Source organism: Lutra lutra, chromosome 2, assembly GCF_902655055.1.
Source record: "Lutra lutra chromosome 2, mLutLut1.2, whole genome shotgun sequence".
Taxonomy (NCBI): Eukaryota; Metazoa; Chordata; class Mammalia; order Carnivora; family Mustelidae; genus Lutra; species Lutra lutra.
The window spans coordinates 173,067,961-173,128,908 of record NC_062279.1 but is presented as its reverse complement, the minus strand read 5'-3'; the positions used below and the strand labels follow the sequence as shown (position 1 = coordinate 173,128,908).

Sequence of the window (60,948 nt, the reverse complement as noted above, 5' to 3'; positions counted from 1 at the left end):
CCCAGGCGCCCTTAACGGCTTTTCTAAAGCACAATTTAAACAGCAAGCAAAACAATTTATTCACTTATGTATTTGTTTTAAAGATTGAATTTATTTCTTTGAGAGAGAGAGAGAGAGAGCAGGAGCAGTGGGGAGCGGCAGAGGGAGAAGCAGACTCCTGGCTGAGCAGGGCACCCAACCAGACCTCAGGTCTGGATCCCAGGACCCTGAGATCATGACCTGAGCTGAAGGCAGATGTCTAACCAATTGAGCCACCCAGGTGCCCCCAACAAAACAGTTGATAATTCAGTTATTAATCCTGAGGTCATATTTTTATCTTTATTTATTTATTTTTTTACTTTTAAAAAGATTTATTTATTTATTTGAGAGAGCGAGAGAGCACGCCCACGAGTGGGGGAGGGACAGAAAATGAGAACCTTCAAGCAGACTCCCCACTGCGTGTGGAACAGGCCGCCACAGGGCCCAAACTCAAGACCTGTGACATAAGACCTTGACCTGAGCCCAAACCGGAGTCAGTTGCTTAACTGACTGAGCTACCGGGCACTTCTTTTTTTTTAAAAGTAAACTCTGCCGAGCATAGTACTTCAACTCATGACCTCGAGATCAAGTTTAGCAGCTAGAAACAACAAATATCTTACATTTTTTTTATCGCATGAACTCTTTGAAATCTGGTGAGTATATTATAGTGGATTACATCTCCCTTTGGACTAGACTCATTTCAAGTGCTCAGTGGTAGCCTCTTGTTAACATATTTGCTGCGTGAGGACACAGCGGTCATAATGCAGACTGCCTGGCCCTGGGCGGTCTAGAGCTTATTCTAGATCTCACAAGCAGAAGATTACAGGATAAATGCACAAGCACGTGACCATTGCGTCAACTACACTCAATTCCTGGTTTCGTAGGAGGCCCATGAATGGTCTTAGCTAGATGATAGCCCTCTAGATGAAGGAGCTGGGAACCCCAGGACAGGGTCTTGGGTCAAGGTATGGTAGTTTTCTAGAAACCTTCTGGGATCTTGTCTACTGACAAGCTTAAGCTAAGAAAGTTTATCCAAGGCTAGCCAAGATAGAGTCAAAATAATTACTAATAGCTTATTAGTATAAGAAGTGTTACAAATGGCTACCCCAGCTCATATGTTCACAGAAACATAGCATCTGTACCTGTGTAGCCTATCTAGGTTTCCTGTCCCCACCATGACAACCTTGAGAACGCTCAAGCACTGGCAATGGGGATATAAATTGGTATATTGGCAGGGCCATCTTGGAAAACAAGTGTAGTTGAAAATGTACGTACTCTCTGCCTCAGCACTTCCAAATTAGGTATAGAACCTAGAGCAAAAGTCTGCAGACTTTCTGTGAAGACCTAAGTGGTAAATGTTTTGGGCTTTGTGGGCCAGAAGGTCGTTGTCACAACTACACAGCTCTGCTCTGTAGTTGGAAAGCAGCCATAGATAACATGGAATGGAACAGTGTATTTATGTTCCAATAAAACTTTATTTGTAGACACTGAAATTCGACTTTCTTATAATTTTCACATGTCACTAAATATTTTCCTCTTTCTTTCTTTTTTCAGCTATTTAAAATGTGAAAATGATCCCCATTTTAATGGGCCATACCAAAACAGGCAGCATACTTTCCTAGAGGAACTGTTGTACATGTGTTGTGAGAGGCTCTTGCAAGGACGTGGATAGAACTAGAGGGTATTATGCTAAGCGAAACAAGTCAATCAGAGAAAGCCAATTATCATATAATCTCACTCATATGTGGAATTCAAGAAACAAATCAGGGGATCATAGAGGGAGGGAGGAAAAAAATAAGACAAAATCAGAGAGGGAGATAAACTGTAAGAGACTCTTAATTCTAGGAAACACACTGAGGGTTGCTGGAGGGGAGGAGAGTGTGGGGATGGGGTAACTGGATGATGGACATTAAGGAGGGCACGTGATGTGATGAACACTGGGTATTAGATAAGACTGATGAATCACTGATCTCTACCTCTGAAACTAGTAATACATTATATATTAATTATATTTAAATAAAATACTAAAATAAGAGAAGCTCTTGCTAGAAGGCTCCAGAGGTGTTGCCTGTAATAGTAACAAAATAACAAGTCTACCAAAGAAGCATAGACAATGAACGCTAGTTTATGGCGTAGCCATAGGATGGAACTCTACTTTGTCCTGAAAAGGCATGAATACATTTACATGTATCTATTTTTTTTAAAGATTTTATGTATTTATTTGACACACAGAGAAAGAGATCACAAGTAGGCAGAGCAGCAGGCAGAGAGAGAGAGGGAAGCAGGCTCCCTGCTGAGCAGAGAGCCTGATGCAGGATTCGATCCCAGGACCCTGAGACCATGACCTGAGCCGAAGGCAGAGGCTTAACCCACTGAGTCACCCAGGCGCCCCTACATGTATCTTATAGATAGATCCCAAACACTTAATATTGATAAAAAAAAGTAAGTCACAAAAGGATTCATGCAGTATGATAGTTATATGAAGGGTAAAAAAAAAAAAAAAGGGAGGGGGCAAAATTAAGTAATACATAGGTGATCAAACTATAAAGACAGTCCAGGAAATTATTAACACATAATTTGAGACAGTGGCTCCCTTGGGACCAGAAGAGATGAGGCTGAGTCAAGAGAAGCAGAGAAAAGCAGGTGGGAGCTTCCAAGTTACTGGAATTTTTCTATTTCCTAAATTCTTGTGCTGAGCATACAGGAGTTCCTTTCCTTCTCACACTTTAAATTGTATATCTATAAACAATATACATATGGATGTATGCTTTAGTAGAAATATAATTTTTTAAAAAGCATCGCTCCTGTTGATTTGAAGTTAATGCAGTGCTTTATTCCACGGATTTGTTTACATATTAGGGATGGAGCAGACAGATCTTGGTTTTGTAGGAAAGGGTGCCCTCTTCTGGCGATATGTCCAACGTTGTGAACGATGTCTTACAAAAACTTGCAGACTTTTAAAAATACCAGAAACTCATGAAATGACATGACTAAGAGGTACTCTTTCAGTTGTTTTTGCCTATTCTTAGGCTGAAGTCATTTATTTTTAGAAGTCTCTAGGGAAGCATTTTTTTCTATTTTCATTTAATAATACGACTTGGTTTAGTTTTTAAAATCCTCCTTTCCTTTATATCTTAATTTCTACTTCTTTATCAGTCTATGAAGTCCCTTAGGCCCCTTTCTTGGAAGACTTAAGGTACAAGTCTGGAAGTGTTTAACCTGAGATACCTCCCGTGGTCTGTAATCACTCCAGTAGGTGGGAAAGACAGGGTTTCTTGTTGCCGGCAACAGCTTATTTATTTCGGCAAGTATTTCAGAATTCGATTCAAAGAGGAAGAATCTATTCAGATCTAAAATCTTGTGGGGACTGCCCTGGCTTGCCCAAATATCTAGCATAGGTCTCCCTTTACTTATAACACCACACTACAGTTTCTGAAAAAGATCTGAACAAAAATTACTGTTTGGTCACTAATTACCAAAAATATGCTTGACATTGCAACTTTAGTGAATTGGAACTAATAAATCCGTTTTTTTTTGACCCAGCCACTACAATTTAGTTATATTTGTTCCTTTGTTAACTCACCAAATAAAGTTATTTATGACTACTGTCATCTTAACCTTAAATCATAGTATTTTTTCTCCCAGATCATCTTAGACCACTAGTATATGAGAAATAATCTTTGTAAAGAATTCCTTTTTTGAACATTATATGTTAGTTTGAAAAAATTGTGACATATTTCTTAATTTCTTATCTTTCCTTTCTTTCATGGCTATCATAAACTGAATTTCTATGAAGGGTTTTATTGGCTGTAAACTTGTTTTCCAGCAAAACATATTAACTGAGTAAAAAAAGTGGTTGCACTGCTTTTGAAAATGGGTACTATTTTTATTATGTATGGAAGAAAGAAAAACAGACAAGAGGAATTAGATTTGAGAGATTATCTTTTTTTTTTTTTTTTTAAGATTTTATTTACTTGGGGCGCCTGGGTGGCTCAGTGGGTTAAGCCGCTGCCTTCGGCTCAGGTCATGATCTCAGAGTCCTGGGATCGAGCCCCGCATCGGGCTCTCTGCTCGGCAGGGAGCCTGCTTCCTCCTCTCTCTCTGCCTGCCTCTCTGCCTGCTTGTGATCTCTCTGTCAAATAAATAAATAAAATCTTTAAAAAAAAAAAAAAAGATTTTATTTACTTGACAGAGACCACAAGTAGGCAAAGAGGCAGGCAGAGAGAGAGAGGAGGAAGCAGGCTCCCTGCCGAGCAGAGAGCCTGATGTGGGACTTGATCCCAGGACCCTGACATCTTGACCTGAGCCAAAGGCATAGGCTTTAACCCACTGAGCCACCCAAGTGCCCCTTCAGAGATTATCTTGTCTGTTGCCCCCTCCCTAGGACAACTGCCTTTATCTGAGTAAATGGGAATTCTAATGTGTTCATTTGATTGGTCCCAGATCACACAGTTTTAGTAATTCAGTTAACCCTTTTAACCAGTTTCAAATGGACTTAAGTAGCAGATTGGTCTTTATCTTAATGGACTGTGTTACTTAGTGGGCAATTGGCATGCCCAGTCTTCTACCATTGGGTAGCTGGGAGGCAGTGTTGTATAGTGGGAAAGAGCTTCCAAGTCTGAGAGAGCATGGAGCAGGCTCTCACCACTGGGTGGCAGATGGTGGGGAAATTGCTATGGGTTAAAAAGGGAATAATAATATATACCCTAGAGGCTTGTCACGGGGCTTTAAAGAGACATGTACTGCTTGAAACACAGTAGATCTTCAATTAATAGAAGTTGCCCTCATTACTAGGTATATATTTTTATCAGCTGTGTACTTATTATTATTAGCTATATATTTATGTATTAGTTGTTTGCTTTTTATTAGTGGTATTTTTAAAGTTTACATGTTTTTCGTCTGAAATCCATCTCCGTAATTACTAGTTATGTGCCTTAATTCTCTGTATTTTCCCACAGTCTGTAGCAGAGTGATACATTATATTTAATTCTTTGGTGCCTCAGTTTCCTTATTTGTACTAGGAAGGAGAAATTGAACCAAATAGTTTAAAAATCCCTTTTAGCCCTAACTTTCCACGTGCTCACCAGTTGGTATTTTGAAGCCTCAAATCCCTGCTTTTCAGAGGGTTTTCAGGTCAGAATGGTCTACATCAGCTTCTCACAATAATTCACTCCTCTAAATGCGTAATGAAAAATTTTGGACGGAAGGGCACTGGCTGGCTCAGTTGGTAGAGCATGGGACTCTTGATCTGGGAGTGAGTTCCACACCCATGATGGGTGTGGAACCCATTAAAAAATAATTGGATTGAAAATCATTGTCAGGAGTTTTAAAAAAAATGATGATGGGGTACATCACTGTTTCATAAATGCTATCAGGCAAGCAGAAGAGTAGGGAGAAAAATTCACTTGGATCCATACTTCATATTATTTACCGAAGTCAACTTCAGGGGGACCCAGAAGTTCAATATTTAATACCAATCTATTAAAGACACAAAAAAAGTCCTTGGAAAAAAATGGAATGCCAGATTTAATCCAGCTGCGGAGGAGAGATAAATCTCTGATGCTTCACAAGTATTGGCTAAGGTCAGAGATGCAATATGGGAAGTCGGACTAACATTTGGGGGCACACTAACTGTACTGAAATGAATATTGAAAGAAACTAATAGGATAGAGGAAACGAACATCAGATAACAGCTTTACTGTTCAAATACAGCAGGAACATCAATGCAAAAAGCAAGAGGTGGGGTCTATCTAGGAGGCACTGAAGGTGACCCCGAGCAAGAGTGCAACATCCATGGAAAGTGTTCACGAGCCGATGGAAAGAAGGCGTACAAAGTAAGGTCGCAAAAATTAATGAAAATAATGATGTTCAACCGAGCCTGAGCTACATGGTCACCATGAGGAAACAAAATGTGCTTTCTCATTACAGAAGAGTTACATCTTAACATTTAGTTTACATCTTAGAGATTACGTTTCCAATATGTAGCAGGCTCTTTAAAAACTACCTATACCCATATACTCTGGTTTCTCTTCAGATCGCATAAATCTTTCGTTTTTTACTAAAAACTACTCGTACCCTCCAACCCCTTAATTCTATTTTGGAAATATACCCTAAGGAAATAAACATAGAGGGAAAAACAGTGATAAAAGCACAAATATTGGGGCGCCTGGGTGGCTCAGTGGGGTAAGCCTCTGCCTTTGGCTCGGGTCATGGTCTCAGGGTCTTGGGACCGAGCCCCACATCCAGTGAGCAACCAGGGAGCCCGCTTCCCCCTCTCTCTCTGCCTGCCTCTCTGCCTACTTGTGATCTCTGCTGTCTGTCAAATAAATAAATAAAATCTTTTAAAAAGGGCACAAATATAGCTTCTCCATTTACAGTACAAAGTAAATAGAAAGGGAAAGAGAGTTTATTTTACCAAAAAGAAAAAAATATGGAACTTGTGTACACATGTGTATGTATATGTATGTATGTACATATATGTATGCATGTGTGTACTTAGTATACATAATATTATACATCCATTGATGTGTTCTCTAGGCAGCAAAAGTTAATGTGGTCTGTGTGAAGTGTAAGTACTTGGAATTGTTTGTATGAAAATAATCTTAAGGTGAAAAGGAGAAGCACCAGATCATAATTATATACTGAATACCCCTGAACCCATTCATGTGATGATTATTCAGCTGAGTTTAGGTCTCATGGTCTCTGTTTCCTCCGTGAATCAGATGACTGAGGAGGGCAGGAGATGAGGGAGGCGGAAACTAGAGAAGGCTGTCTAAGAACTGAAGTGGCTGCTTTGGGGCATGGGATAAAGAACAAGTATTCTTGGAAGGACTGATGGCTTAAGTTACGGATCATGACTTTGTTGCAGTCTGAAGAGTGATTTTTTTTTCCTGGCAGTGATCCCAAGTCGGAACGTGGGAGCAAAAAATGGGGACAGAGTCAATAAATAGAAGTTAAAAGTTTGCAGAGAGATGAAAAGAATGACAATAGAACGGGTGAGTTGAAGTATCGGTTAATACATTGGTCATTTCATCGAAAGTAGCGGAAGTGAAACATTGACTTAAGTAAATAATGAACAGCTCATAGATGAAAGGGAAGGTTAGAGACTCAGGCTTAAAAAACAGGTGTGAACCAAGGGAGATCAGACAGCTTATACAGGAAGGAATGACCAGGGCTTCCTGCTGGAATGGCTACCACTGTTGGCAAGGTGGCCCACTGCACCTCGGGGCCTTCTTCCCTCTATATCTGGATCCACCTTGCCCAGATTCTGCAGCCGTGAATACATACTCAACTAGCCATTTGTCCTCTGTAGTCAAGAGTTGACCTCAGGGAGGAGCATCCAACTGGCTAACCCTTGGTCATGTGTCCAATCTCTGCTTTTAGGAGGAAGGGAGAAGTGTCTGGCCCCTTCAGCTTCCACTCTGGAAAAAAGTCTGTACCTCCCAGCAGATTCTCACCATGGGAATCCCCTTTCCCATGAAGAAGGGGGTTTAGACCTTGAATAGGAAAACAACACAACCCTGTTCTTCACTGTAGTGAAAGAATGGTTGAGTATTGGACCCTTGGTTCTGGGATGAGAGGAAAAGATGGTAGTTGAGAAAATTTGGAGAAAAGGGAGATAATGGGACTGGAGATTTTGAAGATGTTTGAATATCAGGAATGAGAATGCTGGGAAGATAGGAGGCTGTCAATAGGACATCAGGGGTTAAAAGTAAAAAGACGAGCACGCAAGATTTCTAGGCATGGATACTACGCAGTTATACATCAAAGCCAACTGAAAGAAAATGTGGAATGGGGAATTCCAGGACTGGGACAGAGGTGATGCTCAGTGTGACAGACCTGTCCCAGCTCATAGCAGAGAGGGTAGCTCTTAACACATAAGTCAATGAATGTCGAATAGGTTTTTTCCTTCTGTGGAGTTTTCTATATTTCTGGTTTATTTTAAAAAAAGAAAATTGTGCTTACTATCTGCCCTGATAATGACTTAATCTGATTTTCTACCTGATTTACAAGGACCTAAATCCCAGCCTTACTAGATTTTTGCTTCATTAACTAGGTGTTCTCATTGCTTCATGTGTATAGATACAAGCTAAACATTTTCAGTACATCTGTAGACTCTCTGGTTTAAAGGGTCTGTTTGGCTGGGTTAGATATTATTGTGGACCCCTTGCCTGTCTGCTCTTAGAGTCATTCTCTGCCTTCTCCCTATCTGTTCTCTACTACCCGGACCTACATTTCTGAGGGTCCCTCATCTACTGGCTTCTTGATAAGGTCAGCTAAAGGCCTAAAGGCAGATTTCGGGCCAGGAAGTGGAGAGAGGCCAGAGTACTTCTCTCTGTGGGTCTGTGCACGCCTCCCTTCAGTCTTCCTTCTCCCCGGCCCCTTCTTTTCCTCTCTTTCTTCCTCCCTCTCTCCCTCCTGCCACCATGTTTCTCTCTCTGGTGAAGTCTTTTGACTTCACCTCATGTCCATTAGCCCCCTCTCTCCTTCTGGGTGCCTCCCACTGGAGGGCCCCAGTTTGGGGACTCTGATGACACCATTTCGTCCTACTGACCCTCTTGCCCCGGGGGTGGTAGAGACTTCCCACGTCTCTAATATCTGGGTGGTCTCACTGTCCCTATTTGGCTTCTCAAGTCCTTTTTATACATTTTTTAAAATTTAAATTAAATTAAATTTAATTTAAATTAAATTTTAAATTTTTATAAATTTACCATTTGAAATTCTCCTTGCTTGAAAGCCCTAAAGTGCTTTCTGTTCTGACAGGATCCTGACTGATCTAATATTCATAGAGAAAACAAAATATTGTGAAATTTACTTCATCTTCAGGTGAAGTCTAAAGCTATCAGACTCAGACAGAGCTTCCTGTCCCCTGAGAACACTTATGTTCAAATGGGGAGTTATATCCCGAAGCTAGAGAACCTAACCATCCATCAAATCCTTTCTCTTTCCTCCCAGACACTCAGCCAGCTTCCATTTCCCAACCATACGATGGATTGCTAGCAAATGGAATATGGATGGAATTTATATCTACTTTTCCGGGCCTGGCCAGAAAAATCTTCCTGCTCTTTCTCTCCCCCTTTCTGCTGACTGGACTTTAACATTTGGGGCAACTCTAGGAGTAGATTTTGAAGCCATCAGAGCCTCCCCCTGTGTGGCCCCTTGACTGTGGGGCAGACCCTTTTCACACAGAGCTCTGCCGATTGGATTTGAGATGAGTGAGAGGTAAACTCTTCTGGACAGCCCCTGAGATCCGGGAGTTTGTTATAGCCTTTAATGCTACATGAACTAATGTTTAACCTAAGAGAATTTTCTATTTGGGAGGATAGTGGTTAGGAATGGAGGTAGATGGGGACTCCTGGGTGGCTCAGTTGGTTAAGCATCTGCCTTCTGCCTTCCGCTTGGGTTGCGATCCCGGGTTCCTGAGATCAAGCCCCAGGGCAGGCTCCCTGCTCCGTGGGGAGGCTGCTCCTCGCTGTCCCTCTGCTGCTCTCCCTGCTTGTGCTTTCTCTCACTTTCTCTCTTGCTCTCTGTCAAATGAATGAATAAAATCTTTGAAAAAAAAAATGGAGATAGATGGTCTTGGAATCCTGCTTGGCCACTTACAGGCTGTCTGACTTGGAGTGAGTCACTAGTGCTCAGTTTCGTCTGCTGTGAAATGGGCCTAATAACAACCCTGTCCCAATGTGGTAAGGAATCACTATGGGTAATGTCTATACATGCCATTCCATGTGTAATTACTATATTATACTGCATTATACGAATTAGTAGGGTAATTAGTGAGAAGAACTGTTAGCCTTTTTTGTTATTAGCCAACTAGAAAATGGAATCGATTTTAAAAGTAATTTCCCTTGCCCTACGTGTATAACTCATAGGTCAACTTACATAACCATCAGACACACCGATGTGATTAAATACCCTCTTTAGCTAAATGGAATTTCATTATGTAATCAATCACATGACCGATGAACTTTTTCCTGGTGTTGTCATTACATTTTTCCACCGCAGTGGCTGGAAAATAATGTGGCTGATACCATCTTCCTAGGAAACGTCAATGGGTAATTGAAAGGTTTTATAGGAAGAGGATTTTATAAACCACAGCCTCACCCGATCTCCTGGTCTGGACTGATGACTCCTTCCTTTGAACCCTCACCACACACTGCACGCTCTGTGACATTTTCTTGTTCAGCTTGCCTGCTCTATGGGCCTAGAGGAAATAGATGAAAGAGAGTTTAGGCAGGATGTTTCCAGGTCAAGGAGAACCCCAGGGGGTAACGAGACACTCCTACTCTGCCTCAGGGGGAAGCCACTGTGGGCCCTGGGCCTGCCAGAGCCAATGGGATGGGATGGTTACTGGAATCTGGCGCCAGCTGGGGCTTGGGGAGAAGGTGGTCCCTCTCTAACTGTGGCTGGAAGGTAGTGCAGCCCCTGTCAAGCCACGGCGTGGCCCATGGAGCCAGGGCCAATAGAAAAGCAAAACAAAACTTTACTCTTGTCTCCCCTGCCCTTTTCCTACTGTACCTCCTGTTGACTAAGCCTATCTGAGCCAGGGAGCAAAGGAGCCTAGTCGTAAAGAGGTCCATAAAAGTCACCCCGCAGGGGTACTGGGCAGGGTAGAGTGTGGATCTCCAGGTGCAAAGGAGAAGATTCAGTCCCTGACCCCGTAAGGCTGTGAGCTTCTTATGAGAAATCTTATTGCCTTTACACCCTTAGTGCTCAGCAAAGGACACTTTAACAGATGTTAGTTGAACACAGAAATATGGAGAACAAAGATGCTTGCATTTATTTATTTATTTAATTTTTTTTGAGCGAGAGAGAGAGAGAGAGACCAAGCAAGGGGCAGGGGAGGGGGAGAGGGAGAGAGAGAATCCCAAGCAGGCTCCACACCCAGCATGGAACCCCACATGGGGCTTGATCTCACAACCCTGAGGTTGTGACCCCAGCTGAAATCAAGAGTCAGATACTCAGTGGACTGAGCCACCCAGGCGCCCCAAAGACGCTTGCATTTAAATGTGAGGAAAAACATATCAGGCTTTGATATTCTTAATTTGCCCTTGGGACAATGAAACTCCCTCCTGGAACTGAAGGGTCGAGCTAAAAGGGCCGGTCAGTTCTTCACAAGCACATGGCACCCCTGTCCTTAAGAGCCATCCTTCCTCATGCGCTGGCACTTGCTCTCCTCCCTTGAGGTCACTCCTTGCCTGTGGCCACCGCGTCCTCTGGCGTAGGTCAGCCTTGCAAGGCTGTGGTGCTGATTCTGAAGCCCTTCACCAGGTCAAGGGCATTCGCCAATGCCCAAGTGGCTGGAACTCCTCATCTTACATTTCCTTGACCTTTTATCCTCGCTAGCTCTTTCGCTGTAGTAAAATCGGCATTTTTAAAAATATTGTATTGTATTTATTTATTTGAGAGAGAGGGAGAGTAGGAGCAGGGGGCATTAGGAGGGGGCAGAGGGAGAGGGAGAAGCAGGCTCCCCGCTGAGTGGGAGCCTGATGGGGGGTTCCCATGGACCGTAGCAGGGATATACTCTAGACTCTGTCGTACTGCTTTCCTTAGTGGGGTACTGTTTCATATGATGTCTTGGTTTGTTTTTTTCATTTTGGGTTCAGAAAAATATTTTAAACACAAATAGTGCATAATAATAGGATATGCATTTCCTGGCAAAAGAAAAACTTTTTAAGGAAGTTTTAAACCCTCAGACCTTATGAATAGTAGACATAGTTTTATTACGGAACTTAGAGGAAGGAGGTATTTTAAATGGAGCTGTTTTGGAGCAAACCCTTTGTATGAGGACCAAGGATTCATCTAAGAGGAAATTAGACAATAGGTATATGGAAAATATGTTCCTGTCACTTTTCCGATTGGTGAAGTTGTTCTGTTTGCTTTGAATGAAGACTGTTTAAAGAAACATTAGAAAACAGAAATTTGGTCAGAAGTGAATCACCTATTATCTCCAGGTTTGTGCAGGCTTAAAATTCAGATAAATAGATTTTTTTAAAGCATTAATTTTTAACAAGCATCACTAATCATTAAGCTCATTTGCATTTTCTACTTCGAGCATTTCATTGAAGGTCACGGACCAAGTTTCTTTTCTGTCATGACTTAGTCACGTGAACTTTGGCCAAGTTTACCTATGACTTTTTTTTAAGATTTTATTAATTTGGGTGCCTGGGTGGCTCAGTGGGTTAAAGCCTCTGCCTTCAGCTCAGGTCATGATCCCAGGGTTCTGGGATCAAGCCCTGCATCGGGCTCTCTGCTCAGCAGGGAGCCTGCTTGCCCCTCTCTCTTTCTGCCTGCCTCTCTGCCTACTTGTGATCTCTGTCTGTCAAATAAAATCTTAAAAAAAAAAGATTTTATTAATTTATTTGAGAGAGAGAAAAGCCTGCACGAGTGAGGGGAGGGGCAGGGGAGAGGGAGAAGCAGACTTAGGGCTCCATGCCAGGACCCCAAGATCATGACCTGAGCCGAAGTTGGATGCTCAACTCACTGGGCTACCCAGGTGCTCCTACCTATGGCTTTTATTGTAGGAAAAATGTTCTCAGGGAGACAAGATGCTTTTCTTTTGCCTCATTATGGCCAAATTAGGAGCCTGAGGATATAAAATAGGATATCCATGTTGTGGTAAGCATATACATCTGTGATCTATATTTTATTCATGAATTCACCATTTATTGGATTGTTTTTTAATCAGGCTCCAAAATAGTCTGGTATTTCAGGGATTTAATAAAAGGTGAGACATGGTCCATCCCTCCAAAAAGCTTTTGTAGTTGGAGAGAAATCAAATGTTAAATAACTCTATAGACCAAAATATGGCAGCCATCATAAGGAACATTTAAGTGTGATCCGAGTGGAAAAGAGAATATACATTTAGAATTCTGAAGGAAGAGAGCTGATTGAAGATAATTCAGAGGAGCTTCTAGAAAGGAGAAGGAGATGAGATTGGTAGAATTTGAAATAACAAGGTTTAGGGGAGGAAATGATGGGAGGGAAGGTTCCTGGAGAATTGTTACAGACCACCCCCCCGCCCACCACCAACTTGATTTCTCCGGCAAGCATGGAATTGGTAACTAATTAGCCCCATCGAAACAACTTCACCTGTGGTGGCACAATGGTGGGCCTTCTGTTGCAGACTGAGCAATTATATGCACCAATTGGCTTGTCTGTAGACTTCCCTAGGTGAAATGCTCAGGGTGTGATGAAGGGGAAAAAGCCAGATAAATGATTCCACTTTAGCAAGGATGTTAAGGGATAGTTTTGCTTCAACACTAAAAAGCAGAAACATAATACAAAAGAAGGTAGGGCAAGAAAATCAATATTGGCAAGTGATTCTAAATATCTGGTTATTGCCACTGGATTATAAAAATGTATTTATTACATTAGGATACAATAGGTATAACCAGAGGCACTGACAACATATAATAAAAGAAATAAATTAAAAATACATCAATACATTTAGGAATTAAACTCTTTATCTCTTTTAAGTTTTACTAGTCCTTGCATTTGACTGGGGTTTCTCAACACCAGTGCTATTGAGATTTGGGGCAGGATAATTTCCTGATGTTCAGGGCTGTCCTGTGCTATTCTAGCTGTCTAGCAACATCTCTGTTCTTTACCTATTGGATGTCAATAGCATTCCTCCCCACCCCCGCAGCGTGACAAACAAAAATGTCTGCAGACCTTGGCAAATGACATCTGGAGGGCAAAAATCACTCCTCCTGAGAACAACTAATTTAGATAAAAAATTTTTTGAAGTCCTAAATAGGTTTAACAAAGGATTAAACATGTGGTTGGTAGAGTATGGGGTTGGCATAGTGAGAAAAGAAAGAAATAAAGACAGTTAAAAACATTTATTCAAGGAATTATGCTCTCATTTATTCCTAGAAATCTTGACTCTTTCTGGTAGAAAACACACAATATTATTTCTGAAAAAAGCCACCGGCTGTCTTGAGCTCTCCAAACCAAGGTTTGGATGTTCTTGGCAGCGGACCTTTGCTGGCTGAGTGCAGGAACCTTCTGGGCCTAGTCTGGGACAGACACTCACGCTTTTTATTTATTTTTTAAGATTTTATTTATCCATTTGACAGAGTGAGATCACAAGTAGGCAGAGAGGCAGGCAGAGAGAGAGGGGGAAGCAGCCTCTCCGCTGAGCAGAGAGCCCGATGTGGGGCTCAACGTGGGGCTTGATCCCAGGAGTCCGGGATCACGACCTGAGCCAAAAGCAGAGGCTTTAACCCACTGAGCCACCCAGGCACCCCCCAGACACTCACTCTTTTATCTGATGAGTATTTCATGACTTACCAACCTCAGGGCAGGGGCTAAGGTGAAGCTGGTTGGGGCAGATGGCCTCTCTCCAGCGTTTACACCTTTCTCTCAAGTGGATGAGCAAGGAGCGCCTGGCTGACTCAGTCAGCAGAGCGTATGACGCTTGATCTTGGGGTCATGAGCTCCAGCACCATATTGGGCATAGAGATTACTTAAGAAAATAATAAATAGATAAAATAAAGCGACTGTGCAAGATATGGGGAACACACCAGGTGACTACGCCCCACGGAAATGACCTTCCCTGTGTAGAGAGAGCAAACCAAATTGTTCAGCTTTTGATGGGCGGTGCTCTCCGGACAGACGGGCTCAACACGGGGTTCGATTCTCGCTACTAGGCAGAATTACCTCATCGATACTGGCAATGTTCTCTTCTCGATCTCTAGGGATGTAAGCATTGGTAGCCTTTTAGGAAATGCATTATATTTTATGTATGAAAGTGGAGGATATTTTAATCTGAATATTTGGCATCAGAGTTCCTTTTAGGGAGAGCTGATGTTGTTGGAAAAACAAACATTTGATGGATACGTAGAATGAAGGAAGAAGTGTTTGCTGCATTTTGTGAAAAGGGTGATCATGTTTACCAATGCTTTCTGTGAAGCAAAGGGATGATTCTGCTTTGCCTTTTGGAGGAGAGAGTGAAATAAAAGGGACAGGGGAAGGGAGAAATAGAAAGGAGGAGGGATAAGCAAGCTGGGAAAAGGTTGTACAATTTTCACCCTCCCTAGTTCCCCAAAGTAAAAATCTCCTCTCTTGTTAGGGATCTATGAGCCTGCAGGTAGTACGAGACCAGACTCCTGGTGGCTTAAATAAATGGGAGTTCATTTAAAATCAGAGATATGTAATTCTTGGCGTGGATTCAGTTGCTCGGTGATAACAGCAGGGATCCACACGCTTTCTGTATTTCCATGTTATCATCCTTATCCTGTTGGCTTTTGCTCCTGCTTACCAGGTGTGGTCTCTGTGAGCTGCTGTGGGCTCACACATTGAGTTGGTATTTAAGGCAGAAAGAAGGAAAAAGAGGGAAAAAGCTACCAATGATGGCCATGTTCTTCTTCTTCTTCTTTTTTTTTTTTAAAGATTTTATTTATTTATCTGAAGGCAGAGATCAGAAGTAGGCAGAGAGCCAGGGGAAAAGCAGGCTCCCCACCGGGTAGAGAGCCCGATGTGGGGCTCGATCCCGGAGACCCATGAGATCATGACCCACGCTGAAGGCAGAGGCTCCAACCCACTGAGCCACCCAGGCACCCCTTGCAATGTTCTTCTTTTAAAAAAGTGAAATCTTTCGTGGAAACTCTTACTACTTACACGTGGTCTCCCTGAGCTCAAGGGGAGAAAGGAAATAATTAGCCTTTATATCCTCTTTAACAGAGGCAGGCAAAGGGGAAGGCATGGTGCTGGGCCAGCCAAGCTCCACCATTTGCCTCCTCTGCTGAACTTGTGAAGGTCGGCTGTGTGAAAGAAGGCAATGAGTTTCATCCTGGGAATTGATTCGGTGTGAACAAAAGCGGTCATGAGAGAATCAGAGGTCACAAAGCAAGGAAGATCAGGAGAATGCAGCCTTCCAGAAGAAGCAATCACGGTGAGAGCTCACAGGCTGTGGATTTGAGGGGTGAGGCAATCGCAACAATTAGATCTCATGACTGATGTCTGAGTTGTATTAGCCCCTAGTGAATCACCAATTCCTACTAATTATTCTTCTCTCTGGTCTTCAAATTTGCCGCTTTCACACAGTCTCTTCTTTAAGGTCAAATCTAATGTCTTGCATGCCATTCTGGAACTTTCCATCACTTGCCTCGTTTCTCTGCCTTCACTTTTTCTCTTTCTAGTTCATGTTTTTGTAGCTTGTTGTTTATCTAGCTATTGCCCAATACCTATAAAAACTAAAATATTGCTTTCAGGGAGAAATAGCATAATAAGTAAATGGCGAGAAGTTGGGCTGTCTTACATGGTGGTGAGAAATTGGTAACGGAAACATTCATCCTAAAGCTGGGGTGGAGATGTCCCCTCGTTTACTGCTGAGAGCTCCATCTTCAAACACAGGTCCTTCCCCCTCAGCTCTCTAGGCCCCTGTCAGAGAGGCACAGAGCTCCTTTAGGTTCCCAGGTACCAAGAAAGCCCACACCAATACTTTCTGGTGCCAATTATCTACAAAGCTCAAATAGATACGTCACACCTCTCCACAACAAGCAACAGAAATATGATTATCATAAAACAAGCCTTGAACAATATCTATAAATAGGAAATGTGTTGTAGAATATTTACCTTGGGAAAATGCTTAAAATATCTTGCTAAATGGGAGAAGTAGGCTCCAAATCAGGATGCATAGACAGTTTTCTCAAATACAGAGCGAGAGACATGGAAGCTTTGCATTATATGTTCATCTTGGGTACTAAGTTTAGAATTTAATTTCCAGGAAGGTGTGTCTCCATGATCATGTTTAATCTACATAATAGCCAATCTATTAATATGTATCAAGGTTACAGTTGCTTAATATTAAAATGTAACCGAGTAGAAACTTCCAGTAAGCAGGCAAACTTTTGAATTCTCCACCTACCCACCCCAGGTTATTTTAAGATACTGCTTTTCTTTCTTTCTTTAGTCTAGCTGAGCCATTCTCTGACTTCAGTATGCCTAAGAAGCATTTTCCAGGCTTGGAAACTTAAAACCATGTACAATCTTAATTTATGAGTGATTTGAGGGCAGCTCGGGGATAATTTGCAAGTTTCCCCCCTTTTTAAGCTGACTTTAGAGGTAAAGCTTGAATCACTTGCTAGTCAGCATATCGACGTTAAGAAAGAAGATTTAAATGGATATCCTGTATATGAGAAAGTCGGCAGCATGATTTTTGATAATGGGATTATTAAAAAAGCTCTTACTCTGTTTTCATCTGTATTTTCTAATTTTTCCAAGATGAAGCTGTAGTACTTTCCTAATCAAAAAAATTTATTTAAAAATAATCAAATGATCAAAGTTCACCAACAACCCCCCTCCCCCCTTGACTTTGTTGGCAGCCTGAAGTTAGAGCCTGTCACAAAAGCTGCTAGGACGATTCTAGAAGCTAACCCCACCCTCCACCCAGTGCCAAGCCCCACAGATCTGCTATCTCTCCCTTCAAGACAGGTACTGGCAAATGCCTTCCCATGGGGTTATTTCCAACAGGGTGGCAGACCCAGAGATAAATCAATCCAGCTGTAGGTAGCGACAAACAAGTCAACTCTCTAACAGAGTGGCCAGCAGTGCTAGACGACACCCTGACTCCCTTTGTTCCGTGGCTTTGAGATGATCAGTTTTGTGATTTCCTTGTGTGCGCTCTTGGTTTTTTGCTAACCACGCAGGATTGCTGTGGTCACAGAGGTAAGATTTCTGAATTTTCCCATGCTTAATTGATTGTCGAGCGTGTACTTGGTGCAAAAGAATTTGGTTTAGGTTTATCATGCTGAGCATTTAAGTCAAATTAGTAGCACGGCCCTTTCCAAAGTATGTGGAGACTCAACCAGTTTAGCTACTCCGTGCTGTTCAGCTTTATGCAAACATGTTTTGTGTTTCTCAGATTTTTTTTTTTCCCCAGGACCTCGAGGGGGGAGAGCCAGAATGCTCTTTCTCTGTGCTTGCAAAATCTTGGCCCATATGCTCAAAAGCGGTAGGCAATATTGAAAAGGAATAAAGAAATACTCACAAAACATCCTCCCGAAAAGACCTTTGTGGCGCTAAATTTTATTGGAGGTAGAGAGCTCTGCGTGTCTAGTAGGAAACAATGAAGCTCAGCGGACCACCCAGGGGCACTCTCTCCCCAGGAAATTGCTGTGGTTTCCAGCCCAGGCCCTTTCGGCTTTTTAACTGTGGCTCAGCTTAGACAGCTTTGAAGCAGCCATAAAACAACCTACAAAGGCAGTTTGCAGATGCCACTGAGAGAGGGGACACGGTAGGAAGCAGGTCATTTATTTTTATATACTTATTGGCCTTTGTCTCCCCTTTCATGCTCATTCTCCTCCTGAGCCATCATAAAATTGTGGGGAGGAGCAAAAGCTCATCACCTTAAGATCTAGATGCGAAGTGGCGGAGGGATTGAAGTTACTGTTTTTCTCTTTCAAAGGAAAATAAAAGCAAACAGGTAATTTGGGTATGTGAGGGATGGCAGACACATCAAAGAGCCCTGTAAAGCTGTTGAGTTTATAGGAGCGTCAAAATGCCTGAGCGTTCGTGCAGGTTTTTGTTTTGATTTGTTTTAGTTCAGCCGGACAAATAGTCTTCCCTCCCTACATGATCTCACCACGTTTGCATCATGCAAAATCCTTCTTGGAGCAGGAGCTGGCTTCTCCATTGGCAGGACCGAGGGGGAGCCCACGAGGGACAAAGAAGTTCTTGGGGACCCAGGAGATGGTGTAGGTAGCACGTTTTTGGAGGTTACACGTGAAGGTAATGAAGAACAACCACACATTCTGCCCTGGCTTGAAACAAACCTCCTTGCATACCTGAATCCCCTAACCAGCTTGCTGAAAGGCTTTCATTCATCATGAAGCTTCCATGGGAGATACTTCGAGAAAAGGGTAGAACGGAGGTTCTTCTGGGGTCAGCTCTCTCTTCTCTGGCAGCAAGTGATTGCTTAGAAAATTCTGAAATCACTGTATTCATTTGGGCTCATGGCTCTTCACATATTTTTAAATGTAAGACACAGTTTCTTTCAAATGGAGGTTAGTCACAATTTTCTTCATAAGCATTGTATTTCACTATGGTTCCACCTTTAGGCCTTTGAGAAGAGTGGGTGATTTTAAGTTGTTCTTAGGAGACTGGTCTTTCCTGTCTTGTCAGAGCCCATTATCACTTCTCACCTGATTTGCAAACAAGATGGCGACCAGGATGGTTGGAACCCTTTCATATGGGTCACTGAATGTCCACTGTAGGCTGAGGCTCTTCTGTAGGATGTGATGGCCAGCAGCAATGAACCACAGTTCAACCAGCCAATCAGCACACGTTTACCACTGGGCCAAGCACGGTGCTCAGCATCATGGGAGTAGACAGAGGTGCTGGTATGGTGTGTATTCTTGGGGGAAAAGGGGAGGGGTTAATATTTAATAAGTGCTCACCATATAGTTGGCACTCTGCTAGCCATTCAAGAAATACACAGATACAAAGCATGGTTGTCCCAGGGAGCATACAGTCAGATTGAAGAGTGAAGGGCACACACACACACACACACACACCATATGCCATATATCCTTTTTGTAGCAAACAAAAGTCATTTAATCCCCATAACATAATGAAACTTGGCATTATTATGATCCCTGTCATACAGCTGTGGAGGTGAGGAAGATAAGCCACGGAACTGGGATTTCTACCCAGGCAGTTTTGCCATTGACCCCACGCCATTAATCCTGTAGATGGCATCACGCATTCCGCATATGCACAGAAGTATGTTACAAAACAAAACTGGAGTCAAGTAGCCTTCACTTTTGGAATTCTTGCTATCCAACATCAGAAACTGATCAGAGGAATGTGTGTGTGTGTGTGTGTGTGTGTGTGTGTTTATCTACCTGTACATACTGGTCAGAGCCTTAGCAACCATACTCTTACCATGTGCTGGGTGAAACTCAGGAATGAAATATAGTTAGATGATACACTTTCATTGGTACCCAGAGTAGCGATGTAAGCTCTGACCACTCACTATCAGAAACAGTGTTTGGAGAGGAAGTGATCCTTGTATATTGAGACATATACCAAAAGCAACAGGAGGTGGTAGTTGAAATCAACACCTCAAGGGTAAATAGACGTTAGCCCAAAGATGAAGGAGAAAGGCCCAAACAGCGGAGATGCACGGGGGAGGCTTAAGCACTTGTATTCAGAACAAGAAGGCTGGAAAGCCCGGACAGAGAGGGGCCAGAGAGGAAGCTAGCCAGGGAGACAGTGGTGAGGTTGTTCAGAACAATGACTGGATTTCGTGGTGTAGACAATGGCATGTCACTGGTAATTTTAACTAACGTGAGTGACATGATCAGATTTGTGAATGCAAAAGATTCTGCAGTTTCAGTCTTTCCAAAGGTTTGCTGTTAAGTGGCTTCTGCATGCTTGGGAATACTTTTGTGGAAGGAATGGTATTGCTAGTGGCAGACCGTGAAAGTCTAGTTGTGGATTTTTTTTTTGTGCTAGGTAACAATGTTGGCCTTAAAAACATTAGAGAAAGCCACAGGGGACAGTGGGTCTCCACGGGGACACAGGCACAAATAGAGATAATATATATGCAGTGACCTGTATAGTATAAATTCCTTGTTGGTTTATCCCTCTGCATGAAATAGTTAAATTGGAAAGCTATGTTTTGTTTGTAACAGTAGAGGCATTATCTACATTTATATTGGGCTCTGAGTTCTTCAAAAAAACATGGCAGTTTACTTCTTCAAGGCCAATGGGAGAGCTTGCTGCTTTGAATCCCTCTGACTTTGGTTTCTGATCTCAACTTATTTTTCCATGGCTTCACCTGGTTAGGTCAGGCCCACTCAGGACCTCTCCCATTTGAATAACTCAAAATCAACTGATTAGGGAACCTTAATCACCGCTGTAAAGTCCGTTTTCCTATGCCATAGAACATGACCTAATCACAAGAGTCGTAGCTTATGGAGTGGCAATCTTGAAGATGATCTTAAAATTTTGCCCATCATAGGTATCCTCAAAAAAGGAAGCTAACCTCTCAGAAGCTATCCTTGGATACCTCTGTTTACCTCCGCTGAATGGTTTCCTCCTCCCAGACACCACTATTCATGGACGCAAGCTTGTTGACCCTAGTCTGATAGAGCTTGCATTTCCAGGGTTGCTCCCCCGTGAAAGTAGGTGTAGGTGGGAACACTTTGGAAATGAGTTGCTATTTATTTAGGCTATAGTGGTAGTGACCATCACAGAAGCCAAGGAAGCCAAGGACTGCTTCCTTTCCCTTTGGATACAGAACCAGGCTACACTACCCACGCTCCCCCCTTGGATATGGTCCGGTAACTACCCTCCCGCACAATCCTCCACTGTCTTGGTGTCTTGCCATCTAGGAAGTTAGGAATCAGAGGACTCTCCTGCCCTGGGGGATGGCGAAGACACAAGGAGGAATGGGGTCTGGGTCCTGAGTGATTGCTTGGAAGACAGTCACATAGTAGGGCTGCCTGGCCAGGAACACTGCATTTTCATGAGTGAAAGCGAACTCTTTGTGTCAAGCATGACTGTTGTAACAGTTAATGTTCCCTGATGGGTTTCATCCTGCCTGTGGCCCCAGAGCTTCTCCACATGATACTTAGAGGAGTATCATTAATCTGGTGGTGTTACTTTTGTTACTTGCCTTTATTATTTTATCTTATTTTATTTTTTAAAGATTTTATTAATTTATTTCAGAGAGAGTGACAGAGAGCACCAGCATAAGTAGGGTAGAGGGGCAGAGGGAGAAGCAGACTCCCCGCTGAGCAGAGCACCTGATACGGGGCTCGATCCCAGAACACTGGGATCATGACCTGAGCCAAAGGCAGATGCTTAACTGACTGAGCCACCCAGGCTCCCCACGACCTCCTTGTGTTTTTTAAACATAAAAATATAATCCATATCCTATGGACTACCAGAACACACAAGAGGATATTTATTATATTGGGGGAATGAAATAGTATTCAACTTTTTTTTTTTTTTTTTTGATGATATAAGCTATTGAAGTTTTAGGACAATGTCTGCGTAGATCTACTTGTAAAAGGAAAATAAATTTTTTCTTGCTAGCTGAAGTATTCTCTTGACATCAGTAAGTTAGAAATCCAACTGATTTTCCTTTTATTAACCTGATTGATTTATATAATCATTGTCCCAGACTAAAGCCCGAGTATATTGAGAGGCTACCTAATGAAAACCAAGAGATCAAGTTTTTGCTGCTTGTCAAGTTGGTCGCTACACTTGTAAGTTTACCTTCTTAAATTTCTTTCTAGGGAACAATGATGTCATTACTTAGAATTTAGCTGTTTCTGGGAACCCACTATGTGATTTTAATGACCCTAGTAGAGGACATTTTGTTTGGTGCATTGAACTAAAAGAATCAATACTAATTCCAGTTTATTTAATAAAATAGCTTGATATTTAATATTCAAACATTTTGAAAACTTAAGGTAACATTTCATGGGCTTTATTGATTCATTTCACTCAAGGTAGGACTATCTGTGGTCTGAGTTAGCTTATTCCCTCAGGAATAAATTGTTAGAAAAAAGATAAGGTAAGAAAAAGCAACAAAAAAAGGTATAGTGAATAGAACAACAACACTGGAATTGTAATTTAGGTAATGAAAGAAGGATGACCCAATGCAAGAATAATGAACAGGAGCAAAACCAAATAAGACATATGCGAGCTGGAAAAAAAAAATCAATATTGACACATTTTGTAACTTACGGGCTTAAGAAAAAAAGGGAGAATAAGATAAAAACTTAACTCTAGGCTAATGGAGTCAAGAAATATTAACTGAAGAATGTGAGTAAGAAGAGAAAGAGATGCCAAGTATGCTAAATGTTTAAGAAAAAGAAGGAAATTCTGTAACTTGGGACAACATGAATGAACCTGAAAGGCATTATGCTGAGTGAACTAAGCCAGACACAGAGAGACAAATACCTCAAGGTGTCGCTGACATGTGGAATCCCAAGAAAGAAAGAAAGAAAGAAAGAGGAAAGAAAGAAAGGTAGGTTAAAATAATCTCAGAAACAGAACAGAAAGGTGGTTGTTGGGGGCTGGGGGAACTAGGGAAAAGTGGTCAAAGGGTTCAAACTTTCAGTTGTCAAATGAATAAGGCACAAGGATTGAAGGTAAAATACGGGGACTATAGTTGGTAAGACTGTAGTGTATAACTGAAATTTGCTGAGAAGTTAAATGTTTTCACCAAAAAAAAAGGGGGGGGGGAGGAGTGGGGTGATGTGTTAATCACCTTGAGGGAGGGAGTCCTTCCACATCCCGTTGTGGTTTTAACATCTTACAGTTTTATTTAATGATGCCTCCATAGAGCGGGGTGGGGGGAAAGAAAGCTGAAAAGAAGCTTTAAAATCCCACAGTGCTGGCTTCACATTCCAGTTCTACTTTCATCTAGGCTGTGGCCTCGGATTAATTAATTATTTACCACTCGAAGTTCAAGTGTGCCCAACTGTCCTATGAAAATAATAATACCTCCCAAGATGCCAGCAAAGCTGGATTTCTCAAGCGTTTCCAGTCTCCGGTGCTGTAGCCAAGTCAGCCTCTCTCCCGCCCGGCCACTTCTCTCCTCCCGTGGCCATTAAGTGGCAGCTGGGAAGGGGCGGCTCAGCCACTCTATTTCCAGGCTGTCCGCAGGTAGGTGTGGTCACGTGACTAAGTTCTGGTCTGTGGAATGTGAGTGGACACCACACGGGCCACTCTGGGATCTACGGGCTAAGACGCTGGATGTGTCTCTTCTATGGGTCTGCCCAGCCTTGACCATGTGGATGAGACTGAGTCCCCAAGGCCCTGAATGACCGGAGCAGAGCATCTAACAACCTCAAATACCCTCCTCACACTAGTGGCTCCATGGGCAAGCAGCAAATTTCCATCCTCTCTCAGCTCCTGCTGCTCTCCTTTGTTACGAGATCCTAGTCCTGTCCTAGCAAATACAACCCCATTTAGACAAACAGGTCTCTCCTTCCCCCCTCATGTATTTATTCCCCTGTTGACTCCAGTAGAAAATCACTGCAGATTCTGGATATTTCCACCCACCAAGAAAATGGAGTCAGATGACTTTATGAAAAGTTCTAGAAAAACTGGATATTTTTACCAGATATAAAAGGACCTTATTTAATTTTTCCCCTATAAGCTCCCCACTCTGAAAAAATATCTGATACTTCCCTTACTGCTTTAAAATATAGTCTAGGGGCGCCTGGGTGGCTCAGTGGGTTAAAGCCTCTGCCTTTGGCTCAGGTCATGATCTCAGGGTCCTGAGATCGAGCCCCGTGTCGGGCTCTCTACTCCGTGGATAGACTGCTTCCTCCTCTCTCTCTGCCTTCCTCTCTGCCTACTTGTGATCTCTGTCTGTCAAATAAATAAATAAATAAAATCTTTAAAAAAATAAAATATAGTCTATTAGTAGAAAGTTGAGGTACAGGAAAGCCAATAGATCGAGTCGATGGCCATTGAAAAGATAATTTGTTACTGTTCTTGAGAGGAACTGGGGCCACACCGAAGCGCTGGGGTCTTGGTCAGGAGGCAGAAGGAGAGGTGGAACGTGGGCAAGAGTCTTTATCCTTTTTACTGTAGGAGTGAATAGGTGAAGAGAAGCAAACTGTCTTAATTATTGGGTAGTTTGAGTAATTTCAGCGGGCTGTGCATAGGTAAGAGCTGTCCATAGTTGTCTGGTACCTGACATTGTGAGTACTAGGGCGGACAGATAGTGGTTTGAAGGGTGAGATGGTTGGGGTGTGGATTCTGGATCAGTTGGTTTGTATTTGAAGAGCACACCAGCGGGTGAGTTGTTTATTTTCTCTAGGAACTGACAAACCCTGGGAAGAGCAGTCACTCTAGGTCAGAGAGCCCCAGATATCAAAGCATCAGGTTATAGAAAATCAAAGATGTGCTTAATACACTCACCCCTTCCCACAGATTTGAAAATCTCTTTGACTGGAAAATAGTAGGGCTTCAATAAATGCTAAATATCATTTTTAAAAAAGATTTTATTTATTTATTTGACAGAGATTACAAGTAGGCAGAGAGGCAGGCAGAGAGAGAGAGAGAGAGAGGAGGAAGCGGGCTTCCTGCCAAGCAGAGTGCCTGATGTGGGGCTCAATCCCAGGACCCTGGGATCATGACCTGAGCCGAAGGCAGAAGCTTTAACCCACTGAGCCACTCAGGTGCCCCTAAATATCATTTTTATTACATACCAATTGTGCTTTAGCATGCAAACATATGAAAGATCGTTCCTATCCTCAAACATTTAATAATCAAGTTGCATAGATAATATATAAATGCAAAAGGTAACATAAGGCAGTGTAAGTACCCAAGGAGTAATATAAGCAATGAGGAGAAGGGAGGTTCTGCAGACCCCAGAGGACTCTGGGGTAGGATGGTTCAAGTAGTGTGGGGAAGAGCTCAGATGGGCCTCTTGAAGGCAGAGTGGGATTCCAATAAGGAGAGTTAAGGTGGAAGAACATTGCCCCAGAATGTAGGGTCCAAGAGACCATGTCCAGCTTGCTCATCACTGTTGCCACCAACACCCAGCACAGTGCCTGGTACAAGACGGACAGTCTGTAAATCCTGGTTGGATGAAAATAAGTTCTGGGTCTTGGAAGAAGGACTAGAATGAAACTGATCTGAATAATGAAGCAATGTGTTTGGAAAGGTAGGTTGGGACCCTGTGTTATCTCCAAGAAACAGAACCCACGTGCAATGAAATGTGCAAGGATTCTAGTAAGGGAAGCACCCAAGACAAAATGAAGAGGGATCCAGGCAAGGCTAGGTGAGCCAGCAGACCCTGAGTAAAGGAGAGAGAGAAAAGGAAAATTGGGGTAGAAGCATCCTAGATTGCTGCATAGTTTTTCAAAGACCATCAAGGAGCCCTTGAGTGAAAGTTCCTGTCAGATGTTTGGGAAATTGCCCAAGATCAGATATCAAAGTCAGGACTAGAACTCAGATCTCCTTTGTTCTCAGCTCAGTGAGCTTTCCTTTTTTTTGATGAATAAATAAAACTTGTAGGAGGTCAAATGGCTTTCCCAGAATTGAAGGAGAATTTTGGGTTCAACCTGTCCCGAGTTCAGTGATAGAGCGTAAAACTTCCTGGAAAATTACGTAAAAAAGATAACCTGTTTGCCATATGCTTGCTAGGAATAGGTCCAGGTTGGCACCTAGAAAACCACTTGATGAATGCCAAGGCCAAATTCCTGCTTTGAATTTGCAATTACCCTTCAGCAAGGAGAAACTGTGTCACATAATAGAAAAAGTACTGGACAAGGTCACTGACCAGATGAGCAACTTTCCTGGACTCCTTTACTCGTGGATGAGATGTATGCACAAGTCCACCCAACCCAATGCCTGAGGGGGGGTTCTAAGAACACAGATAGGTATGAATGTTGTGGCTTCAGTCATGGAGGGCAAGGAAAATGGTTGCTCTTGGGGGGGGCGGGGGTGGTGTCAGGATGACTTCTTCAGATTGTGCTGAAGGTGTGGTGAGAACATCACCTTTGTTAAATACCTTTCCTGTGCCTGACTCTGTGGTAGGCTCTGGGAATAAAATGATGAGTGAGACACGGTACCTGGGACCTTGAGGAGCCCCTATTCTACTAAGAAGACCCGGCGGGAGGTAATGTTGGATGAGGGATAGGAGAGGAAGAGGGCTTTGTGGGGTGTCCTGTGGAATGCTGGGTACACCACATAATCTCACAGTTGGTTTCTTCAAATGAAATACTGCTCAGGGGTGTTGCGAATGTGAGAAATAACACCGATAAGCTGACCAGACCAGCATCTGGAACAAAAGTGTTCTTCTCAACATGGCTTGCTGTTGTAACTAGTGGGACGGGGTAAGAGATTATTGAGTCCAAGTGTTTCTAGGCTGTCCCTTGTCCATCCACCACCCCTGCTCTAGACAGAGACCGCCTTCTCGGGCTGCTCACTCGTGGGCTTTTACGGGTGTGAGACACTCTTGGGGGTGAGGCTAAAGATGAGGATATAGAATTGAAAATAGGTGAAGAGGAATTAGGGGTACAAACTTCCAGTTATAAAATAAGTCACAGGGATGATGACACAGCATTGGGAAGATAGTCCACAATACTGTAATAACGCTGTAGGGTGATGGGGGTGACTGTCCTGATCGTGGTGAGCACTGAGTAATGCTGAGAATTGTCGCATCACTACATGGTACCCTGGAAATTAATACATTGCGCGTCCACTATACTTCAATGATAAAACAACAACTAGGTGATAGGAAATGACAGGCATAGAGGAGAGGCCAAGTAGACCCAACAGGGCACTGAGTGAGAGAGGAGGGGTGGTGAGAGAAAAAAAAAAAAAAGGCTCCCTGGGCCAGGAGAGGACTGGGTCAGGAGGGTGGATGGGAATGGGGCTGTGGGGTGAGGGAATACACATGTACCCGGAGACTTTTTTTTTTTTTAAAGATTTTATTTATTTATTTGACAGAGATCACAGGTAGGCAGAGAGGCAGGCAGAGAGAGGAAGGGAAGCAGGCTCCCTGCTGAGCAGAGAGCCCGATGTGGGGCTCAATCCCAGGACCCTGGGATCATGACCCGAGCTGAAGGCAAAGGCTTGAACCCACTGAGCCACCCAGGCGCCCCCTACCTGGAGACTTTGAACGAGACCCTTATCCCTTCATTTTTGAGAGATAAAGAATAAAGATTTCCTTTTTGCATGTCTTTGGCTGCCTCTGCCTCTTTAATTATGATGTCATAGAAAGACTGAACCACAAGGGTTTGGCATTCTAAAGGCTCCCATTACACACGTACAGAATTGGAATGCATTCTGGTGACAGAGGTATTTACAAAGTCCCGTGGGGTTCAAGGCAGGAGCAATCCTTTCTCATGAATGGGTCAGAGACAAGGAAGCGTTTCACCTGTTTGACGGCTGGCTTTGATTCTTCTTGCACGAATGGCTTTGGTAAAATCACTTAAACTCTCTGAGCCTCGACTTCCTCATCTCTAAATGAAGGATGAGTTTTAAAAATACCCCCTTTAAAGGCTTTGCGTGAGGATTGAAGGAGATAATTGAATGTATAAAGTGAAGAGGCAGTTGAGGGTTCTAATCGAGAGCACGGGTTATGAGGCTAGACACATGTGGTTTGAGTTTGGACTCCTGTGCCTCAGGTAAGCAGTAGGATATCCGTGGGACCCAGTGGTCAGTGCATGGAGAGTGCTTGCAGAATGCCTGTCCCAGGGCACACGCTCAGGCTTTGCTACATTCTCTTCACAAATCTTGAAGCACTGTGCAAATAGCTATTATAATTCTGTAATTCCAATGAAGGCCTAACAGCACCAAACCATAGAGGCGAAAATGTGCAAGGGGAGGGGATGAGGTACCATTTCAGTTTCCTGTAGCAGTTGTTGTGACAAATCATGAAGAACAGCACAAATTTTGGCATTTCTGGAGGTTAGAAGTCTGGAATCCAACCCGCTGGGCTGGCTTCTTCTGGAAATTTGAGGGCAAAATGCTTCCTTGCCTTTTTCTGCTACTAGAGTCTGACTCCATTCCTGGGGTCAGAGTCCCCTTTGTCCATCTTCAAAGATGGCCGCCAAGTGTCTTCTCTCTCCTCTAGCCCTGGCTTCTGTGCTTGCCCCTCGTCTGACCTCGACACTGCTGCCTCCCTCCTCTAAGGACACTCGTGATGACACTGAGCCCACCTGGACAATTCCTGCCATTCATCTCAAGATCCTTAACATACCAAAACTTGAAAATTGACAAAGTTCACTTCAGATAGTGAGTTAACGACGGGAGAGTTTGAAAGGCAACGAAGGCGAGTGGTGACAGGACACATCCAGGCAGGAACCCAGTCCCATGTCCCCCAACAGCTGAGGTGGGCTAACTGCCTCCTTCCTGTGGCGCTCAATTCCCATTCTCACTGCAGTGTGTCTGTTTTGTCCCCCTCTCCCCTCGGCCTCTCCTTCCTTTCTGTGCCTGGAAGCAGCATGAGACCCGGTGTCAGGCAGACTTGAGTTTTGAATTTTGGCTCAATCACTCTCCAACTTCCTGAACTGGGTCCAATCATTTAACCTTTCTGAACCTGAAATGCCTTATGTATTGAAACAGGTGTCATGTTAGCAGAAGGGAGTGGGTTGTAAAACATAACATGAAATCACTTTTTGGATACTGGATTCAAATCAAGGCTATTTTGAGTTTTTGAGCTCAGCCCACCTTCTTTGCTTCTCTCCATAGTCCCGTTTTATCTACTGTCTCATGTCCTCACCATGACCTTGAGACAGACTTATTTATTTCCTTTTGATGGTGAAAGTAAATCTGTTTCTTAGTCCGCTGGCCACACTCCTGACGGTCAGGATATGGGATTTCCCCCACGCCAAGCAATTGTCCAACTCCCTGGTATCAACCGGGCGTCTTATAAATTCTGACGCTAACTACTCAGAGCTGGGGCACACCCCGCAAGTCAAGAACCCAGTTTCACAAGACTGTCCCCTCCTCAGACGCCAACCTGAAGGTATGGGTCTCCAGGATCCCCACACTTCTGTCCTGCTAGGCTACAAAGTAGGGGTTCCCATGATCCCCTCCTCGGGTTTGATAATTTGCTATAACAGCACCGGAACTCAGGGAAACGCTTAGTGTTTATTGTTTAAGTATAAAAGATCTGACAAAGGATACAGATGAACAGCCGAGTGAGGGGGTACTGAGGGCCTCGAGAGCAGGAGCTGGTCCCGGTGGGATTGGCGTGTGTCGCCCTCCCAGCATGCGAACGTATTCGCCAGCTCAAAAGCCCTCCCCATTCTGTAGCTGAGGGGTTTTTGTGCAGGCTTCATCCCATAGGCACACCTGATTATTCATTCGATCTCTGATTTCTCTCCCCAGCCTGGAGAAGAGAAGGGAGGCTGTAAGTTCCAGGCTTCTAATCCTACTCTGGTCTTTCCGGCGATTACCCTGAACTCCCCCTCCCAAGGGTCACCTTATTACAACAAGATATGCTCTTATCACCCAGCACTTTTTTTTAATTTTTTTTTAAAGATTTTATTTATTTATTTGTCATAGAGAGAGAAGCGAGAGTGAGCACAGGCAGACAGAGTGGCAGGCAGAGGCAGAGGGAGAAGCAGGCTCCCCGCCAAGCAAGGAGCCCGATGTGGAGCTCGATTCCAGGACGCCGGGATCATGACCTGAGCCGAAGGCAGCTGCTTAACCAACTGAGCCACCCAGGCGTCCCTCACCCAGCACTTTTAAGGGGTTTAGGAACTCTGTGTCAGGAACGAAGGGAAGAAACCAAATATATATTTCTTATGTTGTCAGAGATGGGCACCGTGGGATCCAGAGAACTGAGGTAATTGGCTAACTCTGTGTCCTAGAAGGTGGCCGAGCTGTGACCCTGGCTGGAGTCTTCTGACTCCACGTCTGTCTTCTGCAATAGAACCTTGGTGTACATCTGATCGTCGCTAGATTAAGGTTTTTTTTTTTTTTAAGATTTTATTTATTTGGCAGAAAGAGACAGTGAGAGAGGGAAATTAAGCAGGGGAAATGGGAGAGGGAGAAACAGACTACCCGCTGAGCAGGGAGCCTGATGCGGGGCTGGATCCCAGGACCCGTGGATCATGACCTGAGTCGAAGGCAGCCGCTTAATGACTGAGCCACCCAGGGACCCCTAGATCAAGGTGTTAATTTCTTGCTACTTATTTTCGAAAGTAGAACAGTCAAAACATTTGTTTAGTTTTTTTTTTTCCTTCCCTTATAAAGCAACACTAAAAGCCTTCTGTGGTGGAGATTTTAACTTTGTGTGTGGTCCTTAATTCGGTTGTGACCATCCCCAGCCACCCCCAAAGAGTGGCTCCTCTGGGGCAAGGCACAGTGTGGCGAGCGGTGGGACATTCCTCCCTCACGATTCGGAGGTGCTGGCGGGCGGCCAGCCCTGGGCGCTGCACTCCAGCTCATTGTAGATCCTCTCTGCAGGGCCGGTCAGGTGAGGGGAGGTGGACGGCTCCAGAGCACAAAAGCCGTAATTAGTAGGGGTGGGAGGAGCTTGGAGCTGTACCAGCAAGCCTCCCAGCAGAGGCCACGCGCACCCGCAGGCCACCCTGAGAGCTAGCCCAGAGTAATGAGAGGGAGTGCGCAGGCTGCCTGACCTTCTCCAGTGAGCAGAAGTCTCTTCGAGCCAGTTAGAAAAAGGTACCCTTTTCTTTGCACAGACATAGTCCCAAGCCAAAGCGGAACAAGTGGTAGCGTTTTGATCCCCACCTGTCCCCTGGACCTAGGCTCTATAGCAGAATGGGTCAAACCTAGTTCCTGGGATCGGACTATCACTCCACCACATAATGCCTTGTGACCTTAGGCAACTGACTTCACCTCTCTTTGACTTGGGCTCGTTGTCTATAAATCAGGGAGAAGAACTATACCTATTTCAAAGGTTCTCATGAGGATGCAATGATTTAACACACATAAAAGTTAAAAACTGTTCCTCATCAGGGGCGCCTGGGTGGCTCAGTCCATGGGGCGTCTGATTTCAATTCTGGTTATCTCAGGGTCCTGGGGTCCTGGGCTCCCAACTCAGTGGGGAGTCGGCTTCTCCCTCTTCCTCTACCCCTGCCCCCAGTCATACACACACACACACACACACACACACTCCTTCTCTCTCTCAAATAAATAAAATCTTCAAAAAAAGAAAGTTCCTAATCAAAGTAAGCACCCTATGACTGTGAGTTAGCATTTACTAGAGCTGCAAAACCAGCTGGGAGAAACGGAGTCCCCTATTCTCTCTCTCCTTCCAATCCCAAGCCCCAGGTGTCTTTTTACCCTCCTTTTCCTCTGCCATTTTGGAACTACCCTCTCTGATACCTCACCGTCCCTGACCCCTGATGACACCAGTGAATTCATCCGAAAGCTAAGCTTGCATGCACACATGCTACAACACCTGTATGATTAGGGACTTAACCTCTCGTGCTTGGTGTATTTGTTAAGAGCTGAGCTGTTGAAAAAAAGAAGCCCAGCTGTGGAGTGGTTTAAAGAAGATGGGTGTTTACAATTTAGAATTGCCACCAGTCACTTTTGGAACAGGTAGGTTGACCATCTGCCCTCAGACTATTTTTCCCATAATGTGCCCTGTGCCCTCTCTAGTCAAGGGAGCCATTAACCAGCCACTTTGTCATGCATAGGAAATGGGGCTCTTTCCCACGGTCCCTGAGCCCAAGATCATAATTAGACTTCGCTGGGTTCTATGCCCGTAGAGCCTACAGACTGTTCTCATTGGTTCATCAGACAGCCAATGTATCCTCCTGGTGGCTGGGTCACCTTCTTTCCCCCTTCCTCTTAACAACCCATGTACTCTTTCAAGAAATCCACAATTCCAATGCTTATCTTGCAGTGGTTTGATCAAAGCGGCCTCAGTCAAGGAAAGACTATTTTTACCCCAAGAAGTGTTTTGGTAGCTCTTGAAATGATGTTCTTTTCTTCGTATTAGAGTCGACCACGAATGTTCCTGCGGTTGAAGGTGGCAGTGAGGAGGACGTCAATAACCAGGATTATTCATTGTTATTAGCTGTAAATGGAGCTGGCAAAGCGATCTCATTACCCAGAGGAGGCATAAATGCCAATGGCACACGCAAAAAGTGTGATGTGCATACAGACAAAGCAGAGACTGCACATTTGTAAAGTGTCTTTATTTTGCCATCTGTTCTTTACTTTTTCACTCCAAAATCTCCGACACACGAGCATTTGTGCTGGGAAGGCTGGCCATGCTTCTGTGCTCATTCCCCCAGAGCACCTGGGGGCCGGAGTTCCTGCCCTGGTTTCTTGGGGGTGCACCAGCAGCTGTGGGAGGCAGAGGTGGGCCCTGCTCCCCACTCTGCAGTTGACACTCCCCTTCAGGCACAGTGTGACTCAGTGTGTCCCTTGTCAGTTTGGAGCTGTCTTTGGGGACACACTCTTCCAGAAACAGATGAAATGAAACAGTACAGGATGCTTCGTAATTCTAGAAGGATGAGGAGATCTGGACTCACTTGCATTTTACTCATGCATTCATTAATTTATTCAGCAAGTGTTTTTTTTTTTTTAAGATTTTATTTATTTATTTGAGAGAGAGAATGAGCATAGGAGCAGGGGGTACGGGCAGAGGGAGAAGCAATCTCTTGGCTGAGTATGGAGCCCAACTTGGGACTCCATCCCAGGACCAGGATCAGGACCTGAGCAAAAGGCAGATGCTTAACCAACTGAGCCACCCAGGCACCCCTCAGGAAATGTCTACCCTCTCTGTCTCAGTTGGTGTATTTGCTGGGATAAAGGGTAAGCAGCTATAACAAAAAAAAAAAAAAAAAAAAAGAAGAAGAAATGTGGTGGCTTAAGAAGGAAAAAAGCCTTTGCTCTCCCCAGTCAATGCAGGCTGGCAGGACAGCCCAGCCATACGATCACTCAGAATCTCGTCGCCTCCCCATGCCACGCTCTGCCCCAGTGATGTGCCTGGCTTGTCCTCGTACTTAGAGGATGTCTCACTCTCCCTTTCTGCAAAAGGGAACCTGTTTCGATGGTGTGTTTATACCTCCCTGTGATAAATGGTAAACATGTTGAAATTAAGAGATGTCATAAAAATGTTTATATGAATTTGTTATTACATATGTTGTTTTTGAGAGGAGTTTAAAACACAAAGCATGTTTATCCACGAAAACAAGCAGAATAAACAAGTTGTCTGCCTCAGTGAAGGCACTGGTGTCTGAGGTGATAATCCCCTAATCCCAGCCCCCTAGTGATCCCACTTTGCCCAAAGCCCTGCCTCCCTGCTGTTCCTGATTATGGGGCATCTATCTCTTGCCTCTCCTGCGACCACACTGAACTGGGTTTAGTGGATGGTAGCTCGCAGTTTGGAGGAGGTTCCAATCTCCTGTAGACAACAGAGAGGAAATTTGGTAGCAGAGGTCAATGACAGAGTGCCTGGGAGTGAGCAGGGAAGGAGGAAGAGGTAGATGGACCATGCTGTGGAGCCTGTTGTGTGCTTATCACAACCACGCCCACCCACTCTCTCTCAGCCTGCCTAGAGAAAGGAAATGCATAAATGGAAATGTTGCCTTAACTGTGCTTGCGTGCGTGGGTGTGTGTGATTGGTAGCTTTTTAAGATATTGACTACCCTTTCACATGCTGAACTTCTGAGTTTTATTTTAGGAAGGGACATGATTTTCTGAGTTAACATTCAGAATAAAAGCAGCCCACTTCTGTATGGTCGAACCTCGGTCAAGAGAAGATCCAACTTCCAGGAAGGGGAAAAGAAATAGTCCAAGACAGCAATTCCCTATAAAAGAGAGAGGTGGGTGTAGTGCACTCACCCGACACTGGTGACAACCTGATCCCACAGCCATACCGAGCTGCAAGGGATGCTGGGAAATGTAGTGTCCAGTCTGGTGCCAGAGCCCAAGCTTCATTACATGCAAGAGAGGGAGAAAAGGTTCGGGGGTGCAATTCCTCAGTGTAGCGTGATTTTTAGTGCTAAACCAAAATCCTCTCTCATTTTCTCCCACCTTTTACCAGAGTTGGAGTTATGTCTTAAAATTTCCATGAAGCAAAAAATAAAATAAAATAAAATAAAATAAAATAAAATAAAATAAAATAAAATTTCCCTTAAGCACAGGGAAACTACTCACACAGAATAGCACCTCCATGCTTCCCCCTGCCCTCCCAGGAGGTGGTTGCCCCATCACCGCAGAGCAAGTCCAGTCCTGCTGTTACTTCTTCCTTCCTTGGCGCGCTGTTCATTGTTGCCACGAATCAACACTGTTGCTATGGGTTTCAAAGGTGCTAGTTGGCCCCAAGCACAGCGGATTCTAGTGCATGTTGAGAATGAGCCCACTGTCAGGAAATCATCGATTCCAGCACACACATCACTCAGATCCTACTGGGCTTCGGATGCTGCTGTGGTCACCAAGGTCACAATGATGATAGCTATGACAGATCAACACCTACTACGATAAAAGCTTTGACCTTGACACTCTACTCCATTTTCTTTAATCTCTTAAACTATGTTTCTGGGCAGTTTCTGGGATCACTTCCCCAAATCCCTGTTCCTGACTCTTGAAGGAATCCAAATGATAATAGTCATCTTAGATTAATCATTACTGATGTCCCTGAGGCTGGGGAGTGCCCAACGTTAACATGTGAATGCCCAGCAATACAGAAAATTAGGGTTCTGCCCGTGAAGTAAACGTGTTCTGGGACCCAATTTCAACATGCGTAGGAGGGCTTTTTCCCTTCACACCATCAAGCAATTCTCAGATACACGCTGGATGTCCTACAATTCGACTCAATTCAGATACCGTCTCCCGGAAGACAGCGTCAGACTCCACAGGGGAAGGGCTCAGTCCTACCAGAGGATCACCACCCTCCCAACCCCCGCCCCTTCAGAATTCAGTCTCAAGCCCAAGCCCAGGCTGTCACCTGTGCTTCTAAGCAACTGGCTGTAGATTAGAGGTTCCAACAACCCCTCCTTGCATTTTATTAATTTGCGAGAGTGGCTCACATAGCTCAGAGAAACCTTTACTTACTAGATGACCGGTTTGTTAGAAAAGGATGTAGCTCAGGAAGAGCCAGATGAAAGAGATAGATGCATAGGGCGAGGTGTGTGGGAAAGGGCGTGGAGCTTCCATGTCTTCTCCAGGTGCGCTACTCTCCCCGAGTGTCTACGCGGTCACCAACCTGGAAAGTCTTCAAACACCATTCCTTGGGGTTTTGTGGCAGCTTCATTACCTAGTAGGCACGATTGATTCAATCATTGGCCATTGGCAATTAATTTCCCGCCCCTCTCCCCTCCCTGGAAATCAGGAGGTGGGACTGAAATTTCCAACCCCTAATTCTTGGTTGGTTTTGGTGGCCATTGGTCCCCAACCTTTGATGCCTTTCCAAAGTCGTCATTAACAGTAAACTCAGTTGTGGTGGAAAGAGGCTTGTTATGAATAACAAGACCCCCCCCCCCCAATCTCACCTTAATGGATCTGAAGCTTTTTAGGACCTGGGGACAAGATATCGAATATGACAGAAGATGTTCCCATTGCTCTTACACTCAGGGGATTCAAAGGGCTTTGGGAGGTGTGAGCCGGAAACTGTGGATAAAGGCCAAATACATATATGAATTATGAATCACAATATTGCCCTAGGAATAAAGGGAATAATTATGGGGTAGGCAACTAGCAGTTGCCCGAGATGGCTTCAGGCAAGTCTATCTTTCCATAACCAGATTAACGAGTAGTTAGCTGTTCCCACATTCTTGAATACAGCTTTTCCACATTTTACAGTTGTCTGGGAAAGAAGTTGATGCTTCTGTCAGACCAAGACTGATTTCCACAACATTTGGATAAATATCTCTATTCCTAATCTTTCTGTGCTAGAAAATATCCTCTTCAAGATTTGCTCTCTGGGAGTGTGAGAGATGGAAGCCATTTTTTTTTTTTTTTGAAGATTTTATTTATTTATTTTAGAGAGAGAAAGATCACAAGTAGGCAGAGAGGCAGGCGGGGGCGGGGCGGGGGAAGCAGGGTCCCCGCTGAACAGAGAACCTGGTGCACGGCTCGATCCCAGGACCCTGGGATCATGACCCAAGCAGAAGGCAGAGGCTTAACCCACTGAGCCACCCAGGCGCCCCATGGTAGAAGCCATTCTTGCAGCTTTTTCTCAGAGTTTGTTAGTTTTGCTGCACTCCTGGAAGTGGTGATCCAAGTGCAGGCCACGTCGAAGGATCACTTCTTTTCCAGTCATATCCTTCAGATTCTGGAGTAAAAATAGCCTTCCTCAGACTTGTCTGAGGAGATGGTTCACCTTCAGGACACTAGCTAGACTCACCTCGTCCCCTAATGCAAGTGCCTTACTTCTGTTCGATATACCCTTAAAAGAAAACATAATAAGGTGTGAACATGATGTGATGTTGATCTAGGAAAGATGTTAGGGCTCGAAGCCAATGGCCAGGAAAGAATTCAGGAGACGTCTTTGGTGCAGACAGGTGGTTTTATTATAAAGCATGGAGACAGGACCCATGGGCAGAAAGGACTACACTGGGATCATGAGGAGTGGCTCATTTTATACTTTCAGGTTGGTAGGGGGTTAGGGATAGCATAAGTCTCTAAAGAATTTTGGAAACAAGGTTTCCAGGACCTGGAGGGAGCTAGCTATGGGAAAGATCATTTATAACCATCTAATAAAACCCGAGTCATGAGACCCTTCAGATGTATATCAGTGGGCCATATGCTTGGGAATGATCGCCAAGATGTATCTTGGAGGGGTAGAGATAAAGGAGGTTTCAAAGGAATTTGTCTATGTTCAAGTAGACTTACAGGATCCTGGAGGGTCAGGCTAAGATTGCCTTTTGCCCTCAGCAAGTATTAACATCGAGGCCGCTGAGTTGCTGGAGGAATGTCACTCTGCCTGTTTCAAGGACTTGTCAATGGACTCTAAGCAGTAGGAAAATTTAGTAATTCTTCTTTTGCCTTTGTTTCCCACAGCAATGTAATTGATTTTTTTCTTTTGAAAACAGCATGCTGCAATGTATGTATTGAAATTCCTCTTCAAAAGTCTACCCTGCCCATACAAGCTTGGGATTTTGCCTTTCATCACACCTTCAGAGCCCGGTTTACATTTTCTTCCAAGGCCACACACCTTCATGCCCCCCAACGACCCCCCCGGCCTTTTAAAAAAATTTTTGTGTATTTGACAGACAGAGATCACAAGCAGGCAGAGAGGCAGGCAGAGAGAGAGGAGGAAGCAGGCTCCCTGCCAAGCAGAGAGTCTGATGTGGGGCTGGATCCCAGGACCCTGAGATCATGACCCGAGCCAAAGGCAGAGGCTTTTACCCACTGAGCCACCCAGGCACCCCACCTTTTTTCTGAGGACTGCTCACTGTCATTGAGGGTCACAAGCTGTAAATACAATCGTTAAACAAGTGCGGGAACGCCCTTGAGGCCAAACACAAAGCATGATGATGCACAGTGAGGTTTATTTTCTGAAACAAACTGGTTCTGATAATAATTCTTTTAAATGCTGTTCAAAGGTGCTTTGGGTAACGCTGGCATCATTTGTGGAAAAGCATTTCGAGCAAAGCTTTTTCGATGGTCCATTGCTCTCTTGGAAGCGTTGAGTTTGGATCCTGACCCTGAAATCACTCTTCAAGAAACCTTTCTCTAAGTCAGTTTTTCCATCTGTAAAGAGAACTTTTTCCTCCACCCCTCTAGGTTCTCATGAAGACCTTGGATCTGGCGGTTACATTTCTTTATTTTTTTTTATGCTGAAAAGAATCCCGTGTTTTATTTATTTATTTATTCATTCATTCATTAGCATTGCCCTTTGGAAGAGACAGGGCCAGTTGTCTTCTAGAATGTTCTACTCTCTGAATTTTCCTCATGGCGTCGTTCATCTTGTTCTTTCATTCAGGTTATTTCCTGACAGCTGACAAGTAGGTCCAGAAGTTTGACGAGATTCAGCTTACACATTTCTGGCAAGAAATACCACCCAGGTGACCCTGAGTACGTCACGCTGTACTTTATCAGGCGTCACACAATGTCAGGGTGTCCTACCGTGACTGACACTTGATGTGTTACGGTGCCAACTGCTAGAACTTCCCACTGAAATGCTGTTTTACCCCTGTTGCCATTAGAAACCAGCGGGGAGATCACTTAGTCTCCTGCACGTACCTTGTCCGCGGCCATCTTGATGGACTGGCTCAGTCCTTAAACACAACAGCCTTGTCCACCCAGCATGCTTGGGAGCAACTCCTGATGGCTTCCAAGCACTATTTTTAAGCACCTTCAATGAGCGCTTTTGTATTTCTTATGATTCCTAGGTTACCAGGGTTCATTTGGCTGTTCTTCAAAAACAGCATCTTGCTCAATACTGATAGAGAAGTTCTGCAAATATGTGTAAGCATTTCCTGTCGGGGACAGCTGCAAACATTTATCCTGAAACATCCCCACTGGGTCGTGGAGGAATCAGCTTTGTTATGAAAACCTTCTTTTCTTTCCACCAGCACCCAGTGTTTTCAGAGTGACTCACAAGATAGGCTTCCCGCCGTCAAGGACCCCATTGAGTTCTCCCAAGACAGGGGGATTCAATCCTGTTATACCTCCAAGTCATCGTGGGAGATTTAAACTATCTTGGTCCTACTCCTGACCCATTGGATCTGTGTCTATGAGGGTGAGATCAAGCATAAATATACCCTAAAGGCTTTCCAGGTGATTCTATCGGGCAACCCATGTGGGAACCACTGAAAAAGGAGTTTCTTCTAAAGTGATTGAATTGTCACCATTTAACATCGAGATGCTATATACCTCTCTCCAGAATCCTGGTTGCCAAACTTGGGCTGCACGTTAGAATCCCCTGTGGGAGATTTTAAAACTCCTGATGGCCAGGTTGCACACTGCATCAGTGAAATGGGAACGTCTGGGCACGGGAGCTGGGCATCAGCATATTTGAAAGGTGACAGGGAAGTCTGAAGCACAGCTGAGTTTGGGAATGACTACACCGGAAGTGGCAGCTGTGGTTGCTTGACAGAATGCCAGCTCAGAAAACTAACGGCCCCGCTGCTTGATACCTGTGTTAGTTTCTTAACCTACATTGTTTTTGAGGAGAAGAGGCAGAAAAATGCTATCTGCGGTTTTGTTGTCCGGTGTTGTTTTCTGGATCCGAAGAGAAGAGCTGTGCTAGCACATAAAACTTAGTACTCGTTCTGCCCCTTGGATTAATTTCCTATCGCTGCTCTACTGAATTACCACAAATGTCGTGGCTTAAAGCAACACAACTTTACTATTTTACTGTTCTGTTGGCCAGAAATCCAACCTGGCTCTCAGTGGGATACAGCTGAGGTGTTGGGAGGCCGAATTCCTTTCTGGAGGCTCTAGGGAAGGATCTGTTTGCTTTTGGTTTCCAGTTTTAGAAGCCACTTGCATTCTGCGTGCATATCTCCCTTCCATCTGCAGAGCCAGGGATGGCCAGTAATCTTTCTCACATGACATCACTCAGACTCCTCTACCTCTCTCTCCCACATTTAAGGACCATCTAAGGATGCCTGGGTGGCTCAGTCAGTTGAGCATCTGTCTTCTGCTCAAGTCATGATGCCAGGGTCCTGGGTAGAGCCCAGCATCTGGCTCCCTGCTCAGTGGGGGTCTGTGTCTCCCTCTGCCCCCCACCCTGCTTATGCTCACTCGCAGGCTCTCTCTCTCGCAAATAAATAAATAAAAATCTCAAAAAAAAAAAAAAAAAAAAAAGGACCAGCCAGATGATCCAACGTAATCTCATTGTTGTAAAATAGCTGATTAATAACCTTAATTTCCCTTTGTCATGTCATGTGACATATTCAAAGGAGCTGGGCATTTTGGGGAGCTCATTATTTCATCTACCACACCCTTAATACCTTTCCCTTTGATCAGGATACAAAACATAATTGTAGGTTCCTGTCGACTGATGTCCTATAAATACACAGGAGTCTTGCTCATGTTAGATGAACGTGACCAACTAAATGAGACTTACTGCAGGTCCTGCTTCATTATTTGTCCTACTAACAGACCCCTTCCCTGTGGCTCTGTCTGGGGGCCAGGCTTAGGCACTGGTGTTTGTATCACAAGATCCTACAGTATAACCAGACGTGGCCCCTGATGGGTGGGGGGAGTTGCACGGTCGGGGGAGGGCAATGAAAGAGCTTGCTGGCACCTCATTAGAATTTTCCTTAAGAACTTGAGGGGAGAGACACAGATAACCATTATTAGTGGTTGCCGCACCCTGGAGTCAAACAGGGGTTGTGGAGATGGGACTGAAGTTGTCAAGATGCTAATGCAATATTCGTCAGGGTCTGAAAGGAGCAAGAGCCCGCCGAGCTCACCCAGCGGGGAGGATGGTCTGCAGAGATGACAGCACAGAGCACGTTTACTGAGAGGCGCTGGGAGGCCAGACTTTCCTCACAGCTTTAGCTCTATTTTGGAAAACAGTGTTTTGAACAAGTATAAAGAACTAGAACCTGTGACAGGGGTGAGAATTAAAGAGGCTGATTATGAGTTCTGAAGATTGTTTATAAAGTCGTAGCAGCTTTCTCTTACTCGTGTAACACGGAAAATAGAGAAAAGAAAGTAAAAAACAATCGTAAAATCTCACCATCCTACATGTTCCTGATCTTCCATCTTTTATCAATAACAACATAGAAAGTGCTATGGGGGAGGCAAAGTATTATGTGGAAGTGTTTTAGGTTAAAATGAGCAGCAAAACTGGTTAACAGCAGCTGAACTCCAAGGGCATTGAATTTTATTTAACGAGAAGTCTAGAGGTGATTCTGGGGTTTGTTCTGAAGCTCCATGATGTCATCAAGGATTACCCCTCCCTCCCCCAACTCTCTCCAAAGAAGGACATTATTCCCAGCTATTGGCTTCTCATTCTTGGTCTGGTGACCTCATGGTCACAAGATGGCTGCCTCAGCTTTAGGTAGTGTGGCTTCACATCAGCTTTCCAAGGTGGAATGAAGGTGGGAGTAGTGCATAGAGACTATATTCTTCTGAGGTCCTGTTATTTTGTGTGAGACAGGGACCACACCACCCAAGCCAACACCTCCCTACATCTCTTTGGCCAAAACAGCCCCATCTGCCTACCTCTAACCCAACACTACCAAAGGGGAATGGGACAACATGATGATTTAGACCACACACGATGAATCGTCTGTGACCAGAATAGATGCCTCCCTCCCTCCTTGTGATGCGTGGATTTCCACCGGTTGAAGTTTTGTTAGCAGAGAAGAAGTAGGGCTAAGGCTATTGGGTAGCCGAGAAACTGTTGGCAACAAGTGGGCAATGAAGTGACTGGAGGAAGAAGAGGAGAAACAGGAATTAAGAAACAACAGACTTCTTGGTTTTGCAAGATAAGAGCTGTAGCTATGCCTATTACACCAGCTCTGGCGAAGGCTGCTGAAACCACATCAGAAATGCATTTTTTCTCTATGCTGGAGGCAACTTCCACATTCTAGGTCAAAGACTTGCCTGGGAATTGCTTTCCGCTATTGACCGTCAGATGCTATTTGAGACACTGCTATCATTGGCAATGGGAAGGGCCACAGAACACAAGTGCTAAGAATCAGTCAGATTTGGGGACTTCTCATTCTCTCTCCCACCTTGTCCCGAGTAGTTAAAAATCAACACAAAGTCCAACCCATAACTACCAACCCATAACTGCCATGACTAGTACCCATTTTAGTGTATCAAGAGGCGCCTGGGTGGCTCAGTCGGTGGGGCGGTCAACTCTTGATTTTGACTCAGGTCATGATCTCAGGGTGGTGAGATCAAACCCTGTGTCAGGCTCCACGCTTAGCAAGGGGGTCTGCCTGAGATTCTCTCTCTCTCGCTGGCCCCTCCCCTCCAACCCATGCATATTCTCTCTCTCTCTCTCTCAAATAACCAAATAAACCTTTAAAAAATAATAATAATATCAACCTTTTCCAAAATCATTTTCTGGTAGTTGCCACTTTTCATATAATGTGCGTTTATTCTCTGTTTCAGGTAAGGCACCACTGCTCATGGGAATTCTCTAGTCTCGTATGTCATCACCAGAACCCCAGATAATATATAAAAAATTGTTTATCACCTCAGTACTTTGAGAGTTCATTGAGACCATCACAGGGTAACATCCTGAGGGCGTAGCTCCAAGCAAATTCAGTAACTAAGTCAACATATGTAAAGTACAGAAGCTACCGCTTGACATAGAGTGAACTTTACATAAAATGTTGTTCGAGATCTCGAAACTCTTTCGGGATGAAAAGAGACCACATGATGTATACACGGACAGTACGTTAATGAGAGAGCAGTGGAGAGAGGGCAAGGGTAAGAGAACGATCCCTCTCTGATCATCCTCCCTATTCCAGGTACAGGAAAGACAATGTACATCCCTGTGTTATGACATGTTAATCATGACAACCTCACGAGGTAAGGATTATTATAGTCACTTGACCAGAGAGGAAATTGAAGATCAGAAACTTGGAATGACTTGGGCAAGATAAATCGGTAAGCAGCAAAGCTGTCTCAGGTCTGTCCTAACTGACCCATGCTTTTCTTAAGAATACATGCTACTTTTTTTTTTTTTTTAAGTTGGACAGATTCACAGGACAAAATATTTGGTATATGAATAAAAGCTTCAGCTGTTCATAAAAAAGGGCACCAAATCCATGCAAGCTGGCTGGCTGTTTGATGTCCCTGGAGGCAAGTACAATGTAGCCTTTGCATAATTGTTGTTCAGTATTTACCCAACAAAGGTGAAAAATGGGATTCCTGTCCTCAGCGAACTTACAGGCCAGTGGAGAAACAGAAATGCCAACAAATTCAACATGGTAACTTCTACCGTGGTCATACATTCAGAACAAAGGTGGATTATGGAAAAAGAAATCCCTACCTGGAAGGGGGTTGGAGAAAGATCACAGAGGATATAATTGTGACACAGGATGTTGGCTTGAGGACAAACAGGAATTTGTCAGGTGGGGAGGACAGTCTGTGAAAGGGAGGGAGGTTGAGGAGAGCTCTGGAAATTCCAAGTAGTTCAGTTTTGATGGCTCATGAAATTTAAAGATAAGAGTGGCAGAAAACAAGTCTCTGGGGGAAAGCAAGAGCCAGACTTTTCTTCCTTCCTTCCTTCCTTCCTTCCTTCCTTCCTTCCTTCCTTCCTTCCTTCCTACCTTTCTTTCTTTCTTTCCTTCTTTCTCTCTCTCTCTCTTTCTTTCTTTCTTTCTTCTTTTTTTAAAAAAAAATGATTTTATTTATCTATTTGAAACAGAGAGAGAGAGAGAAAGAACAGAGGGAGAATGAAAGGGAGAAGCAGACTCCCCACTGAGCAGAGAGCCCAACATGGGTCTCGATCCCAGGACCCTGAGATCATGACCTGAGCCGAAGACAGCAGATGTTTAATGGACTGAGCCACCCCGGCACCCCTAGATCTTTCTAAAAGTGTTTAAGTTGCATAGTTTTTAGAAGAAAAACAATTATGCCTCAGTGTGATGTCACCAAATAACAGATGATATGAAAGCATTGAGGTCCAAAGTAATTAATATTTAAGTGTTCGTGCCTGCCCAAGGTCAGAGGGGACCCAAATGCCTGCCGATAGAGGACTTGTTAAATACATCTTGTATACACATAAATGAAAAACCATGCAACTACTAAAAAAGAATGAGACAAATCGAGAGTGTCCTAGATCAGATTCTCTAGAAAGCCAAGATAACAATATAGGGCAGTACAAGCCTGGGATGGTGAGGGGGAGGCTGGTGGGAAGTAAGCCCAGAGAAGGTTCATGGCCATGCGTTGTGTTAGCATGCCGACCACATCAACGACTGGAAGAGACACGGTGTTTCGTTCCGCAGGGGGGTTATAAGCAGGAGCCGTCTCAGATTGGTCTGTGAAGGAGAGGTAGAGGAGAAGTCCACTGCTTGGCTCCTCCTGTCTCTCGTTTCCAATTGGGGGAGTTTCTCACTTCCCAGTTAGGTCCTGACCCTTGCTGGCACCCGGGTCGCTGGGACGAATGCCTTGTTCTGTGGTGTTTCATCCGGGTCCCAAAGTAGAGGGACTACAGGGCACAGGAGGAGCACTGACCAAGAGAGAAAGAGGGACCTGTTGAGGGAATTTTAAAAGGCATGCGAAGATTTTTATCCCAATCCGTATACTGCTGGTCTATAACATAGTCTGGAAACATAGACATAATTTTATCATATATGTTGATAAGTTATCTTTTTACAAAAGAAATTCCTTAAGTTTTCTTATGTAGGCACCTTGTGCTTTGGTATAAAACAAGCTTCAGAATGTCCTAGAATTGAGTAGACAAGGTATACGGCACAGTATACACTGTATGCCAACACTGGGTTGAATAGAGAATGTAGGTGTGGTGGGGGGCACAGGCAGAATAGCGGAAGGAGATGAAAAGGTAGAGACTTTCAGGTATAAAATAAATAAGTCATGGGGATATAAGGTACAGCCTAGGGAATATAGTCAGTCATATTGTGATAGTGTTGGATGAGGACAGATGGTGGCTACACTCATCTTGGCGAGCATTTCACAATGTATACAAATGTTGAAAAACCAGATTGTACACCTGAAACTCATAGGATACTGTATGCCAACAAGGCTGCAGTTAAAAATAGAAAAGTGTATGTATGTTTATTCCTGCATAGAATTCTTCTGGAAGGAGACCCAAGAAGCCACCAGCACTATTTGTCTTTGGGAGGAGGCCTTACATGGGAGGGGGATTGACTGAGAGGAAATTCACTTTTCACCATATCCCTTTTTATGCCTTTCTAAGTTTGTACCCTGTCAGACTACATTTATTAATGTGGAAACTTACATTATGCTGAGAAACCCATTTTTAACGTTAGCATCAGGGTGGCCCCATGACACAGGCAGCAAAGAATCGTGCCAAGAGTAGAGACACACCAGGACAGAGGTTATTTACTCTCTGAGGCTGCAGAGGGACCAGACATCGAGACAGACATCGCCCCTGACTTTCTGTTAAGCTGGGCCTTTTAAGAGGTTTTCAGGGTGTAAGAGGGGTTGCAGCTATACCCATGGGGGAAGGTTCGTCAGGAGGTGGGGTGGCTCTTAGCCAGGTAGAGAACGAGGTGTCAGTTTCTTGGGGGGCTCTGTCTTGGGCTTGTCCAGGATGTGGGTTGTGGTCCCACTAGAGAAGAATACGTTTTGTAGATGTGGTCTATTTTCTGAGAATGAGAGGCCCCATGACATGGAAAAGCAGAGTTAGAGCCACGTAGAGACACCTGTGGGTTTAGTCTGTAAGCCTGGCGGGGGGGGCGGCTTTTCCCCCCCTTTCAGTTAGGAAGATCCCATTGGCAGTCATAAAAGGGATTTTTGAAGGAGATCATTTAACTCGACAAATATATAGGAGCATCAGGATAGCAGGGTGGAAACGGAAGGAAACATGGCAGTGCTGTGGGCTCTGGAACCCTAACCAAGGGAAGACAACGGATCCTTGCTCTGAGTACCCAATCCCAGGGTTGAAGAAGTGATCTCGAGGTAAAACCCCCACATGGCAGCACTCAGTCTCTCATGTTTCCCCCCTGTATTCCCCGTGCTGTACTTTCCGTCCCCGTGACTTACTGATGTCGTAACTGGAAGTTCGTACCTCTTACCCCCTTCACCTATTTTACCTATCCCCCAACTCCTCCTCTCTGGCAACCACCAGATTGTTCTCTGTATCGGTGAGTCTGTTTCTGCTTTTGCTGCTGTTGTGTATTTGTCCCTTTGTCTCATTTTGTTTTAGGTTCCACGTAGAAGTGGAATCGTGGTATTTGTCTTACTCTGGCCGACTTACTTCATTCAGCATCATGCTCTCCAGGTCCACTCATGTCGTTGCAAGTGGCAAGATCCCATTCTTTTTATGGCCATTTGTGTGAGTGTGTGTGAGAGAGAGTTATATAATCATAGTTACATATTATATATATACACGCACACACATATATAAAATAATGTATATATTCGATATATACATTAGTTTCTCATTTTTAAAGTGTTGATGTTGAGCTAGAACAGAGGTACATAAACTTTTTCCATAAGGGGAGATAATAAATATTTTAGGCTCTGCAGGCTAGACTGACTCTGTCCCAACTCCTGAGCTCTGTTGAGGGAGGCCACAGCAGCCTTGCCAGTACCTACGTGAGCCAGGCTGTGGTCCAATTAAACTATTGGAAGCCTTGCCAGTCTACTAGAGGTTCCAAGAAGACTCTGAATGTCATATAATTTTTATGTGTCATGAAACATTATTCTTCCTTGGATTTTCCCTGAAGCCTTTAGAAAGGCACAACCTCTTGTCAGCTTGTAGGTTGTACCAAAATGGGCAGAGGCTGTCCTGTTTTGCCCGCAGGCTATGGTAACCTCACCCCTAAGTTAGAATATTGCTCCCACGTTCAAATTCCAACTCTGGTCACGTAAAACATCGATAGGCCTCCAAACAGCAGGGCAGGTGCTGTTGGACCACAAAATCATTGTGGTTCTGGGCCTGCTGGCTGGATTTGCCTCTCATTTTGGTTCAGCTTTGAGTTTGTTCTCCCTCCCTCGGCGCTCTGATCCTTGTGGCATCGTGTGCTGATTTGAAATGGAGTCCTGCGCTGCCACGAAGTTCACAAAAGAAGATTTAATGCCCCTGTGACTGCCGGTTAATTCATTTCCGGACATCAGAGGCGCTTTTATGAGCCCCACACCATATGCCATATGGAATCTCATTATGAGCTCCCTAGAGCTTCTGTTCGTGCCATCTGTCTGTGACTTCCTGTGTGGGTTCTCCGGCGGACCGGGACTCTCCTCTTAGAAATGCTTCTGTCAAGGGGCGCCTGGGTGGCTCAGTGGGTTAAAGCCTCTGCCTTCGGCTCAGGTCATGATCCCAGGGTCCTGGGATCAAGCCCCGCATCGGGCTCTCTGCTCAGCGGGGAGCCTGCTTCCTCCTTTCTCTCTGCCTGCCTCTCTGCCTACTTGTGATCTCATCTGTCAAATAAATAAATAAAATCTTAAAAAAAAAAAAAAAGAAGAAATGCTTCTGTTGAGTAAGTTTTCAGAGCTCAATTCTGAACATCTGCCCCTGGAGTTAGAAGTATACATTCAAGGCTTAGACATCGGAGGCACATTTATAATGATCGCTATTGTGAAGGCCCAGCTGAAAAGCAGAAGAATGTATTGTAGTCCGTCGCTGGGGTAACACCCGCACACCAGCACTGCCAACCCTGCAAAATCCTGCCGAAGCTCGGCTCGAAATTCTCCCATTTTGAGGACTCTGACTTGTTCGTCAGAACCTTGGCGTTCTGCCTGAACTAGGCCTCTGCTCTCTAAGCATATCCAGAATTTTCCACCCTAATGGTGAAAATTATATTTGTCATTACATTGTTTTGTGTTTGTGTCCCCAGGATCGAATACAACACCTGACACTTAGTAGGGGTTCAGTGAATTTTCATTAACCTGAACTTAGAGGTTGACTCATACCCCGTGAGCTTCTAGATCATCTCCTTCTGCAGTATCAATGACGGGACTTGCCCTCAGTGTGACACTGGTGATCAGTGGCAAAGAAAAGGAACTGTTTGTCTTCTGATACCTCCTTTGCTCTGCCTTGGGTGAGTTCTTTCACTGCTCACACTGCTGGCCTCCCCCTGATCTGGTTGCCCCACATGTGGTGCCATGCCAGGCCAGGACTCTCCCCAGATTCTCCAGAAATTTCCCAGAACTTGCCCTTGGTGGACTGACTATAGTAGTACTCCTTGGGGAACGGATGACCTCCTGCTGAGGTTATTCCTCAGTGAGGATCCGAAGTCCTGGGGTGGACTTGCCCCAAAGGTTGAGGATTACCCTTTGGAGGGATCCTGTCCTCCCTTTCCCTTCTCTTTTTAGCCCTTCATGGTCTGACCCTAATACTTCCCAGACAACCAAAGATCTCCGGCCACCAAATGGAAAGCAAATAGGCTTATTAAGCAACCCACCTGGAGACAGCCATAGGCCCTACCAAGCCAATGGTCCGCTTACAACCAGGCACAGGTACCAAGAAATGAAAATTCCATATGTTCCCATACCTCCTAACTCCCCCGATAACTATACCCCTCACACCCCTTGTGGCAGAATCTTTTTCTTCTTTGTCTCTTGCCTGCAGCTCCCTTGCTGTATATTCAATATACTTCTCTCTCCTTAAGAGAAATGAATTGTTTGTTATGTTGTCTTGGTGGCTGATGATGCGTGTACATTAAGTTCATACTTATTTTGTGAAGATGAATGAGATACTCAGAGTAAAGCATTTTCAGATCATCAGATGAATGCATAGAATAGATCACCCAGGATCACAAGGTGTGGATGGAGGAAAAGATCTTGACCTCCTAGTGAGAAGATCTTGGCTTAAATACCAGCTCTTTACGAGCTCTAAAATAAAAAAAAATAAAAATAGGGGCACTTGGTGGTTCAGTTGGTTAAGCCACTGCCTTCGGCTCAGGTTGTGATCCCGGAGTCCTGGGATCAAGTCCCACATTGGGCTTCTAGCTCTGCAGGAAGTCTGCTTCTCCCTCTGACCTTCTCCCCTCTCATGCTCTCTCTCTCACTCTCTCTCTCTCAAATAAATAAAATCTTAAAAAAAAAATAGAAGGATCATTTACCATTTTATATCTATTTTGGTCTCTGAAACAAAGAATAATCCTGCCTTCTCTTCCACCCTGTGACCTAGAAGTAACATAAGAATTGAACAAGATAGTGTAAATGACTAAAATTTACAAATGCAAATACAGGATTTCTTCATTCATATGCACATTTATGGTCCACTAAGGACAAAGCACTGGGGAATACATATGTGAAAACAAATTTTTAAAGGCAGACAAATGAGTGGCACCCAGGGAGGTAGAAGGAATGGTCCTCAACTTGAACGGGCTTAAGAATCAGGTGGAAGGCATGTTAAACATGCAGATTCCTGTGCCCCACCAGATACATTCTGGTGTGAAAGATCTGGTCTTGGGTACAGGTTTCTGTGGATTTAACAAACTCTTCAGGAGATGCTGATGCAGGTGGTCCATGGACCCGGCTTTGAGAATACCAACTTAGGATTTAGCAGGGAAGATAGAAAAAAAAATCAGTAACTAATTACTTATTAATTTTAGATCTCCAAAATGGGCCTGCAATATTTTGTTGAAATGGTGTTCACGGGCTGTGAAGAAGTGAGAAACCAGTGAGATTATGAGATGGAGGATACAACAACGGTACAATGGGAGTCTTCTCCCCTTACTTCCCACATTTTCTGTGACTGTAACCCTAGGTTTCTTTTAGAAGTTGCCCTATTTGTTAGGATTCAGTTGAGTTCTATGTGTTAAGAAAGGAAAAAAAAACAACCCACAATGGCTAACATGATGTAGGTGTTTATTTTTCTCTCTTGAAAACAAGGTATAGAGAGATAAGTGATCCAGGGCTGGGGCTGGGATGGTGGCTTCATAAAATCACTACGGATCTGCTAGATGACTTTTTAGTTCCTCATTCTATCATCCATAGGATATGGGACCCTCAACCTCATGGTCCAAGATGGCAACTATAGCACCAGCAGTCATAGCATTTTTCCAGGCAGGGAGACAGAGATCAGAAGGGGCAAAAGGAGAACCAGCTGTCTTTTAAGGAGACTTCCTAAAACTTGTCATCCCTCTCTATTATATCTCATTGGCTAAAGCTGCAGAAATATATTGGTTATTCTCCAGGCAGCCACGTGCCATGATACAAATCAGTGTGTCCATTAGTAAAGAAGAGGGAAGAATGAACACATAATGAGGCCAGCAACCAGAAATCTGAGGCCCAAATGGGATCTTGGGGCTTGAAGTCTGTTTCACTGGGCCTGGGCCTCTGGCCACAGTGACTCCAGCTATTGCCTGATGTTGAAGCTCCCCAAGAGCTGGTGGAGCTGAGAAAATCCGGTGGTGCTGGTGGACAAACGCTAGTAGATGATAGTGCACAGGATGCCAGACCCAGATCTTCTGAGTTGGTGGCATGTAAGTGTTCTCTGGCCTCTGTCTTCTGAAGTTTACTTCCCTGACCGTACCTGCATCGATAAGAGATAGGCTAATGTTTTAAACAGGATTGACATCCCAGATTTATGACAAACAGCCCAACGCCTGCCTGGGTGGCTCAGTCGATTAAGTGTCTGCCTTCACGTGGGTCATGATCTCAAGGTTCTGGGATCGAATCTCGCATCTGGCCTCCCCTCAGCGGGGCAGCTGCTTCTCCCTCTATCCCTCCCCCCTGCTCATGATCTTTCTCTCTGTCTCAAATAAATATATAAAATAAATAATAAAATATAAAAATAGAGATAAAAATATGACTTTTGATAACTTGGCTGCTAAAGGCTTCTATTTTTATTTCTCTAAAATTAAGATACATTCTGATTTAGCTACCTTCCTTGTAGGGTTATTTTGCTCATTGAATGATATATGTGAAGTGCTTTTACACTCTAGGGTTAGATTCACAAATATATTATTTTGAAAAAAAAATCCATCAAAGGTGGGTTAAGGATTAACGAAAGTAGTTTGAATTATTTAAATTGGGTTCATACGCCTTACATTTTAATTCAAAATTTCCTATTAGCAGGTGATATGAATAATTAAAACTTCTCATTTAATCCAAAAGAAATTCTTCTTACTGGGTTTTTAATAAAATATACAAACTATGAATATCTCAGCTATTGCCTCCAGTTCTTCCTGATTAATGTAGCTCATTTGTAGAACAAATCCTCTCTCCCTCAGAACTGATCATTTTTTTCTTGAAAGCGTTATCATAATCTTCTTTGTATCCAACTCAGGTATCTTGTTTTTCTTCAATAAGACCCCTTTTTATGTGTACATTTTAGGTGTAGTTAGATAGGAATGGACAAAACTTACATAACCACATGATTGGTTTCATTTCACGTGGATGGCAATGGACTAACGTCAGCACTTGAATGCCACCCTGCCTTTCATTACTCTAGATGACCACTCACACCTTCTCTGCTCTCCTCAGACCTCCAATCGCCCTTCTCTCTGGGCTTGTTAGCTGGACCTTGCTTTCTAGAATTTGTGCATCTTGCATAAGTGAAACTTTACAAGACTGCTCAGAAGCTATTTGAGCTAATACCCTCTTGTTATTTATCTTAGTAGAGCTCTGGTGAACATGTACATAGTTCAAAACAGTGTCAGACAAATTGTAACTCAGGTTCAACGTGTTACTGCTTTGTTCTTATAGACATCTCTGCTCCAGGGTTAGCAAGGTTCTGGGCTTGGACCACTACCTTTCTCCACCTTTCTCCACCTCCGTCACCCTTCCAGTCAGAAGGAGTCCCCATGGCCCCTGGAGTGGTTCAGAGCTTCGGCTTCCTGTTTGAACGAGCATGGGATTTCACTGTGCCCTCTTCATGTTCAGAGATGTGATCTGTGATAAGTTCTTTGCTCCTCTAAGCCTCCTTTTTATCATCTGTGTACTAGTACCCATCTGATAGCATTGTGAGGGTGAGCGATTCCATGTGGAAAGTCGGCATATGGAATGAAGGTTTAGTAAACAGCAGCTCCTCCAGCTACCCATTCCTGAGTAACCACACACATCTTGTCACATAAAAAAACCACCTTTTAATCATGCTTATGGAATCTCTAGACCAGGAGTTCAAAAAGGGCACAACAGATGACATGTGACATGATGACGTCTTCTCTCCGCTACCATGATATCTAGGGTCTTAGCTGGAGTGACTGGAAGAGCTGATGGAGCTGGGGTTGGAGGATTGACTTCCAAAGATGGCTTCTTCACCCATGCATCTGGTGCCTGGGTTGGGATGGCTGAAGAATGGGCCCGGCTAGGACTGTTGACTGAAGGGCTCACCTATGGCATTCCCATGTGGCTTGGGCTTCCTTAGAGCTTGCAACCTTAGGATAGTCGAACTTCTTAGTGGCAACTCAGAGCTCTTCGTATCTAACTGTGGCAGCTTTAAATCATGGTCCCAAATTCTTGATAGTCCTTCCGTTAAGATCTCTGATGAAGTCTTTGAAGAAAAAAGATGCATGAATATTAGAAAATCTCCCAGAGTCTGCCATTTACTCCACGAGTAGTAGAAGTAATAGAATAAACTATCAGGATTTCTGGGGATGGGCAATGTGTGAATTTAGGACTTAAAGATGTTGGGACAGGGTCCTCAATTATCCTTGGCTCATAGTGATTGTTGAATAAGGCTGTTCCATCCCTCTCCTGCCTTCTCCTCCTGGGAGCTTCTTCCTCCCAGGGTAATTTCTGTTCCTCCTGTGGCCACCTTGGCCACTGGCAAGCCCCACTCTTGCTCTCAGACTTCCTGATCTGCAAGCCTTCTTAGCTACTGCTCTGACCCCTTCTCTGCCTTCAGTTCACACCGTCTGTTTTCTTCTGAGGCCACAATAATGGGAGGCCAGGAAATACAGGGAAGCCAGAGAGGTCTGTGTGCAAAAGCAGAGAATGATGTGAATACAGGTGGCTCAACATTTACTATAAGGTTAACACCAAGTAAAATCACTCATTTGTTTCTTAAAACAAAAATATCTTAAAAAAAAAAAAGATTTTATTTATTTGTGAGAGAGAGAGCATAAGCAGGGGAAGGGGCAGTGGGAGGGGGGAGGGAGAAGCGGCTTGATCCCAGGACCCCAAGATCATGATCTGAGCCAAAAGCAGACACTCAACTGAGGAAGCCACCCAGGCGCCCCCAAACAAAAATATCTTGAAGACACTGAAGACTTTAAAAGCAGGGTGCTATGATTTTGCATATACATATTCACATACATTTATACATAATGGTTCTTTTAAGAAGAATGTCAGTTATGCTCCTATTTTTCTTCTTTTGGGCAGGTGTCACTGGTTTACACTAATAGCTAGTCAACTCTTAAAGGGCATTCCTGTTGTGGTTTATTAGAAGATTCAATACCTTCAAAGAGTTAGGTCTTTCCCTCTCTGCCTACTGTACTCAGCGTGGGTAGAGAATAATGGGAAAGTGGATGAGGTCACAGGCAGGTGACACTGCTGCCTTCTGGTCACCTTGGCACTCCTGGCTCTGCCTGGCTCGTTTGCAGGTGACTTATTGTTGTTTACCCAGAAGAATCAGAAGACTGAGTGGGTGAGTCTGGACAAGCCATCACTGCATCTGACGACGACCCCAGCCCTGTGCAAGCAGCACTTTTCATCAAGAGATAACTTGGTGGTAGGGGACCTAGAACTCACTAGTAACTTTTCCCCTCAGCTTTGTTCTTTTGTATTCTCTTGTCACTCATCGATTTTGCTTCTCAGCTTGTGAAGCACTTGCACTTGGAGTCTTTTCTTTTTATTTGTGATTTGTATGACAGGTACAATGGAGCTTCCTAAAATCTGCTCCACTCCTGTGGGCTTTGGGACATCATCTCTCTGAGGTTACGTCTAGGAGCTTCCTCCACGCACATTTTTTTATGTTAGCAGTTGTTTTGGAATTCCTCTGGAAAACACACACTGAGTCAGAACGAAATCTTTTTAGAACATCTCCCTAAATCAAATACGGTAGGGGAGCGGATCCATTGAGGGGCATGCCTGATGAGAAAGATCTGAAGGCTGTTTGCTAAAGATGGGGATTTGTTCTGCTCAGTGGACCGTGCAGGCTGAGGACAAAACCTGACATGTTTGGGAATTTTTTGATGCTGTTACCTTGGAGTGGAAGTAGAGGATTGGGAGCAGTGAAAATAGAGAAGAGATCCAGCTGGGAGGACACAGAAGGAAGAATCTGGAGCGGGAACAGTGCATGGAGAAGCATGGTTGAGTTTCGCTGCCAAGCGTGATGTAACCTTCCTAGACTCCCCATAACATCTAGAAAATTGATATTATAGTTAGAGCTTTTCCCCCAAGTAACCTTTCTATTTTAGATCAGTTTTAGATTTACAGACAAGATGTGAAAACAATACAGAATGTTGGCATATACCTACCTATCCCACACCCAGTTTCCCTGTTACTAATATCTTACATTAGTATAGTGTCTTTGTCACAATGAATGAACCAACATCGGTATATTATTAACTAAAGCCCATGATTTATTTAGACTTCCTTCCTTGGTTATTCGCCTGATATCCTTAACAAAAAAAAAAAATTTTTTTTTCTCTTCCAGGATCCCATCCTATCCGGGATGCCACATTACATTTAGCTGTCATATCTCCTTAGGCTCCTCTAGGCTGTGACGGTTTCTCAGACTTGCCTTGTTTCTGGTGCCCTTGAGAGTGTAGATGTGTACTGGTCAAGCGTTTTGTAAAATGTCCCTCCATTGGGATTTGTCTAATGTTTCCCATGATTAGGTTGGGATTACGAGTTTTTGAAAGGAAGGCTACGAAGGTAATGTGATATTCTCATCCTAGCGTTACGAAGGAACATAGGACCAAAGTGGCTTACTGTTGTTGAAGTTGACCTTGATTACCCGTTTGTCAGGTCTCCCCACTGTAAAGTTATTTTCCGAGACAAAGTCACTGTGCACAGCCCACACTTAAGTTAGGCTCCACCTCCTCGAGGGCAGACTATTTATATAAATTATTTTGAATTCTGCACAGGAGACTTGTTTCTTTTCCTCATTTTTCTATTTATTTGATCATTTATTTACATCAATATGAACTTACGGATATTCCTTTTATTTTTCGGCTTATGATGCAATATTACTTTATTGATTTTGTTTCCCAGATTGTTCAGCTTTGACCTTAGGGAGCTCTTTCTGTTGACTCCTCTGTCCACTTGACATATCCCTTAATTATTTGTGTGTGTGTGTGTGTGTGTGTGTGTTAGCACTTTCTTACTTTCTGGAACTATTAATGTTCTCCAGGCTCATCTTATCTATTTTCTGCCCAACCCTAGAATCAGCAATTTTTCCAAGGATCCATGGTTTATTTATTTGAAAATGGTATTAGAAGCCAAGTTCTGGCTTCTAGTTGTGCTTGTTGCTTCTGGGGGTCATTGTTTCTAGGCCTTCTCAGCTGACAAAACAAGGAAGATAAATGTGTACCTTATCCTGTCCATACACACATCCATAAATATTTCTATATTAACCACACATATATTTGGCTAAACATCCATTCTCCTGAGGTCTCCAGCCCTAATTTATTATCGCTTGGGTGATTCTGTTCTCCTCCCCTTGCTTACCTGTAAACTCCCGCTCTAACACTGAGAAACTAGCGGTTACTGAATTCCTCCATTTCGGTACACATGGGTAGTGGTATCAGAATTGTTAATCTGTACCTTTGTGGGAAACAACTTTTTCAACTAGAGTGCAGTTTCCTCTGCTGTGGACCACAGCTATGGGAATATGTTCATGCCCCAAACCAGAGGTGAACCTACTTCTTCTTTTTTTTTTTTTTTTAAAGATTTTACTTATTTATTTGACAGACAGAGATCACAAGCAGGCAGAGAGGCAGGCAGAGAGAAAGGAGAAAGCAGGCTCCCCGCAGAGCAGAGAGCCTGATGTGGGGCTCGATCCCAGGACCCCCGGATCATGACCCGAGCCGAAGGCAGAGGTTTTAACCCGCTGAGCCACCCAGGCGCCCTGAACCCACTTCTTCTTATAGTCATTTCATTCCGCATTGATTTAAAAACATTTCATTGAATACCTACTATGTGCTAAGTGCTGAGAAGACCACGAAGAATAAGACAGGGTTCCCGGCCTTATAGAACTTATACTTTAATTAGTAAGTTGGAGGGAGGGTAAGTTAGAGTATTTGTTTTTTTCACCTATTTAAAATATATTCAACATCTCTCACTGAAGCTTGATGACTTCTTTTCTGCTTAGGATCATGACGGAAGTTAAGAAAAGTTTTATAGAGATAATTATAGATGAACTCAAGATTGGGGACTCAGGATTTAAAAAGCTCTGAGTGGGATGCTTCCCAAGCCTGCGGCCTCTGCCTTCAGCCCCGCCTCCCCGGCCAGGCTGCCCCCACCCCAGCCCGTGTAACCCTGGGCTCACTGGTCCAGAACTCAGTGCGTTACTGGGAAGAATCCCGGGCAGGACTGGGGCTTTCTGTGTCACCGATTGATGCCCCCACAGAAAGGGAAAATATTCCCTTCAACCGCACTTTGCTCTTACCTACTGGGGTCCCTCCTGTGCTGTTTCGTCCAACACGGCTTGAAGGGGTACCTAGCAAGTCGAATAATGGAAAGAACACCCAGTAGGCTTCCGGGGAAAAGGAACCCTGTGCCAGGATTCAGCTGGGGGCTATTCACTGAGGCTGGTTTTCCAGTTCGGCCTCTGTAGACCCACCCTCTTCCTACCCCGCCTTAGCCAGTCCTGCCTCCTGGAGACCTGATGGGCCCTTGGGTGGAAAGGCAGGCAAGCTTACCACAAAAGGAGATGTTTTAACATTTCTTAACAGAGGACATTTCCATTGCCTGGAGCAAGAAGGCCTCTTTCTTTTTTTAGAGTTTTTTGTTTTGTTTTAATGGATAAAGACTTCAGGGACTGCCCGCTGCACAGGCTCCAGTTTTAGTGAACTCTGCAGTCCCTGGTCCTTAATGGGATTTGTTGAAACTCCCCAAAGATCCCCCTAGAGGGTCCTGGCCAACGAATATTTCCCGAACTTGCCGCTTTGTTGAACATTTACTTAGTGTGAGCGGTGAAGTCAGCGGGCGGTACGGCCGGGAATCAGACAGAGCACGCCTGGGGATGCCGTCTCTCCCGAGTGGTCACACAGCATCTGTGAGACTGGTTTGACTTGAAGCTGCTCGCTCAGGCAGAGCGGGGGTTCCAGCCTAGAGACGTTGTCAAGACGAGAAAGATTAGGAAGTCCAGCTGGCAGCCCCGGGACCCTGGGAGAGTAACTTGACCTCTCTGTGCCTCAGTTTCCTGGCCTGGAAAGTAGGGATAATAAGAGCACCCTGTCAGGGGATCTGGGGGAGGATTAAACAAATGTAGCCATGTGAAGCACTTAGAACACACTTCTTACCTGTCTGGTACTTAGTAAGTCCTCAAAAAGTATTTGTGGTTATTATTATGGTCTTTTTTAATGTACCAGATTAAGTGCTTTACATTCATTATGGAATTCATGATGGCACAAGCTGTCAATTTACAGATGGGCTGAGAGAGACTCAGAGAGGTTAGAGAGCTTGCCCAAGGACACAGGAAGTGGCAGAACCCACGGGCGTGTCTAGAATCCACGGCTCTCACGTGGCAGGTATCCGTGTAGCAGGGAAACGAGAACTCTTCCATGCTAGCATTGCTATCTGAAAGTGTCAGTAGAAGGTTCTTGGGGGCGACCTGGTGGCTCAGTCAGCTAAGTGCCTGACTTCTGCTCAGGTCATGATTTCAGGGTCCTAGGAGCACCCCCTCCCTTCCATGGAGCCCCCTGTGCTCTGGGCTCCCTGCTTCACGGGAGTGTGCTTGTCCCTCTGCCCCTCCCCCTGGTAGTGCTCTCTCTCTTTGTGTCTCAAATAAACAAATAAAATCTTAAAATAAAGAAGGTTCTCACACAACTCTGAACAATTTTAAGACACCACTGATTTTATGAAGCATTCTGGATTGGAATGGTTTCAATGTGAAAAATGAGTCTATACTTACAGTTGATAAAATTAGTAAAACAGGATAATACTATAAAGCTTTTTCTGAGTACATTCTGTGAGTCAGGCATAGACATCCGTTCTGTATTTTAATGTACTTAATCATCATAACAAAATTATGAGAGAACTACTATTATCTTTATTTTCTAGATGAGGAAGTAAAGTCAAATGGAAGTTAAATACCTTGCTTACATCCCACAGCCAGAAGCAGGTTCAGAATTTGATCCCAAACTATCTGATCCCAAAACTCATGTTCTTAACCACCATAATCCTGTGGTCTGAGAGACTCAAGCAGAAGAGATACAGAGTGCCTTGCAGGTGGAAAGAACGATGTGAACAATCAGAAAGTGCATGATGAGCTAGGAAAAAAAGTTTCAGCTTGACTAAAGGGGTAATAGGAGAAAATGATAGAAGGATGGGATCCAGATGTCAAACCAAGGAATCTGGGTAGATCTAAGGTAAAGCTAGTAGACTTCAGTTTATAGATATGTGCATGGGTAGCTACATACATGTGTTGGCATGTATTGTTATATATAGGTAACACTTATGTGTATCTGTACATGCACATGTCTGTCTGTATGTGTACACATATATACTTTATGTGTGATATGTGTATATTTTATATGTTATAGATTCTATGTGTATTATAAATATTATATATGTGTATATTACATGCTTATCCATATATAAAACATGTATATATATATATATATTAATGATATATATATATATATATAAAGCCCTCCAACTATAGCATATTCTTTCCAGGAATGTGGTACATTTCTCAGAGAGCCAGGGAAGAAAAACTCTTTGAGAATTTATATTAATGCATTTAATTCAACAAAGATGTTTGTTTGACAAACAGTATATTATTTTGAGCATTACTCTTGTGGGAGAAGGGGCATTCAATTTTAAATTTCTGTTATATTTTCAATCATTTTTGTGTGGAGGTATTATCAGCAAGGTTTTTTATTATCTTCCTTTTTATTTTTTTGTCTTTTCCAAACCCAGCATGTATTAGTTTTGCAATCAGAAGAGCGATGCTAGGCAGAAAAAAACAAGCTTTATTTAGGCACTTAAACATTCTGCCTTATTTGCAGTACTTTAATAAGGATCTTCAATTACATCATAGTAAGTGCCTCACATCTATTGACGCAGCAGCATCTTTTTCTTCCGGAGTGTCAACATCATCAATTTAGACCTCGTAAGAATCCTTGGAGATGGTATTTTTGCTTCGCGCCGAGAGCTACAGAGAACAGAAGATGGAAAGGCTGGCAGATTTTTATCCTATTTGAAAGACTAAAAAATGTGGCTCTGGGATCAGCAATGATTCATCCAGGGCTAAGCAGAGAATACAAGAGTTGGCATGAGTCCCGAGAAGCCCCACGTTCTCCCCGAATAAGCAGATGTCTAGACATGGTGTCCAGAATGTCCACATCACTGTAGAGTGATGACTCAGAGACAGCCAGTCCACCAATACTGACACATTTGCACGACAACGTGCGACCTTTCACAGGGAAATAGTTGGAACTCAAATGCGAGTGGAAAGAATAGCTCAAAAATATTTTTCTTGGGACGCCTGGGTGGCTCAGTTGGTTAAGCAGCTGCCTTCGGCTCAGGTCATGATCCCAGCGTCCTGGGATAGAGTCCCACATCGGGCTCCTTGCTTGGCGGCGAGCCTGCTTCTCCCTCTGCCTCTGCCTGCCACTCTGTCTGCCTGTGCTCACTCTCGCTTCTCTCTCTATGACAAATAAATAAATAAAATCTTTAAAAAAAAAAAAAACAAAAAGAAAATGGCTAAAAGTTAAAAAATATTTAAAAAAAATATTTTTCTGGCTTCTACTAAACGATGACATTCATTTTTTGGAAAACTTGCTAATTTATTTGTGGTTAGAGCAGTGCAACCAAAGATCTCCCTCGTCTCTAGGTTGGAATATATTAATAAATCAGTATCTCTAACAGAAATATACTGCATTAAAATTTTAGAAGTTTCCTATGATCTTAGCATTTAAAAAAGAGATACAAGCTTGATTTCCATCTATGACAGAGCTGGGAAACTAAGAATAATTGACTTGAATTTTTAACTTCAGTATATTTCACTTGATGGTAATTATATTTATTGTTACTCTCCAAGTCCCCAGGAAATCTTTCTTTTACTGAGTTTAAATAGCTTATATTAGAATTTATCATGTAAAACTAGAGTAAAAAACTTAGAATAATTTTCACATTGTCTTTAACATGAGAAGATAATATTCAAACACAGATCCATCTGATTCTGAACAGATCTCCAATAATACATTATTTAAAGTTATTTTTCTTATTTTGTGAAACTTCAAGTGAGTCGTTGAATTTCTAGAAGATGAAACATGTAATATCATACCATATATAGTTTTTGGTAGGCATTTAATTTTGTGTGTTTTTGGACACCTAAAGAAATGCTTATCAATAACACTGAAAAGTGCCCACAACAGTCACTGTGGAGATTTGCCAAGTACAGTTTTGAAGCCTGCGTGTGTTTCTGATTTAAGTAGAGTACATTCAGTGGCTTAGCATGTCCCCTTCATTATTGATTGGATTCTATCAGTGTGACCTTGTTCCCTGGGGCCTCTCACCAATAATTGATTCTAGAAAGGGGTGGGATTGATGTAGGGTACGTGGGTAATCCTATCCTACCATTTTTATGTAGTCATAGACACTGGAACCTGGACCTACTACACAACCAGAAGTATCAAAGGTGCCCTAGGTAATATTCTGAATACTGCATTTTGAGAATGGGCATTCTTAGAATGAAAAATTGGAGAAGAGAGTGTTGGCACCAGGCTGGCACTGTGACATACCAAGCCTTCCTACCCTGGAGCAACTTTCGCAAATCCATGGACAAAACTAACCCACGTGGCACAACAACTAATCAGGCCAGCTGTAAGCATCTCCGTGCTGAATAACGATCCTAATTATGCATGGTCACAAGGT

At 43.8% G+C, this 60,948-nt stretch overlaps 1 long non-coding RNA gene across 2 annotated transcripts; it reads right to left on the bottom strand.

Annotated features, from left to right (window-relative positions):
- Positions 1–2,861: 2,861 nt before the first annotated feature.
- On the bottom strand, positions 2,862–27,689 carry LOC125094352 (uncharacterized). Of its 2 annotated transcripts, none has more exons than XR_007125473.1 (3): positions 27,613–27,689; positions 10,123–10,222; positions 2,862–2,954 (listed from the first exon to the last, which is right to left on the bottom strand). It is a non-coding gene; the product is annotated as an uncharacterized LOC125094352 (long non-coding RNA). The 2 variants fall into 2 exon arrangements; XR_007125472.1 differs by lacking the exon at positions 27,613–27,689 and adding an exon at positions 26,282–26,539.
- Between the last annotated feature and the right edge of the window lie 33,259 nt (positions 27,690–60,948).